This window comes from Onychostoma macrolepis, chromosome 04, assembly GCF_012432095.1.
Source record: "Onychostoma macrolepis isolate SWU-2019 chromosome 04, ASM1243209v1, whole genome shotgun sequence".
Taxonomy (NCBI): Eukaryota; Metazoa; Chordata; class Actinopteri; order Cypriniformes; family Cyprinidae; genus Onychostoma; species Onychostoma macrolepis.
In genome coordinates, this window is record NC_081158.1 from 12816824 (window position 1) to 12888912 (window position 72089).

General features: G+C 38.5%; 3 protein-coding genes across 5 annotated transcripts in view; 2 read left to right on the forward strand and 1 right to left on the reverse strand.

The window, feature by feature from the left end:
• The first annotated feature begins 22230 nt into the window (after nt 1-22230).
• On the forward strand, nt 22231-34076 carry LOC131539400 (gastrula zinc finger protein XlCGF7.1-like). Of its 2 annotated transcripts, none has more exons than XM_058773977.1 (3): nt 22231-22287; nt 24285-24528; nt 32087-34076. In XM_058773977.1, exons 2-3 carry the CDS (start codon nt 24357-24359, stop codon nt 33049-33051), a joined length of 1137 nt encoding a protein of 378 aa, XP_058629960.1. In that variant the 5' UTR covers nt 22231-22287; nt 24285-24356; the 3' UTR covers nt 33052-34076. The 2 variants fall into 2 exon arrangements, with proteins under 2 accessions (XP_058629960.1, XP_058629961.1); XM_058773978.1 differs by lacking the exon at nt 22231-22287 and adding an exon at nt 29125-29238 and having other exon boundaries at nt 24431-24528.
• A 13306-nt stretch (nt 34077-47382) lies between these two features.
• Nucleotides 47383-55762, forward strand: LOC131539444 (stonustoxin subunit alpha-like). 2 transcript variants are annotated; one of them, XM_058774062.1, is made up of 4 exons: nt 47383-47781; nt 49200-49390; nt 52921-52968; nt 54787-55762. In XM_058774062.1, exons 3-4 carry the CDS (start codon nt 52935-52937, stop codon nt 55308-55310), a joined length of 558 nt encoding a protein of 185 aa, XP_058630045.1. In that variant the 5' UTR covers nt 47383-47781; nt 49200-49390; nt 52921-52934; the 3' UTR covers nt 55311-55762. The 2 variants fall into 2 exon arrangements, with proteins under 2 accessions (XP_058630045.1, XP_058630044.1); XM_058774061.1 differs by having other exon boundaries at nt 49200-49359.
• A 16114-nt stretch (nt 55763-71876) lies between these two features.
• The window catches only part of LOC131538499 (uncharacterized), a gene marked incomplete at its 5' end in the record, with an annotated part of 1101 nt that continues 888 nt past the window's right edge, over nt 71877-72089 (reverse strand). The window contains one exon of the mRNA XM_058772372.1: nt 71877-72089. This exon is cut by the window's right edge and continues 888 nt beyond it. Coding sequence (XP_058628355.1) covers nt 71877-72089 — 213 coding nt within the window.

A 72089-nucleotide genomic window follows, 5' to 3' on the forward strand; every position in this document is an offset into this window, starting at 1 on the left:
CCAAATGAGAGGTTTAGAAAGACCTATCATTATGAGACAATAATATATACACAAACAGTCAAGAGTTTAAACACACCTACTTGTACTTTATAACACTGTACACATTTTTGAATAATAGTAAAGGTGTAAAGGTGAGATCAACAAATCTCTGCCCTGCTGAAAAAAACAATGGAACCCTGCCCAAAACACAATAGAAAATGTAATGGTTTTAATGGTTATAATGGGAATTGTATTGGTTTTAATGGAAACTATAATGGTGTCTACTGGTATGTGATGGATTCTATTGGTGGGATGTTAAATCCTATTGGAAAAATGCCCAAAACACACTATAAAAAGGATTTTGTAATGGTTTTACTGGAAAAAGCTAATGGTTTATAATGGTATTTTAATGGAAACTATTGGAATTTCCGTGATGGTTTCTATTGGGCTTCTTTTTTTCTTTTTTTTTTAGCAGGTGGACATTCACTCAACGATCTTAATGAGGTTTTCACGCACAAGGTGTCATGAGTCCGGGTCCACGATGCTCCCCCTCACCACCAGAGGTCGCCACCTCACGTCTTCCCGGACTCAATTGCCATTACCACACACACCTGCCACTGATCACACTCCCAGCTGTTCTCCATCACCATGGTCTATTTATACGCCACACTCCCGCTACTCTGTCTGGTAGAATTATAATTATATATTGTTGTTTGTGAATTGTAGTATCCGGTCTGTCTATGCTCTGTGGACACAAGCACTGTGTTGCCGTCAGTTGTGTCCCGTTCCGTAACCTGTTTTGTTTTTGCCTTGTTGGCTTTTCTGTTAATTATTAAATTAGTTTTTTCCCTGCATTTGGACCCAGATCTTGTTCATGCCTTGCACATCCCTACCGTGCCGTGACAGAATTCTACCAGCACACATGGGTCCAGCAGGGAAGTTCCTCGATATCCGGCAGGGAGACCGGACCATCGAGGATTATGCCGGGGACTTTGTGGGAATGGCTCGCCAGTCGGCTACAGAGAAGACCTGCCTCATGGTCATCTTCTGGGGAGGCCTGGCCGACCCCTTTAAATCCATGATGCCATACTGGGCCCCAGAGGAATCGCTGGAGGACTACATCAACCTGGCTCTGCAGTTGAGCGGCTCAGCTTTCAGGGTGGAGTTAGCTGCGGAGCCCGCTACTGAAGCGGCGATCAAAGGGGCGTTAGAGGCCTCGTCTGCCGCACCCAGTACCTCCAGCCCGCTCCCAGAGCGTCCAGGGCTGATAAGCTGCGTGCAGGAACCCCCACTGATGTCATTGCGAGCGGCGTGGTCTGCTCGCGGTCCTCCCGAAGCGGCGGTGGCCGCTCACGATCTCCACAGGATCCCCGAAGCGGCGGTGCCCGCTCACGATCGTCCCGAAGCGGCGGTGTCTGCTCACGATCGTCCCGAAGCGGCGGTGTCTGCTCACGATCGTCCCGAAGCGGCGGTGTCCGCTCATGATCGTCCCGAAACGGCGATGCCCGCTCACGATCCTCACAGGATCCCCGAAGCGGCGGTGTCCGCTCACGATCGTCCCGAAGCGGCGGTGCCCGCTCACGATCCTCGCAGGATCCCCGAAGCGGCGGTGTCCGCACACAAGGTTCCCGAGGCGCCGGTGTCCGCACACAGGGTTCCCGAGACGGCGGTAGCCGTTCACGATCGTCCCGAAGCGGCGGTGCCCGCTCACGATCGTCCCGAAGCGGCGGTGTCCGCACACAAGGTTCCCGAGGTGGCGGTGTCCGTTGGGTTTGTCTCCGAGGGTGCGGGGCTTGTCTCAGGCCTTCCCGAGGCGGCGGTGTCCGCTTCCGGTCCCTCCGAGGCGGTGGTGCCCGCTCACAAGGCTCCCAAGGAGGTGGAGCCAGCCATTGCCCGCTACGGGGTGGCAGCTCTACACCCACCGCTGGTGTGGCCGCGGGTTCTGCCCTGGGTCCCCATCCCGCCGGCGCTGCCTCAGTCCCCAGGTCCCCCTCCAGCGCACGGACCTGGCCCTCCCCCATCCCTCCCCCATCCCTCCCCTTCCCCTCCCCCATCCCTCCCCTTCCCCTGCTCCGTTCTCGCCTTGTCTTCCCCTTGGATGGGTGCTTGGGAACGTCTGGAATCCATTCCTTAGAGGGGGGGTCCTGTCATGAGTCCGGGTCCACGATGCTCCCCCTCACCACCAGAGGTCGCCACCTCACGTCTTCCCGGACTCAATTGCCATTACCACACACACCTGCCACTGATCACACTCCCAGCTGTTCTCCATCACCATGGTCTATTTATACGCCACACTCCCGCTACTCTGTCTGGTAGAATTATAATTATATATTGTTGTTTGTGAATTGTAGTATCCGGTCTGTCTATGCTCTGTGGACACAAGCACTGTGTTGCCGTCAGTTGTGTCCCGTTCCGTAACCTGTTTTGTTTTTGCCTTGTTGGCTTTTCTGTTAATTATTAAATTAGTTTTTTCCCTGCATTTGGACCAACCAATCCAACACACTGTTTGTAGCTACTGGTTAATAGTTTTACTATTGTCTTTTAAAGCTGCAGTCCGTAAGTTTTGCCTCTTTGTCGTTATCTCTGTTTGAAACCTGCAATTGCAGTTATTTGCGGAATTATCTCCTTTACGTGGGTTGTGCATCGGTCTTGGAAGTTTGACCCAAATAAGAATTTCCACCAGAAAACTTCATCTGAACAAGTAACATGTCTGCCACTTTTGTTCTGACCAACTGAGGGGGGGAAAAAATCATTACAATACATTACGCTACCAATGGTAAATGGTGGGGTTCCCCTGGTGAAATTCGCATTCCCAGGGGCTAAATGTTATTGGGATAACTTCAACCCGCGAACATGAAAAACAACCCGTGGCAACAGTGTTAAAAGCCCAATTCTGCAGGAAAACCGCAGACTTAGCAACACTGCCATGTGATATAGCCTACCAGCCATGACTCCTTCATGTATACATACGTGACATAATGACACAAAGACAAATGGTGGCATGCTGGTATTTCCTGCCAAAACCTACTAGTAAAAAGATTTCCGTTTTGAACACTGGCTGGTTATTTACTTGCTCAAAAATTAATTTCGGATAATTTTCTATCCAAAATAATGTTACGGACTGCAGCTTTAAGTTTTATGGTTTACTTTGTTATTCTTCTAGTTATTTACCTATATCTGCTAATTAATTGGAAGTCTGGCACATTAACAGAAAATAGCTTTCTAGGTGCAAAATATGGTGGACAGATAAAAATGCAACACTTAATTTTCAGTCATCTTTCAGGACAAATCATTAGTTTACTCAATCAAATACAACAAACCATGGCATTGGAAAACCTTTTAAATTCAAATCAGTTTGTTTCCTAAAAACTGAATGCCCAGTCCCTCTGGGTGTATTTAAATTTGCATTTTTTTAGACTGACTTCACAGCTGTCGCAAGGATATTTCAAGGTTAAGTCATTTGCATGACTTCATGTCACATAACACAGGCTATTCAAATATTTCAAGTTACAAACATGGCATTCAGATAGCTGTCTGAGCAAACATTTGAAACATTTGCATAAAACATACAGCATTAATTTACTTACATGATATTATATATTCATATACAAGTTTAAAAAGAGGTAAAATGCATGCTAACAAATGTTATGTTACATTTAATTCACTAAATAATGACAACATGAAGATTAGGATAAAAGTTCCCTCTAGGGAGTCTACTGTTTAAGTGATTGAGAAGTCAGTGTTTTGTAAGGAATATGATGACCAGTGAAGACTATGGAATCAATTTGAAGTATGTATAGTGATGGCAATAAATACTCTGTTCTTTGTCAAATAAAGTGTCTTCTGTGACTTTTAAATTCACTGCAATGCTCTATATGAAAACATCTGACATGGAAACAGGTGACACTGTTAGAAATAAATGCTTTTATTATGAAAACATACAAGTCACTAATGATACATAAACTGAAATGGTGTAGTACAGATTTTTATCATCAGACTTTTCCTTGTTTCATGGGAGGTTTGTTTTTGAAAGCAATAGACACATACACAACATCTTGGCCATTTCCACCATTATTGCATGAAGGAAAAAAAATTTGACCTTATGTTATCCTATTGCAGAACACTTTGGCCCAGTTTCACAGACAGGGCTTAGACTAAGCCAGGATTAGGCCATAGTTCAATTAGGACATTTCAGTTATTTTTATAAACGTGCTTAGAATAAAATACATTACTGGTGTGCATCTTGAGACAAAACAAAGAAACTGATATATTTTAAGAATAGTCAGTGCAAGTTTCTTTCAGTTAAAACAGTACAAACTTACATTTTAGTCTAGAACTAGGCTTAAGCCTCGTCTGTGAAACTGGGGGTATATGGGATAAGCCTACAACTGCACATTCTATTGTAGGCTTTTCAGGAGAACAGAATCAGTGAAACAATTATACAACACAAAATATCCACAAAACAGAAAAAAAAAAAAAAGTAAATGGTAACATATAACAAGGTTTAAGTGTTTTAAAAGGCATGAGAGGTGCTACGGAGGTTTAAAGAAGGGCAGTTTCCCAACTCGCCTGAGAAAAAGAAGAGCAGGCACAAAACCACCAAGCACAAAACACCACAAGCTGAACACGCTCACTTCTTCAACATCTTTTTGTAGCAGAATATTGAGAAATCTTGAGATAATAAAAGGAACAACAACGATTAGCATAGTCACAGTCAATATTACAATAATCTTAAACGCTCTCCTCTTTAAGGGGTTTTCCTCCTCCTTCTCTCTTGTTTTCTCTCCTGGTCCTGACTGCTTCAGAGCTCTGAGAACAGCCACAAGACAAAACAACTGAATGGAGAGGAAGAGGAGGAACTGCAGGAACGAAAACCACATAAATTTGTTGGCTGAAACTGCGACGAACGTGCAGAATAAGCAGGATCCAAGACCTGTTATCCAGACAACAGTGCAGCAGATCACTCTATATCTGAGAGGTTTGTACTTCAGAAAGGTTACAGGATGAACCACTGCCAGGTAACTCTCAACACAGATCACACACTGAAACAGAGGACGGGTGGTGATGATGTTTCCCGTTAAAAACGTCAGTGCAGTCAATTGCACTGATCCTTGGAGACTTCGATTAGTTACCCTCTGTAAATAAATCAAAGCAAATAGAAAGAAAACGATCTCACTAACAGATATATTGAGGATGAAGAACTCTGATGCAACTCTATTTCTAGATCCTGTGATGATGAGCCATATAACATAGGACTGTGTAGGAAGACCAAACAGGAGACTGAAGGTCAACGCACACATCATTCCAGTGTTTTCAGATGCTGTGGCGTTGGTTGATGGGAACATCTCACATGCAGGATCCACAGAAGAGCAGTTCATCTGTACTTTTCTCTAAGTGCACAGCCTTTCAGTTAGTATCTGTGTAGAAACATTGTATCAATCCCTACATGAAGCCTACAAACCATTACAAGTCAAACTGTGTAAATGAAAGCAATAGTATGATATTAAACATATTTCACTACCTAATTATTGTGGGCAAAAAAGTGCATTGTCATCTAGCTTTGTAATGGAAAATGTGATTGAAAACAACTTGATAAAATATATTAAACAGTTTGACTTCATTTTATTATTTCAGTCATTCTTGAGACATGGGACAAAACATGTCCAGCAATTGTAACTGCTATTAGGTTTAAAAATAAAACATATTTTCAATTGTAAATGTTATGGGGATAAATAATAGAATGTATTTAACACAATTATGCCCTTCAATTTAATTGTATCATTATTATTATGTGAAATCTATGACACTTATTGTCTTCTCACTACATCTAAAATAGTGTGTCCACAGAGAAGGGTTCAATCATTCATATGCTATAAAATGGATAAAAATGATTTTTAATGTTGAAAAAAACCTTGTTTTATGAAAAGCAACACTTATTAATATATCAAAGCAAGGTTGTTTTTCAGTGACACATGCATGTTTCATAAGGTTTCAAAGTTGTGTCCCCAGTTTTTGTCAACACCGTCAGACATTCATTAAAATGTAATAAAATCAGGTAATATCAGGGGCAGCTGTCACTCTAAAGGACCCCCTTGCCACAGTCCTCCATTGCAGAGTACATCAGTGTCAGACAGGCTCCGCTAAGTTTTACAGTTTTGGAATATTTTAAATCCTTATGTTAATATTTCCTGTGTCACAACCATGATATGTCAACACTATCTTCCAATTTCTGAGGAAATTATTTGAAATATTTAGATCATTTTATTCTCCTGAAGCAGGTTCCATTAGCATCTAGCATCAACAGAAAAAAAACAAAATGGCTACTACATGAACTCTATTTGTTTTGTGAACGAAATGCCAAACTTGTCAACACCGTCAGATGTCACCACCGTCAGATTTTGTGTTCCAATAATATATCAAAATACGACTCTTAAATAAAATATCAAAATGTGACTCTTAAATAAAAGCGTTATAAACAATAACATACTCACTGTTTGTTGTGTTTGTTTTAATACAGTTATCGATTGATTCAATGTATTTGATAGTTAAAAAGACTACAAATTCAGGTTTTCGTCACCACCGTCAGATGTGTCAACTCCGTTAGTTCTGTCACCTCCGCCAGATTAATATTTTGATAATATTTCATTATGATATTTTATATTTGTTGTGGAATTGTTGGTCACATGTGAAAGTGTAATCTGTCTACTAACATGAGAATGTGTTTTGAAATGTTAAAAACATCTTGAATGCTGTTAAAGATAAAGTTGAAGGTATCTCTTTTTACAGTCTAAGGTAAAAAGCACATTTTCACAAAAAAGAGAAAAGTTGGGAGGTTGTATCAAAGCATAGCTCAGTAGCTTAGTACATATAAGATACATAAATGTAGTTTTATTTGTCTGGTTTTATTTTTTCAAATTTTTCAATTGGTTTTGTCCCACTTCTCAGGAATGACTGATTTCATATTTAGTTTTAAAATGATAAACTGTATGAAGGAGTTTATTACCTTGACAAGTCAATTTCCAATCATTCTTCAGAAATCAAGTTCTATTTCATATGAAGCATTGTTAAAAAGGTCCCCTGCAAATTAACTTTTATTTTGAAGTGTTCTAGAGATCAGCCAGTGTTTGAATGCGCTGTCAATGCTGCAACATAAAGACATTACGCCCCGCCCATTTCCAGCAGGTGGCGGTGATTGATTAGCGTCTTGTAGAAATAGCCCGCACAGAGTAAGTGAAAGCAGAATGGACTTAGAGCTTTTCTCACGTTTGGTGTTGTGTGCTTATGTTATATGAACCAAGTAAATTTATGTACTTCAACTCATGGTAACTGTCACCCTTCTGAATTTGTTTAGTTTTTGAGGCTTTTCCCTGATTGTACCAAAAAAAGATTCAAAGCCTCAAAGACAGACCCTGCAGTGACATCTAGTGGTCAGCTGCAATTATAGCAACCACTTTCAAATGATTCACACATCTTGTTGATTCCAGTTTCAACACAAAAGCAATATTTAGCAATAGCAGCTGTGTCTTCATTCTGAGAATCATTGTCCACACATGAAAGTGTTACTATGGCTGCGTTTACACTGCAAGTCTTAATGCACAGATCTGATTTTTTGGCCCGTCTCATTCACGTTAGACACTACTGGTATGTGTTTACATTAATTCCCGCCCAAAAGGATTGTCTGTAGTGATGTTAGACCCTCGGGTTTTAAATGGCCGTGCTATTAAAATAATTCACGTCGAATGGCCATTATTATTTGCCAGCATGGACAACGGCTGTCATGGATGTTTTGCTGCACAAAATCTGACTGAATGGATAAAGACCGGAAAATAAAGGTAATTTTTAATTTGTTAGACTATTTTATCTACAGCTCGTTAAGGTAGAATTCTTTAGTGAAATAAATATGATATTTATTTAAATTAATTCGAATGAATTAACGAGAGAGAGAGAGAGAACGAACAAACGTATGCACCCACGTGTGAGCGAGCAAGTGATTGTGAAGCTTTGCGAACAAGTTTCTCGGTTTAATTACAAGAACTGCTAAGTTATCACCTCATTGCTGAGAAATATAATGTAGCTTTTAGCTGTTGTATTTTCAAAATTCACGGGGGAGGGGTTGAAAACCAGCTCCTGAATGTGCAATTTCTTACCAAGGCTATATAAAGTTTCCATCTCAATAAAATGCGAGCGCATACAGCATGCCGGCATTAAAAATCTTTATGCGCAAACGTGTCGCCCCTCGCATTGGGAGTTCTGTGGAGAATCGGATATGTGTGTTTCGACGTAGGTCGGATGTCCAGATATCAGATGTGTATCCGATTAAAATCCACATTTGGAAGTGGCTCAGATCAGATGCAAAAAAATTGGATCTCGCACAGTTTTTTGTTTACACGTGTGCAACAAATTCCGAACTGTGTCAGATGTGAGCGAAAGATCAGATTTTTTGTGCCAGTGTAAACAGACTATGAAGCAGGGAGGGAACGCCAAGCATTTCGCGTCTCCTTATAATGAATGAAGCTGCGCTAAAGATTCGAATTCCTCTGGCAACCCCAACTGGTTTAGCTTTGTCAGTTTTCTTTAAGCATACTGTAACTTTTAAAATTGTTAACGTAGACTAACCATGTTCCGAAAACTTTTCGCCCTTCACCGCACGCAAGCGACCACTCCTCCTTTGTTGAAAGCCAGCCAAGCATCTTTGTGTGATCATTGCCTGGGAGAATACCCATTGCACAGTCCACACTTTGATCGATGTCTTTTGGACCAATAGTTTTTGAGAAAAGTGGGGAAAAGTACCTCCTCCGCACGTGTACGGAAGCGTTAACGGTGTTCCGTACAGAGCGCATAACTTTCATTTCAGCGCCGAAAATGGCCATTTAACTGGTCAACTGTGAGCTATTTATTTATTTTAACTGAAGAAAACAACATTTAAAGGAATAAGAAAGGTGAGTATCTTTTTCTAATTTAACGTGACATGTGGCCAAGTATAGTTACCCATACTCGGAATTTGTGCTCTGCATTTAACCCATCCAAAGTGCACATACACAGCAGTGAACACACACACACACCCGGAGCAGTGGGCAGCAGTTGGGGGTTCGGTGCCTTGCTCAAGGGCACCTCAGTCGTGGTATCAAGGGTGGAGAGAGCGCTGTACCTTGTGACCGTGAGCTGCATTGCATTGGGGCTGAAATGTTGGCTATCATGAAAAGTATATGAACGGCGGCAATACCGGAGTATTTAAGAAGAATAGTGTAAGCAGCACTACACACCCAAATGAAAACAGCAGCGCAACCGGTGTTTATGATAGCAAAAGCAACATGTCATATGAATTCCGTGAGCAGAGAACGGGAGCGCCGGAGTTTATGGCGTATAGAAGAAATCTCTAGCATTAATTCTGATCATGGCTTGTCTTGAAAAACGAACACAGTTTGATGTTCGTCGTAGGAGAACTCACACAGCAGGACTGTGCGCCAAACCTTCTGACACTGCCAGAATTTCGTCAGAGGTCGTATTTGATCGCAACAGCCATTAATCGGCTGTCGGTGAACATGTCAAACTAATGATCAAAGGCTACAGATTTTAGCCTACGATTATAAGAATCTTTCAGGATTTTTAAAGGGGTGGTTTACTGCTTTTTTTCTTTGCTTGATTGTGTTTATGGGGTGCAATATAACATGTCTTCGTGTCTCGTTTGTTAAAAAACGCCTTATTTTTCATATATTTCACCTTTATTGTAAGCCGCTTTCTCCTCTGTCATTTGAACGACCGGTTGACTTCCTGATTCTATGAAACCACTCCCTCAGAAACAGGCAATGGGCTCAGATTGGTTAGTTGGGCCGGTGTGTTGTGATTGGCTAAACTGCGTACTGCACATTGTCTGGAAACTTCACGCCCATTACCTTCACGGGCGACAGCTGCATGTGCTCCGGTCAAATGTAAATAATGGTGTCAATATTGCCGTATCAGTTTGAGCCAGAATCAGACCCAGAAAGCGGTAATGAAGAGAGTCAAGCAGAACTTCCGCAAGCACGGCTCTTACAAACGTTTCTGAATGGAAGTTTGCTGTTGTGATTAGGGATGTGCGCTACGACTAATTTGACTGTCGTTTAAAAGGAAGTTTTGTATCCGACTAGTCGACTAGTCTAAAAGCTAGAAACCACAAAAAATGGCATAAGAAAAAAAACTGTGCGTGTATAACAGCCTACACTTGAAATCCTTAATCTTTGCATCACACTGTCAAATCCCTCAATGAAATCTGCTAAAAATAGGTCACGATTATGCCGTATACTTGCCTCGAGTTATCATCATTTAATTTTAGGCGGTCGTTAAACAGAAAATAAGGAAGAGCATACACTCAACATAAACCAGTGCATAGCTTATTTATTCAGATCAGCTGGAGCAACGCAGAAATGGAAAATAGACTGACAGAATTCTTCATTTTCATATAACATTAGCCAACATATTAAAACACAAGTCAAAAACAATAGGAAAGTTTATCAAGGAATAGCATTAAAACAGCTTTTAAAAATGTACTTCATGTTGGCTATATTGTCCAAAAACAATATACAACATGCTTGTTGTACTTACTCAGACCATGCGCATTTGTTCAGTGAATATAACATGTTAACGTGGTCTGGCGAAAGACGGGACTAGAGGCGATTCTGCACTTGAGAAAAAAACCGTGCTCGGAACTGAAGTTACAGGCACACAGAAAGAAAACTACAAGCAAGCAGACAGTTTCGAAAAGAGCCTGGAAATCCCGCACCACCCCCGAAGTGGGTCTTCATTTAGAGGAATAGACGGCGCGGAGGGGATCGCGGACCGCAGCGGCGGGTTGTAGTGTATGACATGATTGACATTTGCTGGCTTTGGCTAGCCTCCAAGCTAACGCATATGTGCCTGTATTGAATATGATTACGCATCGCTCCAGTATAGTTATTGTAAGCCAATTTGACATTACACAGTTTACACACAACTTTTCCGTTTCCTTCTAATTAAAAATAATCCCACACCTTGCTGGTTCTTCGCGCGGTCATTTTGAGCTCGCCGCAACTGACATGAAGAAAAGGCGAGGTCTGAGGTAAAAATGTAGTTTCTGCCCAGATACGCTTTTAAAAATATTTATATATTTTGATATTTAGTATTTTTCAAAAGTTTTATTTTAGCTTGTTGTTAAAATGTTTTAAATGTAACGTTAATATTATGTTATTTTTTTTCTCTCTCGTGTAATCTACTATTGATTTCAGTGTCGACTAGCAGGAGCTGTACCATTTAGTCGACTAGACCCGCACATCCCTAGCTGTGATTACATATAATTTTTTGAAGTTCGTATACGTTTGTCTTATACAAACAAAATAGCATCGAACTAACTGGCTACTATAACCAAACAGCGTTGGCTTGTATTTACGTTCTTGATCAAATCGAAAAATTACATCATAAAGTATACATGGAAATAACATTTACAAAATTAGTACATAATTACAAATTCGGGTCCAAAATGTTTGTACGCGTTTGTCATAGACACACGAAATAGCATTTAACTAACTGGCTACTAAAGCCAACTCTTCCTCTTCTACAAAGCCGCAGAACATGGCCTTGCCCCCTTTTTTGCATGTTCCGGAGGGAGGGGTTGATGCAAATTTATGGGTTTGTTACGTATGCAACCCGGGAAGTATCTCGTTGTAGTCCCATATGAGTCGTTTTTGTAGGCATTAAACTTCCTGATTTTTAAAAGACGATATCTCCGCTTATGTTGAACTTTCAGCACAGCAACTTTGCAGATACTGTTCATGCACCAACAGCAACATTACACACTAATTAAAATGAAAAAAGTGAAATCGCAGTAAACCACCCCTTTAAAATTTGTCTCAGACGGCCAAATTGTGGTCAAAATCGCAGTGTGAGCCGGGTTTAAGCTAGAGGACCATGCGAGTTAGGCCTGATTGCGTCGTGATATTAATTATGGCACGCGAGTTAAGCATGAATCATGTGAAACTAGTGAATAACGTTATACTATGTTTCTGAAGACAATGAAGATGGTCAAACAATTTGCACTGATTTAAAACCATTTAATGATTGGGAAAACTTCAAAACATAAATGATCAGGATGCAGGTGTGTGTGTGTTTACATTTAACACTATTTACATTTAACAGTAAACTGATTAAAAATACAATAACTAGAAATAAACGTGTTTATTGTGTGTGCACTGACATATTTACATTATGTGTGGGTGTGTGTAACGTAGTGTCTGGCACTTCCTCCACAAATGGCACAGGTCACACTGGACCCACTCGTCAATGGCCTCATCTCCTGAGCCAGGTGGGACCACTCTACAGCAGAGAGCTCTATAATAATCTATATTAGTGAGCTATAATAATTAACTGACTTCTTTTTTAGAAATTGTATTAACAGACTAGATTTGTTTGAGATGAACTACACTAGCCTGCCACCGGCTGGCGAGAGTAGCCGCTTGCAGTCGGGGGCGGAATTAAAAGACGTCAAGTTGGACACTTTCTGCTCCCGTTAATGACGATCGTGCTGTGTTTGTAAACTCTATCACAGATGAAGTTTAATTACATGCAATATTTGTCAAATACACAGACATTTCAGAAACGTTTTTATGAGTAACAGAAATCGTTTTTAAATACTGCTTAATACAGCGCCATCTGTTCATGAATAAAGTTCAACATTTACATACTAAATACTAATAAAGTGGGGGTATATATGCTTTTATCAGTGTTTTTTTTTTGTTTTGTTTTTGATAAATGTGACTCAATATAACAGTGCGACTACACTAAAAATGATTTTGCTGTTATAAAAACTGATTTGTGAGCATTATTGGAATTGAATTGTTAGGATAAGCACGCAACACACGATCACATGTGCCATCAAAGTACCGCGAGAGCAAAATGAGACCAGCCACCGAGGTCAGGTGCTGCAGTTGCTCAAAATCGGCTGAGAAGGCCTTGATGACTACACACTTTATTCTCATTGGTCAGATTCTGTGATGACAAGGATGACGTGTTTCGTGTTTTTTCTTAGAAAATCTGATATTTAAACAAAACACAAAACATTAAGAAAAATTAAGATTAGGCTATCTGGTAAATATATATTCTTATTGTATGAGAGTAAAAGTTTGGAAGAAAACTTTATGGCTGAACTATTACTCATATTTGAAAAATTTCCTATAGCTACGCTTTGTGCAAATAATAAACGAATTATATAAAAGTAACTAACACACTATTTTATGAGACACATAAAGATATGAGGACTAAAAAAACAAAATGATTGTATAGAATACCACGATAGGCAACCTTTTCTTTTATTGATTTGTTGTAATATATCCCCCTATGTAGTTTCATTTCTTCTTTTCCTTTGTTCCTTTCTTTTTGGATGTTTGGAATACAGTGTCATCCTCTATAGATAGGCCTATATGTACTGTTTATGTATATATGTTTCTGTGATGCAATAAAAAATCTTTAATGAGGTCTGTGCTTTATATCATCTATTTCCATGTCATTGTAATCTTATGATTGTTTTAACATGGTTATGTTAAATATCTACACACGCATGCACACACTGCTTTGTGTTGATTATATATAGAGCCACTGAAAAAATTAAGAGACCATTTTAAAATTATTTTGTTTTTATGAATGTACTATTGCTAGGTCTGTGTTTAGGTAAAATGATTGTTTTTGTCATTTTATGAACTACTGACAGTATGTCTGCCAATTTTCAAAAAAAAAAAACAATTTTGGCAGAAATTGGAAACTGGAGAAAGAGAAACTGGAGAAATTGTTACAATTGTTATAAATTGGACAACGTCAGGAGAAAATTATGGAGATGCTGGAAAAAAGTAAATAAAGTTCAATAAATAGATTTGACTAAACACATGCTGAATATGAGTTTAATTTACCTTACATTTTGTGTCACACAATGTAAAGAAAACTAAATTCTTTTCATAATACTAAGTTGTCCACAATGTTCTATTGACCTTTAGTAAAAACCGCACTGAGTGACACACACAATTCCTTCAAGATAAACATTTTGCTGTCAATCTATTTCATTTGAAACCCATAGTGACTCATATACTTTTGAGTGATGGAGAAAATGTGTGAAAGACATTTCAGATGTATATCAGAAATATTATTTTATTTGTATGGCTTAGGCATTGCAACCCATGTTCAGTTGCTGTTGCTGTTTCTGTTTGCAATACTTTTAATTACAAATTTATGTTCCTGTACACTCAAACCCATATGTGCCAATATTCAAGGTGTCCCTCTTTTTAGTTCATCGTCACTCTATAACTCCTAGATTTGTAGTAAAGTTGCAGGGGGTGTTGTTCATCATCAAGATCTTCATCCAGCACATCAAGTTGATCATCTGGCTCTAAGCAAATGCTATGCAGAGTGCAACTGTTATGCCCGGTTGCCTGCACCATTGTGAGGCATCAGAAGGTGTTCCTGTGTTTTGTGTTTCTGCCTGTTCTGGTCATGGACTCCATTTCCCATCATGCTGTGTTTTCATTAGTGTCTATCTGGTTCAGCTGTGTTCCATTTCCTGTTTGATCCTGTGTTTGTGTATATTAAGCCCCGGTTTGCTATTGTCTGTGTGAGTTGTTGACAAGTGTTACCTCCTGTGTTTCTGGTTACCCTTTCTTGGTTCCATCATGTATTTTAGGACATATATCTCTGTGGATTCTCATTAAAGGATCTTAAACTGCATTTGGACCCGTTGTCTGTTGCCTACTTGTGCTCAACCGTAACAGCAACAAGCTGAGACTGCTGAACTAGTGTTTTGGATGTTTCTCATATGCAGGTATCGGAGCCTCCTGAACTTTGATTTAATTATGTCAAATGCATGTCAATCACTACACGAGCAGCATTCAGCTTTCTGTTGAAGCGCTTCTGTCTGGCGGTCTAGTGACCATTATCTCTGTATAGTCTCATAAGTTAGAGAACGTAGAAAATCGGGTGTACCCGTTGTAAATAGTAAGGAAGTTTAAAGCCGCACCGCCATTGAACTAAGGACCTTGATTATGGCAAAAGGACCAATAAATTTAGGCGCTAGCTTTCGCGACGGAGACTGAAGAGGTAGGTTACGAGTGGACAGCCACACTCTCTGGCACCCTCTTCCAGGTAAGCTGGCAGCGCTTTATAAGGGCTTGGACAGAGGGAACAGAGATCTCCGATTCTTGCGCAGAGAATAGCGGCGGCTGGTAACCTAGACCAACAGTGAAACTGAGATTTCCCGGTGGACGATGACGGCAGCGAGTTATAGGTGTATTCGGCCCAGCACAACTGCTCACACCAGGAAATGGGGTTGTGAGCAGCAAGAATACGGAGTAAACAACCGAGGACTGGGCAGACTGGGCAGAAATCAGGTCAGACACTCGACAGGACTCGACTTGCCTAGACAGGACGGGACAGGACTTGATCAAACATAACGGAGTTGCGATAGTCAATAGAAAGAGAGCTGGCAGAATGGCTGCGTAGAGCAATAATCTGACAAAGAAGTCTAGTAACACACAGCGAGAAATAGAGGAGCAAATCAGCGTCAAAGAGAAACAGGTGCCGTCCCAATCAGTGCGAGCGCTGATTGTGAACGCGAAAAGCTGAGTCTAGGAAGCAGAGCTAGAAATAGAAAGGCAAAGAAAACTGGAATCAAACCCGGCTCATGACAAAGTCACTTATCAAAAATTGTAACAAAAATATCAACACAAAAATGTCCAAATTAAATGCTGTAACAAAACTATAATGACACAGCTTGTACAACTTAAGGAATTATACACAGACAATGCGTTAAAAACCTAAAAATAAAGTGTAATTGTTTAAAAGTAACACTTAAATACAACTTAATATTTATATAACACCTTTGCTGTCCATAAACATTTTCATGCAAAAACATGGGAATTTCAATCACATCCACTTCTTCAGCCACAATCAAGGCAAAAATCGCGTGGTCTGCCATAATGACCGTTGGTTCAGCACACTACGGAAAGCAAGAAGTGTCCGGCATGACGGCCGCCTCTTTCCCAGCAAACAGGGGATGTCCCCCGGATGTCCCGAACGTCCGTTTAGGTCCGCTGTGTAACGTTCGCTGGCGGGACGTCCACTTACGTCTGCATTTGGTCCTCTTTTTGACATTCGCTGGTGGACGTTCGAAGGACATTCGTTTTATCATCGGACCTGACACCTTGCTACTCAGACAAAGTGAGTTGACAAAATTAAACTAAAAAACCCATATTGGATTTTAAATTCTGTAATTAAAAATGTCATCAAATCAGGAGTCTGTTTTTAGCATACCCTTCAATAATATAATTGAACAAATAGGCTACAATTAGGTTTATTTGTCATTACTTACTCATACACGAGTTTCTGGGAGACAACATATTTTGTAGATTTTCTCTGATTTACAATGCACTAACCAGAAGCAACAATATCTGCCGAATGGAGAAGGATTGGCTTTTTACAAAACCTAAAATATTTATTTATTTATTTTCTTTATTTTCGTTTTTTTGTTTCAGAAGAAAACTCAATGTTACAGATGTGACATCTCTCCGTTACGGACTTGACAGTTCTGAAAGCAGAATTTATCCGACTAAATGCGTATAAAATGCTTTAAAGACTTATCAGCGACATCTGGGTGCTGCCCCCCATTAAAGATTTTTCTAGTAAACTAGTAGTGGTTCGTTCAAGCCATTATTCAGCCTAATGCAGACAATAAGCATAAGAACATCAAAGATCATAAAAAAACAATCAGTAGCTATATGTCATAAGACAACTTACCTTACTTGATTTCACAGTAAAAGGTATTTTTCGTACAGCTTTCATGAGGCTTAAGATAAGCGCGTGTGACAAAGTCGTTATGGAAATTAAGCTTAATAAACTCACGTGCAGACATCGAGAATGACATTTGCATTTACACATAGGCTGCACAACCTTAACAGATTCTCCCACTTTAAGGTTTGAGTGACTGTTCACAGCAATATCCCAGCTAACAAATAAAGGTCCCCAGGATGTCCCCAAATGGCCTCTTGCGAACGTCCTCTGAATGTCATTTTATTTTAATTAATGATGATGTTTACAAATTAAATTAATATGTTAGAAAAGATTTGAGTGGATGCTTTTCAGTATTAACGCAGAATTTTGCTGTGGTTTCATTGCAAGGAAACATTTTAGACATGTTTTATGACATGAATGTGTTTGTTTCGTTGTTTTAGGTTTGAAGCCAACGGGAAGAGCTACCATCGGAATAATGCGGAGACACAGCTGCTTTGCTTGACTCAGCCTCCCACCCACGCCTGGAAAAAGCACATTTTTAATTTGCTAAAGAGTCATATGTAGGCTAATTTAAAATTGAACCTGTATGTCGTTTTTGTAGCATTGATGTAATTATTCTCTTTATTTTTGCTTAATTATGCATTTATGTATTTTATTTTTTCTTGCAAGCCAATTTATTCTCTGATGTTTTGTTATAGTTGTCTCAAACGCACCTATTGGTTGTCTTAGTCATGTGTCTTGATTCTCATTGGTTTGATTTTGTCATGTGACCTTCATTGTTTGGTATACGTAACCTTTGTTCCTGGTCTAGCTTTGTATTGTGTAACCTACTGTTTGTGAGTCTTGTTTCTGTTTATGCCAAGTCTGTTTCTGGTCAAGTCTGTTCATGACAAGTCTTTGTTTGTATTTTGGATTTCACTCTGTTCCATAAACTGCACTTGGGTTCATCTACTGCTCACCTTCTGTGGAATAATCATTACACACACATCCGTGTGTGTTTTACAAACGCGTGTGCTCATCTGTCCCTGTAACATCCAAACAAGATTCAAGTTACCTATGATTTATGTGCTCAATACTATTTACATGATGAGGTAGTGGCTATGTTAACTTACATTAAGTATATATTCTTTATAGGACTGCCCTCGACTAAAGAATTTTCAGGTCGACTAGTAGGCGTTCATTTTAAGCATTAGTCGACTAATCGCACATTTATTTATAAACAGTTTAAATCATTATAATGAGTCTTTATTTGCCTACATAGCCTACAAGCTCTTAAGCACACACATAAAGATTGCCACAGCTCACCGCAGAAGTAATGATTATGAATGTGTCAGGGAAAAACAGTAAGGAGACTGCATTAACATTTTAAAGATTTATTGATAAACTAGAGCTTTCTTTGAAGAAATGAAGTCGGCGCACTGACTCATTATCTCCGTAGTAGTGATGCGCACTATTAACGTCAAAGTCACTATTAACTTCAAGTTTTGCATCAACAAACTCCTAATTTGCTGCTTATTAATAGTTAGTAAGGTAGTTGTTAAGTTTAGGTATTTGCTAGGACTAAGTAAAGCAGAATATGGTCATGCAGAATAAGGCATTAATATGTGCTTTAAGTACTAATAAACAGCTAATATGCATGCTAATAAGTAACTAGTTAATAGTGAGAATTGGAGGATAATAATAATAAGTTTTACCAAAAACTATTAGCATGCAAGGTATTTTCAAGTTTCCAAAAGCAGCAAAACTGTTTTTGGCATGCCACTCATTTTGAAATAATCACTATATTAATTATTTTACAGAAATCTATGGTGGTGGATGGAGTGGAGGTTCCCATCCATCTTATTGGAGATGCGGCATACCCCCTTAAAATTGGCTAATGAAGGGGTTCCCAAATCACCAAAATCTGACACTCAACCAGTCTAACTTCAACTTCTGCTTGAGTTCAGCTTGAATGGTCGTAGAAAATGCCTTCGGCCGCCTCAAAGGTCGCTGGAGATGTTTACTGAAGCGCAGTGATGTCGATATAAATATCATGTCTGATATTGTTGTAGCTTGTTGCATCCTGCACAATATTTGTGAACTCAGGAAAGAAACATACCTGCCTGAATGGAACACTGACCACCAGTGTGATGTTTCTGCTGAGGCTACTGACCGAGAGCACAACAGAGTAACTGATGACGTGCAAGCAGTTCGCAGGGCATTGACGTTAAAAGAATAGTTAACCCAAAAAATTATTTACTCACCCTCATGTTATTGTAAACCTGCATGAAGTTCTTCCTTCTGCTGAACACAAAGGAAGATATTTTGAAGAATGTTGGTAACAAAACAGTTGTGGGGCACCTTTGACTTCCATAGTATATTTTTCATGCTACGGAAGTGCTCAAAAAGTGCTTTTGTTTTCGCATAGAAACACACAGCGTCTACCTGACATGGCTGCATCAACACTACTGCGGTTACTGAAACCACACCTTCTTTCTTTGCTTGCACATTTGGGCGGCATTATGCAAATATTTCCACATCGTGACGTAGACATGTGGGGGTGTGTTTGAATGAGCCGTTTTAGGGGGGCATAACAATCTCAGATTCACCCAAACTCATGTTAATCTTGAGTGCCTATAGAGTAGTATTGCATCCTTCATTACTCCAAAAAGTCTTTAGTTTTATCATATTTATAAAAGAAAGACACAACTTTACAATTCTCTCCGAAAAAAGGCGAGCTCCTGGAGGCACGCTGTGGGCGGAGCTAAAGAGTGACGAGCACTTGAGCACCGATTGCGCATCGCGAACAAAACACAGACATTTGATGCCGTTTCACTTACCACCTGCAGTTCTGAATCATGACCGGGATCTTTTATAGCTGGGACCGCTCCATCTTTCAGTATCAAAGATGTGCAGATCCAGCGTCGAACTGGGCCTTGTTTATAAAACGTTCGTCAACAAACACACTTGAGAAACTCTGTTGCTGCCCCGAAAACACAAACTGCATCCACTGTTTACGTAACGCTGGGTTTTTCGGGAAGCTGAACAAGGTTATCTTTCCCTCACAACCAAAAACACACTTCTTTAGAGACAGTCTTCCCGAGCGAGTCCCGTGCAGTGCAGCCGATTGAAGCGCGTTGATGGGCGCGCTCTCGCTCTCGCTCTGGTCGATGCGTGCACTGGCGCGTTCTTCCGGGAGAAATGCCCATATAAGGAGTTCTACCCTCGTTTATGTCATTAAGAGCCACGATCAGAAAAAAACTCTCTGAAACTTGTACGAACCCAGCAGTAAGATTTTTGGCACAGAAATACTCTGTTTCAAAACAATTTGGACGTATAACATTGTCCATACTTAGCATGAGAATCCAACTCTTTAACAATGTAAACAATTCTGTGAATATTACTTAAAAAACAAGGTTTGACAAACTTAAAGGGATCCCCGATATTAAGACATGTATAGCTTAATATAACGTAAATGACGTCTCTTATTTAAATATGTAGTAAAAACGCGTGGCTGCTAGAGGAGTTTCTCAGCGCGGATTTCCCTCGATATCCGGGGCGTTTAGACTCCTTGTGGGGAAAAATCGATGGTACAGCATTTGGTCTAAACCTATACTTATATCCATCGCCACCTGTAAGCTCTTTCAGTAGCTGTGGTCATCATATCAGTATTTTATATTCTGAGTTGTGTTGTGGTAAAAATAGCAACAGGTAGCGGCAGTAGCTCACCGAGTGCAACCATTTTACGTCATCAGAATAATGGCGCCCTCCATAGTCCAAAATATGTATAAAACGATATGATTTTTTAAAATAACATAAATCTTTAATGGGTTTTCTACTACATATTTCAGTAACAGACATCAGCTTTTTAACCGGTAATATAAAACAGGCATATGAGGGATTAAATACATTAATGGGCAAATCCAAAAAAAAAGAAAAAAGGAAAATAATAATAGCTAGTGCAGTCAAACGATTAATCGTGATTAATCACATCCAGAATAAAAGTTTTTGTTTTTGTGTGTACTGTGTACATTTATTATGTATATATAAATGCACACACATACATATATATATATATATATATATATTTAAAATATAAACATAACTTATTTTTCTTAAATATATACATGCATGTGTGTGCATTTATATATATGTATACATAATAAATATACACAGTACACACACATATATTATGTAAACAAACACTTTTATTCTGGATGCGATTAATCGTGATTAATCATTTGACAGCACTAATAATAACATAACATTTCTACAGATTTGATTCTATGGATGGTGGGAAGAAGTGTGAAGAGACACGTAAAAAATTTCATTGGAGAAGCACCAATAGATATTAATGGGGATAATGTTTCTGCGAGACTTTCCAAATTGAAGCCGAACAAGATCACTGTCCCAGATGATCTAAACATCTGTCGTCTTCAAGACTGTGCTCCTCAACTAAAAGGAGTTTCTGTTTGTTTCAGTTTTCATGTACAGTGACAAGACTTTATGAATTTTGAATATTCAGGCCTGTGGGGTGGGGACCAGGCCCAAGTATGTGAATGATTTTTTTGGCATTTCACAATAACCTTGATATTGTGTAAAACCACTTCCACTGTGGTCACTATGCTGGATCCACTCCAGTTCACACGTAATAGAGACAGAGGCTGTGCTGACCCTGCTTATGCACCCTAAAGGATACACCTGGGTTTTATTTGTGGATTTTAGCTCAGCTTTTAATTCAGTAAAGAGACATTCTCCTGAAAAGGCTCATTGATCTCAGTATAAATACAGGGTTAGTTCTCTGGATCTTTCTTTCCTGACGCGCACTGAGGGTCTGTGAGGAGGAGATGAGCTCACTGTGAGTACAGACTCTCTTTTCACCAGTGAGTTTATGATCGAGGAGAAACACTTCAGACTGTAGAAGTATGCAGAGGCTTTAGCTGGCCTCCTAGAGAAAACACACCCTTTGTGAAGCTGTCTATCAGGCTCAAATTGAAGTCTTTGAGTCATGGGCATCAGAAATCAATGTTGCCAAAACAGAATAACTAATTATTTCTAAAACAATTGAGCCAGTTTCACTTGATGACCAACATGTTAAAATTGTGGGAAACTTTAAATATCTGGGTAGAATTCTGGACTCTCGTTTCAGCTTCTCTAAAAAAAGAAAAGAAAAAAGTGTTTCACTTTCCAAAAGAGGAAAAAGAGTAAATGAATAAATAAAGAAATGACAAAATGTTCATTAGTCACAAGTGTGAAAGATGTTCCCTCAGCCTTTGTATAGAAACACAATTAGTTTTATGTAATTTATAGGTAAGAAACACAAAGTATAGTGTTGTAAATGTATAATTAAAATTTATATATATATATATATATATATATATATATATATATATATATATATATATATAAGCTTTCTAGATTTACGAGTTAATACATTATCATACCCATATAATAGACATCAGCGTGTAAACGGGACTTTTATTTTGGTCTGATGTTGTGACGTCATAAAGCTGCGCCGCGCTCCTGCATCTGTTGTGATTCGGCTGAAGAAAGGTTCGTGGTTTACAAGTTTTTTAATCGATGTAAACTGTGCTGTCAATGTAAACGTTATTACAAACTACGAAAATGAATTAATCTTAAATATAAGTTGTAATACTTTATTTAAGGTTATTTTTGTGAGTAAAGTGCATCCTTGTATTAATAACAGAAAAGGTGCGTCTCATTTTGCTCCGTATATCGTGAATAAGTACATCGTTCAAGTGCGAGAAAGAAACTGAGAATCCGAATCAAATGAACAGAATTATTCGTAAAATGATTCAGTGATTCGAATCAGCGCACGCTGACGATAAAAGAGAACAACAAACGACAACCCAGTTGAAAAAAAGTGCAGTAAAATTCCATAATGTACTTAAAGTGCCCTATTTTCGCGCACTAATTTTGTACTTAATATACTAAAAATTATTCTTTAGTACTTTTTTTAATAATCCTACACATCTAAGTGTACTTAACTCTGCTATTTTGAGACACCATGAATATGAACTGAAATGTGCTTTTAACATACTTTATCTGTAAAAAAAAAAAAAAATTTGTTACCACTTGTACAATTGAAACCATCTTTCTTGCACTTCTAAATATATTCTTCATACATAGAAAATACACTTATTAATTATTTAAAATATAATAATAATACTATAATACAAAATGTATTTATAATGTATTGCCTACATATTTTTTATAAATGTAATAATTCATTTTAAATGTGTTGTAATTATGTTAACATTCCCTTTATATGATACACTTAACTACATGCTTATGGCTTATAATTATCTATTACTATGTCATTAGTAGCACTTTTTTCCACATTAAAAATATAGCACTTCAAGTACTTTATGCTAAAAGTTGACTTCCTGTTAAATTGTGAACACATTCTAAAATTGCACCTGTTGCGTGGTCACGTCACGAAGCTGCTCATTAATAAATTAACTACAGTACTTGAATGTTAGAAATAATACATTTTATTAAAATTACTGTAAATGTAATTCATGTAAATATAAACACCCATAGATTACCCCATAGATACAACAATGCAGCGCAGGTATGGTATATAATGTACTAACAAACAAAACCGTATCTCTTTTGTCATGAACACAAATTTGCAACAAAATCCCTTCACACACCACACAAGTTCAAATGGACCTTAAGTAATACATTTCTACAGTTTTTTTTTTTTCTCATGAAAACCCAAATAGAAATGAGTGATATTATATATATAGAAGTCCACTAAAATGTTATGTAAAGCGATTGTAGCACACTTTTAAGCAGTGCACTTATAAAACACTTCTTCAATTTAAGTGTTAGTGCTAATTAGTGTATTTATATTAAGTGTACTTAAGTAGCACAGTTGGGAAAATGTACTTAACTATTACATTACTAATATTTTAAATAAAATCAATTTAATTTAAACTTGGGATAACTATATAAAAGTGTACTAACATTGAACTAATTTTTAAATCATTCAAAGCACACTAAAATTGATTTAAAAAAAATCAATTTAAATATCATTGGTATTCATTAAGTGTACTTTTACAACTGCTACTGAAGTAGAAATATACTTTTAATTAGTGTATTTATAGTGAATAATTTGTAAAAATTTTAGTGTATAAGTTTTACCATTTTATTTAGTACAAAATGTAAGAATGTACTACAAATGTACTTGCTGGTATTTAAGTATTTTTTTAGTGCATTCAAAAATACTTTATTTTTTACCTGGGAACTTTTACAAACCAACTGCAAATGTTTTCATAAAAATGTAATCTATTTAATATTACGTACAAATAATTGAATACCAAACATAAATCACAAATACCTAAATATTAACTTTGTTTATTTTGTGTATGTATTTTAATAAGGTCATTTAAGTCCATTAACTATCACTGTTTATGACTCCCTTACCAGTGCGCTGACTAATGAATTAGGCAGCTGATTGAGACACACAGAGATTTAGTTTGCATTTATTTTTTATATCTGTTAATTATTATCATCTTAAACAGGACAAAGCGTCCAAACACACAGAAAAACTCCTGCTGAAGCAACTGAGATCCACGTGACACAAGATTATAAAGATGCCATTCATTAAAAAGGAGAGTGAAGACTTGAAGATTGAAGAAGCATTCAGAGTCAAACATGAAGATACTGAGGAACAAACAAAGATGGCGTATATTAAAGAGGAGAGAGAAAACATGAAGATTGAAGAAGCATTCAAAGTAAAAGATGAAGATACTGAGGAACAAACAGGTTGGTTTTCAATCTCAAAGCTGAACTCACTCATCTGATCTTTAAAATGTCCATCTCTACAGAAATGAATGATATTAGTGAAGAATGTCACACGAGTGTAATAATTAACCCTTTCACAGGTGAGTTTAAAATATTCTAGCTGAGCCCCCAGGGTGAGTTTTTTTTTAGGCGACCTTTATTTTGGAATGTATTGCCATATTGTTTCTATGGCGACACGTCATGCTTGTCATGTGACACACCACAACCACAATAGCGCTAATATAGACCTTTTTTCTTAGTAAACGATGAGCGCCGTCATTACAAATTCTAACTTCCAACTGGATGTTCCTGGATGTTCTGTTCCTGTCTCCATAGGAACCCATTCAAATAGTGCCCACCTGTTTTTAATGTAGCTAATGTTGGCAGCTTTGTGTCATCTACACACTCGTTAAACTTTGAGGAGAGAGGCACTGACAGAAGACAGTCATTACGACACTGTAAAGTGATGGCGCTTTGGAACCATGTGCTTTTTTAAAAACATTTTAATAGATTATCGCCTCGGAATATACGTTAATTTGACTACACTGGAGACCGGAATGCAAAGCATCCATCCGGGTGCTCCAAAGCTCATCGTTTAGTCAGGCGTGACTTCCGCGTTTAGGAAAAACGGCTATAACACATGTATTTTTACTTTGTTTTTTGTTATTAATATTCACAAACGTGCTCACTATATGATTAAATATCTGATATTCCGATTCTGAAATATGTGTAAGTAAATGTATTTGCAGTGTTGGGGAGTAGCTAGCTACAAGTGGCGACGCTACTAACGTAACTACATTTTTCAGTAGCGTGACGGTAGCTCCGCTACTTTTAAAACTGTGTAGCTTTTCCAGTAGCTAACTACTTTTTCCAGCAAGTAGCGGTGTAGCGTGACCAAACGCTACATTCTGTTTTGCGTTCTGATGAGTCACAAGCCCGTAATGCATTGAAGCAGCTCAGCGTCGTCTTAATAAGATAACAAACTACATTTTTGTTCATTTCCACCATCTGTTGTGATATCATGCATCTCACAGATTTACAGTCTGTCCACGGTCAAGAGATCGTCTAATGATTTTGCAAAGGATGTACATGAGTGGATATTTCACATGAATCAACTGTAATTTATGCAAATAATGATTAAAATACAGTCTATGTATAAGACTTAAAAGCACACACAGGTGAATAATAGCCTTTTTAAACTGATTTATTTTCCTGCTTTATATTAGTCTATTCATATTCTAATGTTACTCTATATCAAATGTCTATTTTACAATGATGAAGCGTCATAATATAATCTGACCCCCACAGTTTTGTAATGAACACTAATAATCAAACAGAAAATAAAATTGCGATATAGTAGCGTGCTTATCCTCCAGTACCAGTCTAAAATAGTCAGAATATAAAAGTTATTATAAGTGTAACGTAGTGATTCAGGATAAGACAAATACACGGTTTGGACAATGGAGTCATGATGTGCTCACTTATTATATAAAATTTGTAAATTATGAACACAAAAAAAGTTACGGACTGCAGCTTTAATTATGTAAAAGTATCTAACAAAATCATTTTGTATAAAGTAAACCTTGAAATGTGAGCGATCACATTTGGCTTCTGCATGCTGTCTACATTTGTTCATTTAAAGGTATATAGTGAGCAAATAAAACAGCAAGTGGACACTAAGGCTACATTAATGATCTGGATATACTTGAAAATGGCGTTTTCGTTTTTAAATGCTCTCCATCCACACTGAAACATCGGAAAACATTAAATTCACTTTACTGCACGTGCGTAAAGCCTCAAACAGCTCACTGAGATGATACATACAGAACAGACATGTTAAGTTTTCATGCAGTTCTTCTGGCAGGATCATTTTATTTACCAAAATATCTCACCATTCACCTCACTCTCACTCACCATTATACAGTGGGGCAAAAAAGTATTTAGTCAGCCACCAATTGTGCAAGTTCTCCCACTTAAAAAGATGAGAGAGGCCTGTAATTTTCATCATAGGTATACCTCAACTATGAGAGACAAAATTAGAAAAAAAATCCAGAAAATCACATTGTAGGATTTTTAAAGAATTCATTGGTAAATTCCTCGGTAAAATAAGTATTTGGTCACCTACAAACAAGCAAGATTTCTGGCTCTCACAGACCTGTAACTTCTTCTTTAAGAGGCTCCTCTGTCCTCCACTCGTTACCTGTATTAATGGCATCTGTTTGAACTCGTTATCAGTATAAAAGACACCTGTCCACAACCTCAAACAGTCCAAAACTCCAAACTCCACCATGGCCAAGACCAAAGAGCTGTCAAAGGACACCAGAAACAAAATTGTAGACCTGCACCAGGCTGGGAAGACTGAACCTGCAATAGGTAAGCAGCTTGGTGTGAAAAAATCAACTGTGGGAGCAATTATTAGAAAATGGAAGACATACAAGACCACTGATAATCTCCCTCGATCTGGGGCTCCACGAAGATCTCACCCGTGGGGTCAAAATGATCACAAGAACTGTGAGCAAAATCCCAGAACCACACGGGGACCTAGTGAATGACCTGCAGAGAGCTGGGACCAAAGTAACAAAGGCTACCATCAGTAACACACCGCGCCGCCAGGGACTCAAATCCTGCAGTGCCAGACGTGTCCCCCTGCTTAAGCCAGTACATGTCCGGCCCGTCTGAAGTTTGCTAGAGAGCATTTGGATGATCATATGGTCAGATGAAACCAAAATAGAACTTTTGGTAAAACTCAACTTGTCGTGTTTGGAGGAGAAAGAATGCTGAGTTGCATCCAAAGAACACCATACCTACTGTGAAGCATGGGGGTGGAAACATCATGCTTTGGGGCTGTTTTTCTGCAGAGGGACCAGGACGACTGATCCGTGTAAACGAAAGAATGAATGGGGGCCTTCAGCATGACCGTAATCCCAAACACACCGCCCGGGCAACGAAGGAGTGGCTTCGTAAGAAGCATTTCAAGGTCCTGGAGTGGCCTAGCCAGTCTCCAGATCTCAACCCCATCGAAAATCTTTGGAGGGAGTTGAAAGTATTTTGGCCCTAACCTTATGGGCCAAAATACCAGCAACAGTGTGTGAAAACCTTGTGAAGACTTAAAGAAAACGTTTGACCTCTGTCATTGCCAACAAAGGGTATATAACAAAGTATTGAGATTAAATATTGTTATTGACCAAATACTTATTTTCCACCATAATTTGCAAATAAATTCTTTAAAAATCCTACAATGTGATTTTCTGGATTTTTTTTTCTCATTTTGTCTCTCATAGTTGAGGTATACCTATGATGAAAATTACAGGCCTCTCTCATCTTTTTAAGTGGGAGAACTTGCACAATTGGTGGCTGACTAAATACTTTTTTGCCCCACTGTATGTCTGATCTAAAACGCAACTAGCCTCATATTTTGCCGCAAACAGCAATCACCAGTAAATTTTCTGTCATCTTTGCAGGACTGTGATATGAAGAGTGTACAAAGTTACATATCTTTGGCAACAGTGTGAAAGTGAATAGCAAATAACAGGCACAATATCGGTATAAACCGATTTCTAATGGTATAATATATGTCACGTGACTTAACATGCATCAAATACCTCCGTTTTCACAGTCCACACTACAACATGAAAACACCATTTTCAAATTTATCCACGTTGGAAAGTGTTTTTGAAAAGCTCAGTTTTTCTTGACAAAAATGCTGTCTCAGTATGGACGGAAGGCCAAAACGGAGAGAAAAAGATGCGTTTTCAAACGAAAACGTATTAGTATGGACCAGGCCTAAAACATAGAATGGGAAATGACTTAATACTCATTGGTTTGAACTACCATTAAGGTTTTTTTTTTTTTTTTTTTAAAGCTGGAATCATAACTTTACGTGTATATTCCCAAATTACATAACAAGTACTTTAGTTTTCTTAAGTCATATATTTTCATATCAAAACAACAGAATTTAAATTGCATCCAGTTTATTAGCAACAAAGCATATGAATGTGAATCACACTATCCTCCTTTAATCTCATACTGTAGGTGGCTGACACTACAAGATATGACAGCTGTTTGTCTCGACTGCACTTACTTAATCTAAATTTAAGGCAAAGCGAGGTGAATCTCAAACAAACCCATTCATTGATCAGTGTAGAGAGCTTCATTGATTTCAAAGAGCACTCTTTTACCCCTTTTCCACCAAGGCAGTTCCAGTGCTAGTTCGGAGCCAGAGCCTAGTTTCAATCCGGTTCTTTGTCTTTCGACACCCAAAGAACCAGCTCCGAACCAGGAAAAGCGGTTCGTAAGTAGCACCAAAACATTGCTGGGCTAGAAGGAAGAACCGCTTGCGTCAGGAGCTGTGGGCGGGGTTACCGTGACCAACAAGACGACAGAAACTTTGGACTGCCATATTTGAAATAGCAGCTAAACACGAACACGTTGGATTCACCGTATTTGGATGCAAAGCTGGTTCGCGAAGCAATGAACATCAGTAGCAACGCAACGTCCGCCATTGTTGATAGTTTGTTTAGGCTTGTTAGGGATGACATATTCACCCTGGCAGGAGTTTTCAAAAATGTTTGGTTTCAGTGACCTGGTGCAGCGTTTGCATGTGGACGAACGGCCAAACCGCATAGAAAAAGCTGCGGTTTTGAAAATAACCCCGTTCGTGTGGACAGGGCCTAAGGAGGCACCAAAATTTTGGTGAGAATGATTCTGATTTTATTACATTCAGTGTAAATGGCAACTGATAATGGATAATGTATTGTCAGTAACATGGTCATGGTCATTACTGTGTGTGAGAGAGAATCATGGAGAAATCAAAACGGCGCACAAAGAAGAAACATAATGTAAAAATTTATAAAGTTTGTTTTTTTATATTTATTGCATATAAGCAACAACACATAACCAAGAGTGATGTTTTCCTAATTATCAGCATGATTGCAAATGTGACACCGGTTTTATACAACGGTTTAACAAACAAGTAGTTAAACATAAAGTGACTTTAGAGATATTGACCGATGAAAATACTGTAGTTCCAAAGAAAGATCACAGAAGAGTAGTTGAACATCTACGTGTTTTGTTACTGATTGATTCAAGATTTTTGTATAAATCCTGATTCAGTGACCCATAAATAGAGTAATTTGCTTCATTCTTGAATTAATCAGGCATTTGAATTAATTGGTTGATTCAATGACTCCTTTATTAAGACAGTCACTTACTGCCCTTGCAGTGTAAATTCATGTGTAAAAGTATCATTGCATTTTAAAAAAACATTTAATGTTTGAATATTCATCTAAATATTTCAACATTTATAAAACCCTTATCTCTCAACATTTCGCTAGGCTAGGTAAATACATTCATGCTACTACCTCTGAGCTTCATTAAACAGTCTGCATAAATGCATCTAAATTACCGTTTCTGTGTTTCTTCTGTAGTGGATTTTGTTGACACTCATTTCATTTAATGTGGCAAATACCACAGATATACAGGTGCTGGTCATATAATTAGAATATCATCAAAAAGTTGATTTATTTCACTAATTCCATTCAAAAAGTGAAACTTGTATATTATATTCATTCATTACACACAGACTGATATATTTCAAATGTTTATTTCTTTTAATTTTGATGATTAGAGCTTACAGCTCATGAAAGTCAAAAATCAGTATCTCAAAATATTAGAATATTACTTAAGACCAATACAAAGAAAGGATTTTTAGAAATCTTGGCCAACTGAAAAGTATGAAAATGAAAAGTATGAGCATGTACAGCACTCAATACTTAGTTGGGGCTCCTTTGCCTGAATTACTGCAGCAATGCGGCGTGGCATGGAGTCGATCAGTCTGTGGCACTGCTCAGGTGTTATGAGAGCCCAGGTTGCTCTGACAGTGGCCTTCAGCTCTTCTGCATTGTTGGGTCTGGTGTCTCTCATCTTCCTCTTGACAATACCCCATAGATTCTCTACGGGGTTCAGGTCAGGCGAGTTTGCTGGCCAATCAAGCACAGTAACACTATGGTCATTGAACCAGCTTTTGGTACCTTTGGCAGTGTGGGCAGGTGCCAAGTCCTGCTGGAAAATGAAATCAGCATCTCCATAAAGCTTGTCAACAGAAGGAAGCATGAAGTGCTCTAAAATTTCCTGGTAGATGGCTGCGTTGACTGTGGACATCAGAAAACACAGTGGACCAACACCAGCAGATGACATGGCAGCCCAAATCATCACTGACTGTGGCAACTTCACACTGGACTTCAAGCAACATGGATTCTGTGCCTCTCCACTCTTCCTTCAGACTCTGGGACCTTGATTTCCAAATTAAATGTAAAATTTACTTTCATCTGAAAAGAGGACTTTGGACCACTGAGCAACAGTCCAGTTCTTTTTCTCCACAGCCCAGGTAAGATGCTTCTGACGTTGTCTCTGGTTCAGAAGTGGCTTGGTAGCCCTTTTCCTGAAAACGTCTGAGCGTGGTGACTCTTGATGCACTGACTCCAGCTTCAGTTCTCTCCTTGTGAAGCTCTCCCAAGTGTTTGAATCGGCTTTGCTTGACTGTATTCTCAAGCTTGCGGTCATCCCTGTTGCTTGTGCACCTTTTCCTACCCAAATTCTTCCTTCCAGTCAACTTTGCATTTAATATGCTTTGATACAGCACTCTGTAAACAGCCACACCTTTCAGTAATGACCTTCTGTGACTTACCCTCTTTGTGGAGAGTGTCAATGTTCGTCTTCTGGATCATTGCCAAGTCAGCAGTCTTCCCCATTATTGTGGTTTCAAAGAACAAGATATACCCAGAATTTATACTGTAGGGATGGTCATTTATTCAAACTCAAATGTAAATATTCTAATATTTTGAGATACTGATTTTTGACTTTCATGAGCTGTAAGCTCTAATCATCAAAATTAAAAGAAATAAACATTTGAAATATATCAGTCTGTGTGTAATGAATGAATATAATATACAAGTTTCACTTTTTGAATGGAATTAGTGAAATCAACTTTTTGATGATATTCTAATTATATGACCAGCACCTGTACTTATGTTAGAGCTGATAGAACAGTGATAAGAATATTGTTTACAAATAAATTACATTTACAACAATTAAAAAAAAAACATTTTTCTTATATAACTTACATTCTTACAAACTAACTTTTTTACTTGGGCAAATGAATGATTGATTTACTTATCCAAAGGACATCAAGGCTTAATGTTGAGCCCTGGTTGTAGCAATGGTTAGATGCCAAAGCAAGTCATTTTTGCAGAACAGAACAAGAGAAAAACAAAACAATGGTACAGAAAAACCATCATATGAAGCCCCGCTCACCACTACAAATCAATACAAATCTATAGTTGATTTACAGACTCGCACTATGTGAAACAATATAATGTGTCTGCAATTCCATTACCCTTCTTTTAATTAATCTCAGGAGCAAGTTTGGACACCCTGGTGTAGGATCTAGCATATATGGATTACATATCTACATGTTTTGATGTTGATTTCTTTGAGCCATTAAACTGGAGTTAACTTTTTTTGGTTTGTTTTTTCTCCTTAGACCCAATGGCACTGAAAGACGAGAGAGACGTACTGAATGAAATTGAGGAGAAAGATCAGAATGAGAATCTTCATGATTTCATTACTGAAGAAAAATCTTTTTGTTCCTTACAGTCTGAAAAATCTTCCACACGAAAAAGAGCTCAAAAGACAGGAACTAGGAACTATTTCAGTTGCTTTCAGTGTGGAAAGACTTTCAATCAACAAGGAAAACTTAACAGGCACATGAAAATTCACAATAGAGAGAAGCCTAACAGATCCTCTCAGTGTGGAAAGAGTTCCAATCAAAATGGAAACCTTGATGTCTACAGCCTTTTTACCTGCAAACAGTGTGGAAACAGTTTCACTTCTAAAGGAAGCCTTAACAAGCACATGAGAGTTCACACTGGAGAGAAGCCTTACACATGCAATCAGTGTGGAAAGAGTTTCAGTTTTCATGGAAACCTTAAAGTCCACATGAGAGTTCACACTGGAGAGAAACCTTTCATCTGCCAGTGGTGTGGAAAGAGTTTCAGTCAACATGTAAATCTTGAATCTCATATGAGAATTCACACTGGAGAGAAGCCTTTCACCTGCAAACAGTGTGGAAAGAGTTTCAGTCAAAATGGAAACCTTATTCACCATATGAGAATTCACACTGGAGAGAAGCCTTTCATCTGCAAACAGTGTGGAAAGAGTTTCAGTCAACCTGGAACCCTTAATTACCATATGAGAGTTCACACTCGAAAGAAACCCTTCACCTGCCTTAACGCCCACAGACGAATTCACACTATGGAGAGATTATTTACCTGCCAACTGTGTGGAAACCATTTTACTCATAAAGGAAGTCTTAACAGGCACATGAGAACTCACACTGAGGAGAAGCCTTACACATGCCCTCAGTGTGGAAAGAGTTTCAGTCAAAAACGATACCTTGAAGTTCACATGAGAATTCACACTAGAGAGAAGTTTAAACCAAAAAGGTAACCTTAGGTACCACATGAAGATTTACTCAAGATGGACCTGTTATTGTATGAGTTGTACAGACAATAAAAGCCAAGGAATCATTCAGGGGCATCGGAGAGAAGCCTGTCATGTGCCTTCACTGTAGAAAGACTTCAAGAAACAAAGCAAATCTTGAGTTTCACATAAGATGGATGATGGCATACCATCTTCTGTAGAGCTGCTTTACAGCTGAATCATTTGACATCGGCACCTAACTGACATTTACATTGGTACCTAACTGATTTTAGTCAACACTGAACTGATTCTAATTGAATAACTACATTGCTGTCTCTTGTAGAACTGATAACATCTGAATTTGTCATTTCAAACTGATGAACTTCACAGTGATTGATCTGAACTGACTTGAGCTGAATAATGACACTCTTGTCTTTTAGATTTGCTTTACAGCGGAGTCTTCATTGCCTCCTGTAGCGTTTGGACCAATCAGACACAATTATTTGTTTAACAAATAAATCATTTAACAAATCCTAAGACTCCTCACCAAACCAACAAGCCAACTATGACTTACCCCGAAATGCAACTAATGGCTCAAAAAGGCAGAACAGGCCTCTGGTTCCATGACAACCAAACACAAATCATCTGATAACACTGGTTTTATTGCTCAAAGGAATTTGGGCAGAGCAACTCACTACATTTCCAAAACACATAATGCCTATAGAAAAGGACTCTTCTCTAATTAATTCATAGACAAACATTTCTGAGAATGAACACTAATATCCTCAGGTCATTGTGTGTATTATTACTGTTCTTGTATATTGTCTATTGTATTGTATACTGTTTTACGCATGCGTTATGATAGAAACACTAGTTAATGTAACCTCACCTGTACCATGTCTGGTAGGGGTGGGGTAAAAAAATCAATACAGCATAGTATTGCGATATTTTCCGCAGAAATACTGTATTGATACACGGAAGCCAAGTATCAATCTTTTATTATACTAGCCTATTTGGTAGAATAATAAAATCAATATCTTTACAGTCCACTAGATGGTGGTGTTGAGTTTTTTTTCTTCTGGTGAGGTTAGCTGGGCACATTCAGCAAGTTAGTAAATTAAAGATGGCGGCATCTCGGAAAGTTATCAGGAAAGCCCCGTTCGCGCTTAAATCGGATGTAAGACTATGTTTTATTTACATTAAATTTAACAGTAATTTACTTTCAAATGCCCCAATTGCTGAAGGGTCTACACAACGTTTTTGTACAAGTTCAAGTTGCATTGTTCAAAATACCTGTAGTAGCACAGCAGTGCATACCTGTTCACATTTAATTAAAGTGGACTAGATTAGACTTTAATACAAATAATTGAGTTTGCCAGGTGCATACAACATTTATGACGGGATTTCATGAAAGTGTTGGTCAGTTTGTCTGCTTGACAATCCCATTCTGCAGCAATGAAATTTAAGTGAGATAAACAAACTGAAAAATTCTTTTCAAAAGTTTTCCTTTGGGGACATCATTTGAAGTTGAAAAAATGTATCCAAAGTGACTAACAAATGAGGATAAGGGACGCAATCAAAATCAACAAAAGAGCAATGATATGCAAGTGCAACGACAAGTCTCAGTTTGCCTAACGCTGTACACGTAGCAAGATTTTTTTAAATTATATAATAAATAATAAGAAAACAATAGAAAAAGAATAGAGCAAGCTAGTGTTAGAGGCCTTTTTTCTTTTTGTTAATTGTATAATAAATAAAAAGAAAACAAACAGAATACAAAAAAAGTATAGAAGCTAGTGTTAGAAAACAAACTGTTAGTAAATTAATAGAGTGCAAGTCTAAAAGGGGCAAGTTTTTTTTTTTTTAATTTTAAGAACAGAATTAGAATAGAGAGTGCTAGAGTTAGAGGGTCAAATAAAGATGGAAGAGATGTGTTTTTAACCGATTCTTGAGGATGGCTAAGGACTCAGCTGCTCAGATTGAGTTGGGTAAATCATTCCACCAGGAGGGAACATTTATGTAAAAGTCCGTGAAAGTGATTTTGTGCCTCTTTGGCATGGCACAATAAAGCAGTGATCACTTGCAGAACGCAAGCTTCTAGAGGGCACATAAGTCTGAAGTAATGAATTTAGGTAAAGGGGTGCAGAGCCAGTGATGGTTTTGTAAGCAAACATTAATGCCTTGAATTTTATGCAAGCAGCTATTGATAGCCAGTGCAAATTGATAAACAGAGGGGTGACATGCATTCTTTTTTTTTGGTGACATGCATTCTTTTCGGCTCATTAAAAATGTATCTTGCTGCCGCGTTCTGGATTAATTGTAAAAGTTTGACAGAACTGGCTGGAAGACCTGCCAAGAGAGCATTGCAATAGTCCAGCCTGGACAGAACAAGAGCTTGAAGGATTTTCCAAAAGAAAGGGTCTGATCTTCTTGATGTTATATAATGCAAATCTGCAGGACCGAGTAATTTTAGCAATGTGGTCTGAGAAAGAACTCCAAGGTTTATGGTTGTTTTTGAAGGAGTTATGGTTGATGTGCCTAACTGGATGGTGAAATTGTGATGAAATGATGGGTTTGATGGAACCACAAGCAGTTCTGTCTTGGCAAGGTTGAGTTGAAGGTGATGGTCCTTCATCCAGCAAGAAATGTCTGTTAGACAAGCGGAGATGCGAGCAGCTATCTTCGGATCATCAGGATGCAATGAGAGGTAGAATTGAGTGTCATCAACATAGCAGTGATATGAAAAGCCATGTTTCTAAATGACAGAGCCTAATGATGCCATGTTGACAGAGAAGAGAAATGGTCCAAGAACTGAGCCCTGAGGCACCCCAGTAGTTAGATGTTGCGACTTGGACACCTCACCACTTCAAGATGCCTTGAAGGACCTATCTGAGGGGTAAGACTCAAACTACTTGAGTGCAGTTCCTGAGATGCCATTTGCCAGTAGGGTTGACAGGAGGATCTGCTGGTTAACCTTGTCAAAAGCAGCAGACAGATCCAGCAAGATAAGTATTGACGATTTGGAATCCGCTCTTGCCAGTCTTAGGGCTTCAACAACTGAGAGCAAGGCAGTCTCGGTTGAGTGTCCACTTCTGAAACCAGACTGGTTGCTGTCCAGGAGGTTGTTCTGTGTTAGAAAGGCAGAGACTTGGTTGAACACAGCTTGTTCAAGTGTTTTTTACAATGGAAGGAAGAAGGGAAACCGAATTTTAAATGTACTTAAAACTGCAGTCCGTAACTTTTTGTTAGTTTCAAAATTTACGAAATTTATATAATAAGCAAGTACACCATGAATCCATTTTCCAAACCGTGCTTTTGGCTTATCCTGAATTACTACGGTACACCTATAATAACTGTTTATATTCAGACTATTTTAGACTGGTTCAGGTAGGTACCGCTGCGGAGTGGCCCAGTACCTGCATGATTCGCCATAGACATAAACAGAGACAAGTAGCTCCGGCTACAATGTTCTTCCGCAAGATGCATGCCGTTCTGTTTATTAACTGCTAGAGTGCCAAAAGTTATGGACTGCAGCTTTAAGTATCTTGAAGTTTTTTTTTCTGAATTGGTATGGGATGTGGTTCAAAATGGAAAACAATTTCAGCCTCTGAATGGAACGTGTATCTGAGCACTGGAGATTAGTCTGTTATTGTTCACTTCCTCCTGTGTGAACCATCCTCTGGCAAAATGTTGCAAGTTGCGAAACCCTTGTCTGCCATAATTATATCAGTGTTTTAGGTGTTGGAAAAGTCCACAGTCACCTGTTATTGCCTTGTCTGAAGAACTCCCTCAACACAGGTCACTGGCAAAGGTAATTAGATTGAGTGCAACACAAAGTCTTAAGTATGGTCTGTCCTTTGTACTGCCTGTACATTTGACTCTGTTCATCAGATCTCTCAGTGGTCGAGATGGCAACCTTGTTGCAGTCACGCACTAACCTACAGATTAGAAGTGCTTCCTAAATTAGGACAGTGCTAGAATCAGGCAATCCAGTGAAATATTGGGCACTGGCAGGATTGGAGGAAATTTGACTGAAAGAAAAGGTTTGTTTCGGTTTCTCCAATTGTTTTTTTTAATGTCTCATTCTTGTTTCTCAGCATGTCATTCTGTACCTCAAGCACGACAAGACATTTTGAACAGGGTTTCTGCAGGTATCATCAAATCTTATTTAATGCTTTTTTTTGGTACAGTAGCCTTTGTTTGCAATTACAGAGGTCAAACGTTTCCTGTAGTTTTTCACCAGGTTTGCACACACTGCAGGAAGGATTTTGGCCCACTCCTCCACACAGATCTTCTCTAGATCAGTCAGGTTTCTGGCCTGTCACTGAGAAACACGGAGTTTGAGCTCCCTCCAAAGATTCTCTATTGGGTTTAGGTCTGGAGACTGGCTAGGCCACGCCAGAACCTTGATATGCTTCTTACAGAGCCACTCCTTGGTTATCCTGGCTGTGTGCTTCGGGTCATTGTCATGTTGGAAAACCCAGCCTCGACCCATCTTCAATGCTCTAACTGAGGGAAGGAGGTTGTTCCCAAAATCTCGCAATACATGGCCCCGGTCATCCTCTCCTTAATACAGTGCAGTCGCCTGTCCCATGTGCAGAAAAACACCCCAAAGCATGATGCTACCACCCCATGCTTCACAGTAGGGATGGTGTTCTTGGGATGGTACTCATCATTCTTCTTCCTCCAAACACGTTTAGTGGAATTATGACCAAAAGTTCTATTTTGGTCTCATCTGACCACATGACTTTCTCCCATGACTCCTCTGGATCATCCAAATGGTCATTGGCAAACTTAAGTCGGGCCTGGACATGTGCTGGTTTAAGCAGGGGAACCTTCCGTGCCATGCATGATTTCAAACCATGACGTCTTAGTGTATTACCAACAGTAACCTTGGAAACGGTGGTCCCAGCTCTTTTCAGGTCATTGACCAGCTCCTCCCGTGTAGTTCTGGGCTGATTTCTCACCTTTCTTAGGATCATTGAGACCCCACGAGGTGAGATCTTGCATGGAGCCCCAGTTCGAGGGAGATTGACAGTCATGTTTAGCTTCTTCCATTTTCTAATGATTGCTCCAACAGTGGACCTTTTTTCACCAAGCTGCTTGGCAATTTCCCCGTAGCCTTTCCAGCCTTGTGGAGGTGTGCAATTTTGTCTCTAGTGTCTTTGGACAGCTCTTTGGTCTTGGCCATGTTAGTAGTTGGATTCTTACTGATTGCACGATTACACAGTTGGATTCCATGATTTCTAAGTGGGAGAACTTGCAAAATAGCAGGGTGTTCAAATACTTATTTTCCTCACTGTATATATATAGATATCTATCTATCTATCTATATATATATATATATATATATATATATATATATCCTCAAGCAAATGAGACGGTCCCCCTGGGAAGGATGGCAGTGGAGAGCTTCTTTTGGCATGTCATATTACAGCTGCTGATGATGCCACAAATTTCTTATTTCTTTAGCCCATACTCTTTAGCTACAATACAAGATATATAGTCGCTGGTGTTTTGCAACATTCAAAAAATAAATCAACATGGGGGGAGTCTGGTGAGCAAGATAGCTCTGTGGAGCAACAGGTGGCTACTTTTCTACAATCCAAGGGGATCCCGGAGAAATGACAACAACAAGCTAGCTATCATCGTGAAATAGATCAGCAAAAAGTATAAAACTGTGTTATTAAGACAAGGAAGGAAGCTAAAAGGATCTATCGTTTTTATAAATGAACACCTGACAAAACGAAACGCAGACATTGCTAGAAAAGCACGCTTCCTGAAAAAACGGGAAAATTCAAAACACATGGACTACAAATTGCAAAATATTCATCAAATTGAATGGAACGCCAGAGCAAGCAAAAGTTTTGGTCATCAAAAACATCTAGGAATTGGACAGGTACCAAAGATTATCATAAATTGCAGGTATAAATACTTCAAAAAAACATTAAATAACTTTTGAATGTTCGCATGATGTAATGCATAGGCAACCATGATTGAGTTTACATCTGGAGATCAAATTATGACTGTTCACGATCAACTGGAACTGAGAACATTTCAATATACTGATCATAGTCTGCATGACTTGGAAAATTACATAGACCCGGAAAATATTTTTTTTTTCAATGTCAATAATGACTGCTGCTACTATACTGAGGAACAATTTAATCAGTCTGTTAAAATGGAAAGTAAATTGTCATTAATTCATTTTAATAGTAGAAGCATGTATGCTAATTTCAATAATATTAAGGAATATTTGAAACAATTTACAAATCCATTTAAAATAATTGCTGTATCTGAAACATGGATTAATGCTGATAAAGGAATGGATTTTTATTTAGAAGGGTATGAAGTTAATTATATAAATAGAAAGAATAAGAATGGAGGAGGAGTGGCTATGTATGTGGATAAAAACTTGAATTATAAGGTGGTAGGAAGTATGACAACTGTGATCGATAACTTGTTAGAATGTATAACTATTGAAGTATGTCAGGGGGGAAAAAAGAATGCTATCATTAGTTGTATATACAGAGCTCCAGGCTCTAGTATGTAAGTATTCAAGGAGTGGATAGAAGGAATGTTTAAAAAAAAAAAAATCAAAAAGTTATTTTTATTTGTGGTGATTTCAATATTAATCTGTTAAATCCAAGTAAGCATAAAATGACTGATGAATTTATTAATACAATGTATAGTATGGGTTTATACCCAAAAATGACTAAACCCAGTAGAATTACACTTCATTGTGCCACTTTGATTGACAACATATTTACAAATGATATTGAAAATAATACTGTGGGTGGATCGTTAATCAGTGACATTAGTGATCATCTACCGGTTTTTATAGTTTATGATAACATTTATAAGAGAAATCAGTTAGATGTAAAACAAGATTACAGAAGAGTGAGGACGGAGAAATATATGAACGCATTTAAGAGTGACTTATTAGCACAGGATTGGGGAGTCGTATATAAGGAAAATGATGTTGATAATGCATATAATATATTTTTTTAAATATTTATATCATTATATGAAAAAAACTGTCCAATTATACAATGTTATAGAAAACAAAAATATATAGATCGACCATGGATCACAAAGGGTTTACAAAATGCCTGTAAAAAAAAAAAAGAATAAACTCTATAGAGAGTTTATAAAACAAAGAACTAAAGAGGCATTTAATAAATATAAAAAATATAAAAATAAGTTAACTAGTATTTTCGGGTTTGTAGAAAGGAATACTATAGTAAAATATTAAGTAATAACAAAAATAATATTAAAGGAATATGGGGTGTATTAAATAGTATTATTAAAAAAGGTACAGGACAACAAAGTTATCATCAGTATTATATTGATAACAAAACTACTAAGGATGATGTGGTTAATAGCTTTAATCATTTTTTTGTGAGTGTTGGACCAAAATTGGCAGAAGAAATTCAAGATCAAGTGTCATTGGAAGATTGGAATGAAAATTTAATAGAAAGAAATCCCAACTCAATGTTCCTTACAGAGGCGGAAGAAAAAGAAGTAATAAATATTGTAAATAAGTGTAAATATAAAACATCTACTGATTATAATGACGTTGATATGAAAATTGTAAAAAAAAAAAAAAAGTCATTGAGGGGATCTCTAAACCAGTAACATATATTTGTAATCTATCATTTCAAACTGGTAAATTTCCAAATAATATGAAAATAGCTAAAGTGGTTCCGTTGTATAAAACTGGGGATAGACACAACTTCTCAAATTATAGGCCTGTTTCTTTACTTCCACAATTTTCTAAAATTCTAGAGAAATTATTTAATAATAGATTAGAGAAATTCTTAGATGGACATAAATTAATTTCTGACAGTCAATACGGATTCGGATCAAACAGTTCCACATCAATGGCATTAATTGATTTGGTTGAAGAAATTACAAAAGCTAGAGATCACAAGCAGTTTGTAGTTGGAGTGTGCATTGACCTTAAAAAAGCTTTTGATACGATTGATCATAATTTATTAATTAATAAACTGGAAAGGTATGGGATAAGGGGGGTAGTATTGGACTGGATAAAAACTTATTTAAGAGACAGAAAACAGTTTGTGAAGTTGGGGGAATATTCATCTTCGTGCTTAAGCATTGCTTGTGGCATCCCCCAGGGGTCAGTACTGGGTCCGAAGTTATTTTTGCTTTATATAAATGATATTTGTAATGTATCAAAATCAGTTAAGTTAGTTTTGTTCGCAGATGATACAAACATTTTATGTTCTGGGGGTTTATAGGAATTATTAGAGACTATTACTTTAGAAATGAGTAAATTTAAAAAGGTGGTTTGATTTAAATAAATTATCATTAAATGTTAATAAAACTAAATGCATGTTATTTGGAAACAGTAAAAATAGTACACAAGTTCAGATACAGATAGATGGTGTGGACATAGAAAGGGTAAATGAAAATAAATTTCTTGGTGATAATAGATGATAAATTAAGTTGGAAATCTCATATAAACCATGTACATAATAAATTGTCTAGAAGTGTCTCAGTACTGAATAAGGCAAAGCATGTTCTGGACCACAAATCACTCTACATTCTTTATAGTGCATTAATATTACCATACTTAAATTATTGCTCAGAGGTTTGGGGTAATACATATAAATGCAGACTATTATCATTATCTATGTTGCAAAAAAGAGCAATACGGATAATTCATAAAATTGGTTATAGAGATCATACAAATTCATTATGTTTAAAATCAAAGATATTAAAATTCATTGATTTGGTTTATTTTCAAACAGCACAAATAATGTATAAAGCAAAAAATAATTTAATTTGTTCCTTAATGGAGAAGAGAGATATCATCTTAGGAGAGAGTGTAATTTTAAGCATCTTTATGTTCGTACAACATTAAGAAGCTTTTGTATTTCTGTATGTGGAGTGAAATTGTGGAACAGACTAAGTCTAGTGCTCAAGCAATGCCCAAGTGTGATACAGTTTAAAAAGGAGTATAAACGTATGGTTCTCAGAATTTATCAGGAGGAAGAACAGATCTGATTAGGTGTTCATATAGATTTAGTTATAGTTTTTATTTAGGTTTTGTTTGTGTATTTAATGTAAATATAGGTAGGAAAGTCAAAAGAGTATATTAAGACAAGGATGAGATGACAGAGTTATGAAGTTAAGTTGATGATTATTGTTATCATGAAGTTGATTGGATGATTATTGTTATTGATTATGATTAACAACGTGGAGTGGAGAAGGGGTAGGATTAAATAAGCTTATGCTTCTTCCTACTAATTTTTGGACATGTATAAGTTGAAATTGATTGTATTGTGTTGTTTTGTTTTTATTATGTTTATTTACATGTTCAAAATAAACGTTTCAATTCAATTCAATATATATACATATATGTGTGTGTGTGTGTGTATGCGTGTATTTTTATATATATTGATCATGTTAATATATATGTGTGTGTGTGTGTGTGTGTCTGTCTGTATATATACAGACACACACACACACACACACACACACACACTTGCATATATATTTGAAGAGTTCAGATGCAAAAGCCTCTTAAGTGCCATTTGAAATTTTCTTCTAAAATAAGCGTTTTTATCAAGCTTCTATATTTATGTTCAGTTATTACACTTTAATTGCAAAGAAAAGGACCTATACATTGCCATTAGAGTAAAAATACTTAACCTAAATATAGGAGCCTGAAAAAAATGCTCATTTTCAAATTTCAGACGGCACTTCAGACGGAACTCTTCATTTACACACAAGGCAAAGTCCTTAAAGTTTTTTTTTTAATCAAATGTAAATTTATGTCCCAGTCACATTTTGTTGGTTAAATAAATATTACAACTCTTTGAGCGAGTGTTTTAAATACAGAGATCAACGTTCACGTAAAAAAAAATGTCTGCAAACTGGACTGAAGCAGAGAACAAGATGCAGTAGCGTATGATCAAATAAAAAAAAAATCTAAAAGCGTGGTTTCCCAAGATTATAAGTAAACGCTTTTTTTCACAAGACATGAAAAAATTCCAACAAATGCACAATTACAATGGAAAGAGTGGAAGTGGAAGATTACACTGACTTTTCTATGACCTGTGCTACAGCATATGGGGAAACCAGTGGTGCTGCTGGGCAGTGAGGACTCATCTCCATGTAGAAATGATGAAGAGGAGGTATCGTAGTTGCCTCTTTTTCTGCTTGGCCATACATTTGGTTTTCATTTGTGACACATTTGCAATCAATGACAGAAAGATGATTCTGAGGTAAGTTGAATTGTTGAAATGACCAAATATATTTTTAAAGTAACTTTTACAATAATATCTCTATTGTAACATCCCCTCAAAGCACTTCCCCTGGCAGAACTTCAAAAAACTTCCATGAAAAAGCCAACACAGTTGGGTCTCTCCACCTTGGTTGCAGTAGACAGCAGACCATTGAGTGCGTTTACATGGACCCTCTTAATGCGATTATAATGAGATTTTGGCGATATTGCGATTATGCTTTACCTCATGTAAACGCAATACTTCGATCTAAATAATGCGATTAAGCTCATAATCGCAGCAAGCATAATCGTATCAACATAGGTGGCGTACGCCGATTTTAATCGGAATATACAGGCATGTAAACACCTTAATCGCAGTATTGCCGCTCTGAACAAAGTGCGCATGCGCTTGTGACATATATGAATAACGTGACACGCACCTGTAATAATACGGAGATTAGAAACGATGGAGGGGAAGAAAGCATCGCATTCTGAGGAAAACACAACAAGCTGCCAGCAGTCTCTGTTCCTTACTCTCATCTAGAAAGGGCGAGCAGAACGCGACGGCAGCATATAGGCAAACAAACTCCATCACATTTCTATGGCGCCGAAAAAGCGTGGAATACAGCCATACAAAATCATTATGCATTAGACGTAAATAAATTAAAACAGCGACCAACACTGCTCTTTCTGAGTCCATCATTTGTGCTGTCCAGTGGGGTATGTGAATAATGGCAGTGAAAAAATTAACCACAATTCTTAGCGAATAATAAAAATAATGGAAATTGCATGTTTACATGTCAAGAGCAAAGCTCTTACTCCGGTTTACATCAAAATGCGATTAAGTCCTTACTCTGATTATTGGAAATAATCGCAATATTCGTGCGCATGTAAACGCAGTCATTGACAGACTTCTCCATCACAGTGCTGCTTCCGTTGTTTGGCAACAGAAAAATGTGTACAGTCCGCTAAAGCCATCAATATCGCCATGACCTTCACCTTCAAATAAATTTTTGTCTTAAACCCTGATTCTGTGGTGAGCCTTTTGTAGTTTATATTTTAGACAAAGTGGGATGCTTTTTATGCAAATTTGTGTACTTGCGTCACTCGCTCACGCTTGTCTCATCATATCCATAAACAGAGAGAAGTTGCTTCAAGCTGCTTTGACGTGTATGTGGTGAAGGAGTAGCATAGGTTAATTATCACAGCGAGTGAGAAAGTTTGACACAGAGAAGCAAAATCTCCAACCTCTGGGTAATCACTTGTTTTAAACAAACACTGAACAGAAGAGTCGCAATTCTACTTTTAGTTATAATAAAATCAGTATTGGCTTGGATCAGGTGAAATCAATGGTGTACTACCACCGATTAATTAAATTTCCAAGTCTCCTTCATGCTTGGTTTTAGCTTTCAGGTAAAATGAATGAATGACGCATTTATATAGCACTTTATTGTGTATTGCTGTATACCCAAAGCGCTTTACAAAATGAATAAATACATTTTAAAAAGCTGTTTGCTTTAAACAGCTTTTTCGCATCTTTGTACAGATATCAGAAGGATCCCAGCATAAGTTACAAGTGGATGGTTTATTTTTAATGGCATCCCGGATCGTGTCAGAGGATTGATCGGAGCATTTTGTTTTGTAAACGAGGAACAGTGTGATGGAGAGTTCACAAAGAAACATTTGTTGAAAGATGAAAGATGCAGTCAGATCTAGTACCGTTTCATCAACCGTAAGTAAATGATTTAATAATGCTTTGTCTGGAAATGATCGTTTTATTTTGATTATGTTGTCAAAACACTCGCTGATACTGTTTCCAATGCAATGACTTTCCAATGCCGATTACTGACAAATCTTAAAGGGCCTGCCCCTTAAAAACAGGCTGTTTCAGAGAGAGGTTCAGAATATGCAAAATTGTGCAAAAAACTTTATTAACATTTATTAGTAAACCTCAAGGAAATCCATGTCATGGCCCCTTTAAGATATCACAAGCAAAAAATGCATGTGTATGCATATGGGTGCATATTGAGTCTTTCAGTTAAGCGTGGAAGAATGAATAATGATAAGATCAGTCTCACCGGTTAAATAGTAAGTCAGAGAGCAGTATCATTGAAGTATTGTTTAAAGAACTGTTTAAAGTCCTCTGGGGTGAATAATCCAAGCAGAAAAACCACAATGTACTTCATGAAGGGCTGATAAAAAGTTCAACCATCCATAAACAGCCAGTGGTGGTCAGTATTCTGTACTTAAGTACATTTTTCAAGTATCTGTACTTTACTGGAGTAGTTTTATTTTGAGTAACTTTTACTTTTACTTCACTAAATTCCAAAGGATAAGATCGTACTTTTTACTTCACTACATTTCAAACAAACTGATTCTTTTCAATGAACCTGTCAAATCTGTTCGCAAATCGCAACAAACAGTTCATTCACAAATTAAAATGATACGATTGCAGCTGTTCTCGAGTCGACAACTCACTGATTCAAATGATCCATTTAGAGCGAGTCTCCAGTGAACTGAACTCACAAGTAAGAACCGGGAGATCTTGTGAGCGCGCGCAACTGATGCTGCGAAAAGTTACTAATGTCAAATTTTAGGATTAATTATTGTAACTTAAAATTATATTTAGGTAAAAACTGTCAGTTGTTTGTGAACTAAATCTGCTGTAAAGGGTGATCCATTTAAGCCCACTGAAATGCTTCAATGCAGACAGATCAATGTCAGTGTTTTAGGTCAAAAAACGAAAAATTTAAATAACACAGATTAAATAAAATAGCTCATGCACGTTCATATTCCCCGCTGCTGTAACGTTAGCAGTTTTATTAAAATGCTACGCATTTAGCCATATGTGACGTCCGTTTTTATATTGTTTATCAACAGTGTACATTTTTATATTGTTTAGATCAACTAGCCGAGTAGACAGATATGAATGTCTATTCATAATCATACTGAAAATAAGTGAATATTGTTAGCTAATGCTAACAAGCGTGCTGGTGCTAAGTTGAGGAAATTTTTAGATATAAAGTCCAAATATTTTTATTCAAACACCTAGATAGATTACATCTGAAGGAAAAATAAAGGATGTGATGTTCAGAACATGGTAACTACAGTAATTATCAAAGTGGGAAGTGATGCCCTCTGGGGACATTTGGCCAGGGGTGTTGTAACACCACAGACAAGGTTTGTGAAGAAAAAAAATCATAAATATAATTATAATTATATTTTCCTAATCCCAGGTATTTTGAGCAGTAGGATTATAAAAATATGTGGTAATATGAAATTAAATTAAATAGTCTATATAAAATTGCAAAATAAATCTATCTATGAGTACTTTTTTACATTAAAAAAAAATCGAGTACTTTTGTACTTTCACTCGAGTAAAATTGAGTAATATTTTATAATATGTATCTGTACTTTTACTCAAGTATTTGATTTGTGTACTTCGTCCACCACTGGTGGGGATGCAAAACAGTTGATATATTAGGGACTGAGAGCATACTGTCTCGAATGCTGGTATGCTAGGTCATTATATAGAAAGAAAATACTGTAAACTTCCCGCTTGATTGACATAACATCATGTGACATCGAGAGCTAGCTGAATCTCGTGAAAAAGAGTTTAATAAAAATAAACCTCCCCTTATGTTGCAACGCTACAACATAATGATGTCCAGATGTCATAAAGAACAACTCGTTACTCTGAATGTCCACCTGCGCAGTCTGGAAGACATGACTCTGTGCATAATCTTCTGGGTTGGTCCAGGGCATACTCTTATGAACATGCTTCCTTTGTACCAGGATGCCTACTATCAAAAAGTTATGCTTATACAGCATCGAGGTGAAAAAATGGAGAACACAATAGTAACATGACAAAGACTTCATATATAAGTTCCAAGTGCCCAACCAAAGGGCAACACTAATCACCATAATGGTGAAACAAAACCATTTTACAGCTGATTAAAACCATGGCATAGGTTTTACCAGTAGTGTGCACTCATGCAATGCAAGCAATGATACATAGCCAAGTCAATGGATTAAAGTTAGAGATGGGCATATAAAAGCAAAGTGGATTGCAGCCCAAATATATGCATTCATTCACAAGTATATTACTTACGATGCAGTATTACTGCCATTTGTAAAGGTGTTGATTTGTTTCTCTGTAACTTGAATTCTTGGAGGATCCTTCTGAGACTGAAATTTAGTCAATGTTTTATTATTTCTGACTTGCAGACACACCCATTTAGCACATGCCACTTAAACAAAGAACCAGGAAACAGGAATCTCCTGAGTTCAGAGAAAGAGAAACTTAAGTGTAGTTGTGTAGGAAACTGAAATCTCTTGACTTCATGGAAAGAGAAACTTAAGTGTAGTTGTGTAGGAAACTGAAATCTCTTGACTTCATGGAAAGAGAAACTTAAGTGTTGTGGAGCTGTGGTGTCTCTCTGGATGATGGATAAACATGTACACACAATACTGTATCAGCAGCAATACAGAGGACAGAGAAACAGGTATGAACTTAAAACTAGGTAATTAGAAAATAATGCTGACACTTAATTCATATGTGCGTATGTTGTATGTCAAAAGAAATACACAGTAGCTGTAAACAGGGCCAGTCGGTGGGTTTGTGGGGCTCTAGGTAATATCATGAAAATGGGCCCCAAAATATAAATATTGTCATAACATTGCAACCGTTTTCTTTTTCTACAATACAATCACTACAATTATTATACAGTACATGGGTAGTTGACAAGTAATGACCATTTACTGTTTTCCACAATAAATGTATATGAATGTATAAAGGAAAGTGTATATTTGTGTGCTATGACTGGTCACCATTAATTCTGTTTTTCACGATTTTTAACCACCTTTCAGTTTTACCTAAATAGTGATGTGACATCAATTATTAGAGAAAGCATGCTTAAAACCGTCTTAGCTTGAAATTGTAAAAACTGAATACTGAATTAAAAAAGAAATACCCATATAACTGTATTAATGTTTGTTTATTTGTTTGTTTTACTTTTTGCCATAAATTAAAAGATTGGACAGAAAAATCTGTGAAATAAGGTACAGAAATATGGGGGGAAATAAACAAATTACATGAAATAATTTAAATGGTGCCTACTCACAGAAAAACCTACAAGTAATGTCGATATACAGAACAAATCATTGTTTGAATTTGTTCAGATTATTCTTGAGAAACCTGACAAAATTTATTATGTACATGACAAAATTTATATATAGTATAATTGTTGTTTCTGCTATCCAAAAGTGCATTTAAGTGTGTGAAGTAGTTTTTCTGTTCCCTTTTTTCTGCATTTCTGAGCTGAGGAACTATGGTAATTCACTTGAAATCCCAGCACTGCACTGCAACATAAAAAAAAAAAATGTTGTTAACCTATTTGTTAAAATTCCCCAGTAATTAGTTTATTTTCTTTATCACTGTCAGTGTGGGAGTTCTAACATCTGTCAGTTACATGTTTATGATACTTATGCTTGTGGCATGAAACAGGTCTTATGCATCATGTTAATTAATGTACAACAGTGGTAAGTGATATTTCATCTCGGAGTTTGAAACTACAGCCATTGGTTAACACATAAGTTACCTTTAAACTGTCTCACTCCACTTTTTCTGGATTTACTTTAGATGGTCACATGATGGTTTAGTGGCTCACAGGCTGTGTGAGATACCAGTAAGAGATTATTAGTGTTGCCAATTTAGCAATTTTGTTGTTAGATTTAGCAACTCCCTATTGTGTCTTTTAAAATGCCTAGCAACAAATACAGGAAGTTCTTGGGCAAACCTTACCCACTTTCTGAGACACACCAGCATGACAACATAGAGACACTTGGTTTTGGACACAGTTTTATCTACTTTCCACTGAAAGCTTTTGGTAATAGTGATGATTATTATGTGTGTCCTAATCAGGAAAAGGCTGCGGTGAGTCGAGTTGAAGGACGACCGGAGCAGGAGATCAATGATCTGAGGAGGAGAGACGCTGATCTGGACCAGCTTTCACACACACAGAATCACATCTCATTCCTGCAGGAAACAGAGATCTAGAAGAACAGGATCATAGTGGACTCGAGTAAGATCCTGCGTTGACAGAGAAGCATTTAGTGAGATTCATTGGATTCATCTGATCATCTTCTTTTGAAATAATAGGCACTTGCTATTCCACTCTGGACGAGGTTAAATTAAATCTTTCATTTTGTAGATCTAATGTCAAATAATAACTAGGTCACAGAAGTAGGTTTTACAAACGGTTCAAATTTTAAAATTTCATACCACAAATTAAATAGCATTTTGGTCTTTGCCCAAGGATTCCAATTATATAAGACAAAGCTTTCAAAATGTATGGCCATTTTTGTCAAAAAGTTTTGTTTTAGTCAGTGTAGCACCACCATCAAGCTGATTGTGTAGATACTCTGTCAATCTCTCCCCATATTGAGACCAACCATCTATCCATGTTTCAAGACTCTAGAGTCTAGAATAATACTAATGATATTAACAAAGTAACAATGCACAAATCTGATATTGTAGTGTAGGTTACTGGTTGAAGTCTGGAGGTGATGAGTTTTGATTTCTGGTCCTCTGTCTCAGTACCTCCTTAAAGGAACAGTTCACCCAAAAATGAATATTCTGTCATTAATTACTCACCCTCGTGTCATTTCAAACCCGTAAGACCTCCGTTCATCTTCGGAACACAAATTAAGATATTTTTGATGAATTCCAAGAGCTCTCTGACCCTCCCATAAACAGCAATGTAATTAACACGATCAAGGTCCAGAAACGTAACAAGAAGATCAGTAAAATAGTCCATGTGTAATTTTATGAAGCTACAAGAATACTTCATTTAACAATTCGTCTCCTCCGCGTCACCCTGGTGCCATTTTGGAGAGTATCGCATACTCTACTGCTCAAGAGTTTGGGATCACTTAGAAATTTTATTGTTTTCCATGGAAACACACATGAAATTAGTCTGAATAGGAAATATATTAAAAGAACAGAGAAATGGTTAGAAATAACGATTTTGAAGGAAATGATGAATGTGTTGTTCAGACTTTGCCTTCATCAAAAAAAAAACACCTTTTGTAGTAATTACAGTCTGGCAGACCTTAAGCATTCTAGCTGCCAGTTTTTCAAGGTAATCTGATGAGATTTCACCCCATGCTTCCTGGAGCATCTCCCACAAGATGGATTGGCTTGATGGAGTCTTCCTCCGTACCATACGGTCAAGCTGCTCCCACAACAGCTTAATAGGGTTCAGATCCGGAGACTGTGCTGGCCACTCCATTACAGTCAGAATTCCGGCTGACTGCTTATTCTTCAAATATTGCTGACACATTTTGGAGGTGTGTTTTGGGTCATTATCCTGTTGTAGGATGAAATTGGCCCCAATCAAGTGCTGTCCACAGGGTATGGCATGGCGTTGCAAAATCTTGTGATAGCTTTCCTTCCTCAAGGTCCCTTCCACTCTGTACAAACCTCCTATTTTACCACCTCCAAAGCACCCACAGACCATCACGCTGCCTCCACCATGTTTGACTGAAGGTATTAAGCACTGTTCTAGCATCTTTTCATTTGTTCTGTGTCTCACAAATGTTCTTCTATTTGATCTGAAGCTCTCAAACTTGGACTCATCTGTCCACAACACCTTCTTCCAGTTTTCCAGTGTCCAATGTCTGTGCTCTTTTGCTTATCTCAGTCTTTTGTTTTTATTGGCCAGTCTGAGATACAGCTTTTTCTCGGCAATTCTGCCATGAAGTCCAGTATCCTGAAGTCGCCTCTTCACTGTTGATGCTGACACTGGTGTTTGACGGGTTCTATTTAGTGCAGCTGCCAGTTGAGGACCTGTAAGGCGTCTTTGTCTTAAACTACACACTCTCAGATATTTGTCTTCTTGCACAGTTGTGCATCGGGGCCTCCCACTCCTTTTTCTGTCCTTGTTTGAGCCAGTTTGTGCTGCTCTCTGACGGGAGTAGTTAACAGCATGATAAGAAATTTTAAGTTTCTTCGCAATTTCTCGCATTTCTTCCTTTCTTCCTTTCTGAGGACAATAGACCAACGGGTCTCTAATGAAAGTTCTTTTTTTCTGGCCATTTTGAGCCTGTAAACAAACAAACAACTGCTGATGTTCAGATACTAAACTAACCTAAAGAATGCCATGCTCCCTTGTTTGCTCCATTAGTGCGACGGTTGTCAGCTGTGCAACACAATTGCAAAGGGTTTACTCATAATCAATTAGCCTTATAAAATGACTAACTTGAATTAGCAGTCATACCAGGAGATTGATGCAGAGGACTGAAAATTGCTAATAATAGTCCTCTATGCAAAAATGTAGATCATTCTTTAAAAATCATCTAATTCATTTTAATTGTTTGTGAAATGGATAATATTGTTTGTGAATTGCATTAAAATGTGTTTTTCTTTGGAAACATAAATAACGTATGCTGTTCTGTGTCAGCTGCGCCACGTGGATACGCAGCTGACACAGAAGAGCATACGTTGTTTACGTTCAGTGGTGTGGCGGGAGAAAGGAGGCTCAGACTCGATGTGCAGTGAGATATCCCCAAAGTGACAATATTGAAAGTGGTGTAGGTGCTCCAAGGGGCCAGAGAGGCAGAACATCAGCCGTGAAGGTGTAGGAACCTGCCGGAACCTTGTGGTCTGGGATCTCTTAATATTCACTGGAGCCTACGGGAGAAAAGAACCAGAGACAACGTTAGCCTGGTCATGGGAGATCTAGTCTCCCTAATGCTTCTTTCTGCTCTGTTTATATCCCCTTCTCCTGATGGCTCTCATGTGGCTCCTGTTCACAGACTCCGCCTCCTGGCAATTGGATCCTCTCCCTCTGCATGACAACGCTAATGAGTGCTTGGATAGCTTGCCACAGTAGTTATTCTCCAAAATGGTGCCAGGGTGACGTGGAGGAGACAAATTGTTGAATAAAGTCGTTGTTTTTATTTTCTTTGCACACAAAAAGTAATTTCGTAGCTTCGTAAAACTACAGTTGAACCCCTGATGTCACATGGACTATTTTAATGATGTCCTTGCTACGTTTCTGGACCTTGATCGTGGTAATTACATTGCTGTCTATGGGTTAGAGCTCTCAGAATTCATCAAAAATATCTTAATTGTGTTCCGAAGATGAAGAAAAGTCTTAAGGGTTCAGAACGGCATGAGGGCGAGTGACAGAATTTTCATTTTTGGGTGAACTATCCCTTTAATATACAGATGTAAATGATATTCACTCCCATTAGCTGATTGACAAACTGGAGGATTTCTGCAAAGAGGTGCTAAAAATAAAGGGATAGTTCACCCAAAATGAAAATTCTGTCTAAGACCTTCATTCATCTTTGGAACACGATTGAAGATATTTTTTCCCATTTTCTCCCCCCTCCCCCCAAATTTCATTTTTGGGTGAACTAAACCTTTCATATCTGCTAACACTTTATTTATACAACATATTTCTACAAACCCTAACCTGAGTTTACATGTAATGAAATTTAGTTTACATGTAGTTGCTTTGATATAGCAAAGTTACTTTTAGTTAGTAGAATGTCTAAAGTGGACTACTGAAATAAAGTGTAACCTCATTTTCTTTTGACATAACAATTACACTGTTCATGTCTGCTGATTTCCACAGTCGTATTCAGCAACATGGATACCAGGACCAGAAACAACTTCCTACAGTGTAAGTTACTAAGAAAACTAAAGCATCTCCTGTTAAGCACATAACCTCAGTACCCTGAGACAAGAAATGAGTCAGTAGCTGACATAATGGGGAACACCTTTCTCTGAATATATAAGCCCTGTTAAATCATGCCATTGTAACCCACTGGCCAATGGTGTTCAAGTTAGCCAAATGTGACCTGTGCTGGCAAAATGGTTCGTAATGCGCACAGGCTAATTTTGAGCTACAGACAAAAAAGTGAAAAAAGTTGTTTTTGGATCGAATTTCAGGTTTTCACAAAAATTAGTTCATTAAGCCCTCGTCTAGTGATACCAATGCTCCAGATAGTAACTGACCTATCAGTAAGCCCCGCCCCCTTAGTTACTGTTGATAATAATCAGCAACAAATGAAGTTGCTACTGTCTTACAATGACAGCAGTCAGTGTGAAAACCTTGTCCCAAGATGTTTTTGATCAATTTTGGACACAGTAGAACCGTCATACAAGTGGGACTAAAATATGCCATGGAGGGATATATAAAATATTTAAAAATAAATATGTAAAACTACAGATCACAATGCAAACAGGAGAAGTCTCGTGTTAAAATTCTTACGATCACAATGACAACATCCCAGATCAACACTGTTCATGTATGGCAGGGTAAGATTACATTAATTTACATTTAACCAGTTTAAAATGGAGAGGCACTGAAATGTAAACCTTTATGTGTTTTTGACCTACACTGTAACTTCAACGTTAGTTTTAGCCAGAGATACCTTGCACAAGATGACATTAACGTTTTGCTGGAGCAGATGAAAATAGTAACTTAATGACAGTATGGCAACCAGAAAATAAACGTTTTCGTCTTCATTGGAATTGGGGGTGAATGCTGAGGGACATTTTTGTTTTGGTTTAGGAAATGTAATAAAATAAATTATATTGCTATTCACGTGTAGTTGGACACTTGAACATTTTGAGTTTACTCGCTTCATTTGTGCGTGAAATTCATTTCACAACAGACGTGAATTCGCGTCAGGGAGGGGCTTCTGCCAGGCAGCTCCAGTCTCGTTGTGAAATGGCTGAAATGGATTTTGTTGACTCTTCCACTTCTTTCTGCACACTTCCTCTGAATAAACACATCAACTCAATATGTATATATATAGCTCAAATTGAGTAAAGAGCGTTTTTTTACAACTTACCAGATTGTCCGACCTCCTCACTCACTTTCTTCCAAGCAAGATCCTTTTTATTCCTGTTTCTGTAAAAGTACGAAGAATCGTACAGCTCTGGGTATCCACATACAGCGACGATGATTGTTCCATTGTTGTTTCGGATTTCTGCCTTCGCTCGCTACGTCGTAATCACATCACTACTAGAGCAAGCTCCTGATTGGTTAACGCAGCGCGAATATTCGCCAAAGTTCAGATTTTTCAATTCGCGCGAATCACGCATTATGCGCGTCAAACGCCCAAAATGCTCAATTCATGCCATTTTACCAAATTACCCACGCTTAACGCTTCATTCGCGTCTGGTGTGAACGCACCATTTCTCTCTGAGTCGAACACAAAATACAATTATGAATGCTAGCACCCAGCCTTTTTTTAAAAGGCGGGACCTTTGAGGCTTCTCAGTAATCGGCCACTGTTATGATTGGCTAACGTCATTGCATAGAAAACAGTATCAATGCCCCCTCACTATTGCATGTGTTTTAACAACATAATCAAAACAAAATGGTCAATTCCAGAAAAAGCATTATTAAATCATGTACTTACGGTTTGTACAAATGAATTATAATTACAGATTAATAATGCCTAATCATCATGTGTTTTATCTCCATCAGATTCCAATCTGCTCACCCTGGACCTGAACACAGTGAATAAACACCTCTGTCTGTGCGAGAGGGACAGAGTGATTACTGGTACTCTCACAGAGCAGCCGTATCCTGATCATCTAGACAGATTTGATGGATATAATTTTCAGGTGTTGTGTAAAGAGAGTGTGTGTGGATGCTGTTACTGGGAGATTGAGTGGAGTGGGATGTTTGGTGTGGATATTTCAGTGTCATATAAGAGCATCAGCAGGAAAGGAGAGGGTGATGAGTGTGTGTTTGGACGTAACGATCAGTCCTGGAGTTTGTTCTGCTCTCCCTCTAGTTGCTTATTTGTTCATAATAACATACGGGCTGAACTGCCTGCAGTGCTCAGCCGTAAAATAGGAGTGTATGTGGATCACAGTGCAGGAACTCTGTCCTTCTACAGCGTCTCTGACACAATGAGTCTCATCCATACAGTCCAGACCACATTCACTCAGCCGCTCTATCCTGGGTTTTATGCATTTATTGGATCATCAGTGAAACTGTGTTGATGAATCAGAATAGATTTTAGACATTTCTATGTAATTTCTCTGTATGTTTGCACTAATATTTATGTCTGTGCTGTCTTTTGCACTGAAAGCTCCTGTCAGCAAGATAAATTACTGGGTTGATGACAGGAATGGCAATGAAGTTCTTTCTGATTCTGAAAAAACAAAACAAAAACAAAAAAAATTCTACCCGTAACACTTTTAGCGGCATAATATATGTGTTAATGATTTGTTATGGTATTAATTTTAGTTTTGTATATTTAAGATCTTTTTTGTTGTTGTTGATAAAGCTGATGCTTAGAAATGTTTATTATTTAAGATAATATGTTAATTATTTAAGATAATATGTGAAATATGTTTAGTCAAAATTAATTGATTGGATATAAAAGTGTTGGGTTTGTTAAAACCCCGGTCTAGGGTCAAGGAGGTAACATAAATAAAGAAATCTCAATCAATTTCTACCTTTTCTATTTTTTGTTTGTTTGTTTGTTTTGTTTTTATTAATATTATTCAAAAACTACATAGAACACAAGTGACTTCAGGGCTGGGCTTAGGCCAAAACGATAAACTGTTCTGATTCTTTAATTACTAGTTTTCTCTTTACACTAATTCACAAAGTGTGATCTTTAATGTTGCTAATTTCTGAATTAGCAGCAGCAGACTGCTTTACACTGGCATTTTGAAAGAATGGTGAAAGAATCTCTTTTAACACTGAGTTTTTGAATTTCTATATCTTCAGATTGTCTCCGTTTCTGTTGTTTCTTTGGTTGTGTTTCTGTAGTTGGAAAAGCACTCTTTTCATGGCCAGTATCATTTTGAGCAGTCAATTAACTATAGAAACATGAACTGTAGGGAAAAATGCAATGCTTTTAAATTTAAAACAAAAAATGCTAAGTCACTGTAATAATGAGTTACTCATTGAAATGATTCAATCAAAATGACTGATCTATTCAAAAACAAAGCACTGTCTGTGTTTTACTGTCTTTATAAATGGGTCATTATTTGTTTGAAACAATTAATTTTTTTTGTAAAGAACTACTACTACTGTGTTGCTCGGAGACACTTAACTGCTCTGCTGTGACTTAGTTTGTAACTTCTTCTGTTGACAATATTGTGTCTAAAATGTAAGCCACTTAATATTAAGTACTTGTGATACTAATTTTATACAGTAGTGTTTGCTGTTTTGATTCCTTCACAGGCCTCTCACACAGAAGTAGCGCTACCTTGTTACCATGAATAAATATCTGTTAACATTTAATGTAATAAATGTTTTACTAAAATGTAAACATTTTATTAATCAATCATTTGCAGCTACTGACATTTTAATCAAGCTATGTATGCACTTATCCCAAAAAAAGCGTTAATGTTGAGCCGTGGATAATGATTTTATCCATCTTCGTGTTCTTGTGTGTCTCCATTTCTTCTTGAACTTGGTCAGTTATTTCCAGTTGAAGTAGCGACGTATCGTACACTAAGATGTGTGTTCTAAAACTGGCTGAAAATATCAAACATGGTTTGATATCCTCCGACTGGATGGAATCAAAATCTGAAGCTAAAGAAAATCGGGGCAAAAGTCGTGTAAATCGGGACAAAAGCCGAATTCCAGGCTTTAGGTGGCATCTCTGCATGTGCTTCCATAATGATCTTCTCTTCAGGTAAGCCGCACAGTTTACACAGTCCAAGTAATCGCTTGCTCTTACTGGTGCCATGGATTGCTGTCGGGGTTTTCATCATTCCTTTTCCTTCTTTAAGCACCCTGAGTATTATGACAATGGTTCCCTTTATATCTCAATAAACTTTTCCAATAGACCCTTTTGGAAATGAAACAGCTCTGGAAATGAAAGAGCAGAAGAGAACAGCAGTTTGTAAGTGTTTTGTCTTTTCTCATTAGATTTCAGCGCAGTTGTTGTTGCTAGGAAACTTTGTTTTGCATACTGTGTTTTACCGCGGGAAAGTGAAGTCGCGTTTGTTCTCGGCCTTATCGCGGGAATTTCCCAGTTTCGTTTAGCTAAATCCCACACGGAAATAACCTATATAAACATATAGGTTTTGATATAGGTTTTTAATATATGTGACATATATAAAATTGGCCGTTTTCCTATATTATATGTACATACATGCATATACGTGTACCTATATGCGCATATACGTGTACCTATATGCGCGCATATATGTTTACCTATATATGCGCATATACGTGTACCTATATGCGCGCATACGTGTACCTATATACACATATATATGTGCATACGTGTACCTATATACACATATATATGTGCATACGTGTACCTATATACGTGCATATATGCACGCATATATGTTTACCTATATATGCGTGCATATATGTTTACCTATATATGCGCGCATATATGTTTACCTATATATGCGTGCATATATGTTTACCTATATATGCGTGCATATATGTTTACCTATATATTAGTAAAATTATTAAAATCCACAGCTGCTAGACAACATAAATAAAAGCCCAAAATGTAGAAATTTACATTTTTTATTTACTTACGAACAATCAAATAGTACAAGAACAAAAATAAGACAAAAATTTATCTTGATGAGCTTCGAATTGATAGACGTGCCTATCTGCCCTCGGGTGGCTGCTGGCCACTTCTTCAATGTAGCATCTAGAGAAGACAAAAATAATAAGACAGTATTATAATAATAATAATAATAATAATAATATAGTGCTTCATCAGGAACCCAAAGTGCTTACAGTACAGCTGCGATTGGACACATATTTTGGATAAAGGGCTGATCATAATAAAAAATGCGTCATGTAAACACGTCAATTGGAAGATTCTGATTGGATTCTGCTAAATCTGAAAGAAATTCTAATTGGAAACATCACCCCCTTTTTTTTAGCGGCATCGTTCTTTCATATGCACATGTCCCTCATGGGGACTGCATTGTTAACAGTCACACGGTCAATCATGTGCATCCAAAGCAGAGAAAATTCATGGATAAGAAAAATTTAGCCACTCCCGCGTTTTTTGGTTTGCTTAAAACACAAGTGAAGTACAACTTCTGCAGTTGTTTTAGGGAAATTAAGACCGCTCTGCGGTTTTATAGCATTTTTCTGCACCCAACAGTACCCAAAATACTTTACAATGGCCTCCCATTGACCCATTCACACACACATTCCACCGGCGAGCTGCCATGTTAGGTTTACTCGAAGAGCAATAAGATATGCATTAAAATCAAGCAAATCAATTACCGGTATAGACAAAATAAGGCACAAACACAGGACAGAAGTGATTAAGGGTGAAGGAGGGGTGAATATGATTATTTATTAAAACTTCAAACGACAACAATTAGTGCCATGAGGTTATTTGCAACACTATATGTTCTACAAAATAGAGGACTACACACCTTACAGCGCAATACCCCAGAAATGTGGCTTTAGAAGAGGAAAGGTAGGATTAAGAAGTGAGCAAGCAATGAATTAGTATTATAGGTCCCAAGCAGATACAGTAACAATAATGGGTGCCCTACCTTATGCAGTCTCCATTGATGCCTAATAAACATTGATACAAGTAGGCTATGGTTAAAGTGGTGAACTTATAAAGTCTTAAAAGTTTTGTTTTCCCTTCTCAACGCATTATGCATTTATTCACCAATAATGGCTGCCTTTTTAATTTGGTCAAGGGCGACCAGCTGCTCCCCATCCCCTCTGGTTGGCTTCCCACCTTAAAGGTAAAATGAAGGTGGAGAAAGCAATAGTTTTTTTATATACACATCACGTTTTCTTGAGGTGCAAGGAAATACAAAAATAGCAAGTAAAAAAGCGATGGTATGCCCGCACACAAACATAATTTATTCCACAGAATATGACTGACTTGTTTTTTTTTTCAAGGACAGAAGAGATTAGGAACATGTTTTGTACCATTCAGGTTGCTTTTCAGCAAAGTCTCCAAGTCGAAGGTGCCCAGCAGCAGATTCCGCACCATGGCAGTAGCAGAGGTGGCAAGGTGGGCTGCTCTCCACGCTTCTGCCTGGCAAAACACCCCACAGCCCTTTATAACTTCAATAAATAATTTCACATCACAATCTTAATTTATTGGCAACTTTTAGAAACTTTTTCATGTTTCATATTGATTCTTATGCTTATCTTCCCAATAGTTAATAGGTTATTATGTATAAATGCAGATTAATGATAAAGATATGAAACAAATTAATAATTGCCCTAAACGTTATTAAAGGAGAGAAGGAGGAGGACAGGGTGGGGGGAAAGGAGGAGGTTGGATGGAGAGTAGGGAAGGAGAAAAGACAGTGGGTGGAGAGGAGCGAAGGGGGGCAGGAGGAAAGGATGATTGTCACTTATAACACTAATTGGCTCCTACAAAGCACACAGTTTAAGCACACCTGTGTTTTCGCTGATGTCTCAGCTGTTGCTGCAGTCTTGTTAGAGAAGAAAAACATAGTTAAACTCTTCAACAATTTTATGCATATGGGGCAAGTAAATTACATATTACCACTAACTATCCCAACATATAAATCCCTATAGCTCAGTTGGAGCCTTAAGTAAAATAAGTACAAAAAAATCTGAGGTATAAAAGGGTTACACACACCTGTGGTGTCTCTCGAAAGCGCTCAGTCACCATGGGACTCTCTTTAAAGGGCTCGGTCTCCTCTCTGGAGTCTTAGAGAAGAAAGAAACATAGTAAAACTCTTCAACAATTTTTATTCATCCAAGCAAGCCACTATAGATTCTTATTTACAGGGGGGCTTGGAAAACATTAAACATGTCAATAAATTAAAGTTACATGCAAAAGTAATCAGCCAAACATCATAAAAATCCATATAGCTCTGTTTGAGTAACAAGTAAACTAAATAAATAAATAAAAATGCAAGGGAGAAAAATACTCACCAGATGCATTTCTCCAAAAGTCGAGGAGGAATCTAGATCCTCCACAGGAGTCCTTCCAGTCTTGTAGCTAACATGAGCCAGACAGCTAAGCTATTTCTAGCCAGGTACCAGCAAAATCCATTTTACACTTCTTTAAGTGCGAGCAAAACCATTTAATGTGGTATGTAACTACATAACGTCAGCTAAAGTTAGCGTGTAACATACTTGCCACGTCAATAATTCTGGCTCGGTGCACCGGCCAGGGTTTGCGGCCTTTTCGCCATTCCACCAGCTTCTCGGTTTTATCAGTCCTTTCAAGAAAATCTTTAACTGAAAAATTCCGGACACAGTTGAGGGCCAAAATACTATGGGCCCCTCTATCCTCACCCTCAGTCCATTCAAGTAGGACATAGCGGTTATCCAATGCTGATATCGCCATTTTTACTCCCAGCCGCTATCTTTCGGCGCGAATGCCGCATGCGGATGACGTCACAAACTACGCGACGCTGTAGCGGCCGATCGGAGTGAAGAAATGCTTGCCAGTATAAATAACGCTAAGGAAATAAGACGCAATTAAAGAAAAGCAATAGATATGGATCCAGTACATTACAAAAGGTACCTAGTTGACGACGAAGCACCCGTTCCAGAAAGAACAAAGAGAAGACGTAAACGAAAGTAAGTATTGTAACAAAACGTGCTAGAAGCTAGCTTGCTAAGTTAGCCAGCTAACAAAGCTACCAGCGTTTCCTGTACCCTGTAAACGTATGTGGCATAATTTCCCTTAATGTATGTTAAGTATGTTTGTATAAAGGTAAAATGTATCTTTCCATGTCCACTGTATACCCCAGAAATAAAGAAATGTTTTATGTTACTGTATTTATTCAAAAATAAAGAAACAAAGAAAACAGTTAAAGTTGGAATTCTAGCCAGGAAAATATTTCACTTTGTGTGTTTTGAATCTACAGTCTTAAAGGTTTCATCTCATGAATGGAATTTACCTACTTGGACTTAATCAATCAGTCATATCAATCCTATTATATTGAGTGATGCATGAAGTGTTTTAACATTACCACAACATTTTTGTTAGGGAAATTTCTGAAGATATGGGTGATGATGAAGAAGCTGTGGCCTCTTCTACAACTCAGTAAGTAGACAACATGCACATGCATTAGGCCTACATATTTCTTGATCAAGGATTTTTATTTTTATTTTAGGTATCTCACCCAAGAGGACAATCAAGATGACCTACTGCTTCTGATGACACAGTAAGTTGCTAAAAATGGCTAAAATATTCAAGTTAGGTGTTTTTTGTTTTGTTGACAGAACCTGTCTCTCACTGTGTTTGGCCAGATGAAAATGGTGGTCAGGGCCTGATGTCACTCTGACGTCAACACAGGATAGTGTCAGAAAAATATACATGTGGACAAAAGAGTGCACAGTTATTATTTTTTTTTAATTAATTTATGATATAATGACAAAAAAATCAATGGAAAGGACTGTTAAAAAAATAAACAAATACATTTGAGCCTGACTTCAAATGCAGGTGGTTACCAACCACATGAAATGGTACATTTGTATTAGTCTGTGCAAAAATTTGGGATTGCTAATCCAATGTTTTAAATTCACAGATGAACCAACCCATACCTGGCCCTAGCTCTTCACCTGGGGAGCCAGTAGAGGAACATCTAGAAGACCCCACAAGTCCAACTTTAGACCAGAAACCAACAAAAGAACAGGTGGAACTCCTGCTGCTGGCATTAAAACTCAAACACGGATTAACAAATAGTGCCTTGGAGGACATCATGCATCTTATTAACTTTAGTGCTGGTCCTGGTGGGGAATTGGTTAGTGGCTCAAAGTAGGGCTGTCGCGATAACCGCAATATTGCAATACCGCGCTATTGATGAGCATAACCGCAGAGGAATGCAACAACCGCAGCAACCGCGATATTTCAGTGTTTTCTTTTTTGTAAGGTTGTGCCCTTCTTGTTTTACACTTCGTGCATGTGTACTGAATATTACTAATGATAACAATGTGTATCATGCTGATTTGCACTTAAGCCTAAACAGACAGCGAATGAGCGAGAGAAAGAGATCGACTGATCGCGTGCGATTACCTGCGTCTGTCCTTCAGGCCGAGTCATTTGTGAAAACAGGTTGTCATGTCCAAGGAAAGTGAAATAGCATCAACGCTCTGCTGGTCAGCTGAGCCTTTAAAAGTGGCGCTCAAAGTTAAAATGATTTCAACAGCGTGTTTCATTACAAATCTCTGAATGAATCAGCGCTTTTGAACGTGTAGTTGAATGAACGGATTAAAGGCTCACTCAAAGACAGTCTCTCTTGACGCCACCTTGAGGCGAAACAATGAAGCTGCACTGACTGACAGCCGTCTAGAACACGCAGGTGAAATATCAACAGAAAAAGTATCTTGTCAGTCAGATTCGAGGATCAGAACTAACTGTTATATATATAGGCTAACAATATACTAATGATCTTATTGTCAGGTTTAAGTTTAGTTATGTGGACCGTTATTTTGTCATTCTCTTCTGTTTACTTCACTTCCTGTTTCAACGCGATTTAGTTTCGGTTTTATTGGTTTCTGAATATGACCTCCTTACATCGTAATATGCGCGGTAATACCGCATACCGCGCTATTGAGCCACTCAAAATTACCGCAAGGGAAATTCCTTAACCGCGACAGCCCTAGCTCAAAGTACCTTTTCTACAAAGCATTTGATTCAGTGAAAGACATATTAGAAGTACAATATGTGTGCAAGAGTTGCAACGTAAGCATGCAGGAAGGTCCCTTTAATGTCAAGTGCCCAGTCTGTGACCAGGACCCATCAAAAGTGCATGCACAAAAAGACCAGTGTTTTTTGTACTTGCTACTAAAATACCAAATTGAAAAACTGCTTGAGGACCACCAATTAGGGAAACACCTGAAACACCGTTTTGAGAAGAAGGATGCCTCCTTTAATGATATATACGATGGATATTTATACAAAAAACTATCACCCCTTGCATCACCAGAAAACATATCACTGACTTTCAACTGTGATGGAGTGCCAGTGCACAAATCAAACACAAAAAGTTTGTGGCCTATTTTGTGTACTGTTAATGAACTGCCAATACAACTACGTGCAAAACATGTTATGCTTTGTGGCCTGTGGTTTGGTCAAAACAAACCAAATATGAACACTTACATGAAACCATTTGTTGATGAATGCATAGAGATGTACTCTAATGGTCTTATATGGCAAAGTGAAAGTGGGGAAGTTGTCACAAGTAAAGTACTGCTTACTACCATGGTGGCAGATTCAGTTGCTCGGCCGCTGATTCAGAACTTTAACCCTCTGGGGTCTGAGGTCATTTTGGGGCCCTTGAGATGTTTTGACATGCCCTGATATTTGTGCTTATTTCAGCTACTTAAAACATACTATTGACCAACATGTAATTTTTTTTGTATTTGGCACAAACTGTGCTACAATAATATGTGACCAAGATGGATGTACATGTTTGCATTTTTTAGAAAAAAAATATTATGCATGGTTTGTAAGTTTTGGGGGAAAAAATGTAGCTGAAATAAGGCCATAAAACCCACACTAAATAGTCCTGACCAAGACTTTTGAGTAATCAGTCTTGTAGGCTAGAATATTTACTTCAAAATTATGTGAAAATCATTCTGCTTACTCATTCACAGAAAACAATATATTGATTTAAAATTTTCAAGACATGTTTTGTGATCGAGGGTCTATATGCGAGGGAGTGGCAATGGCCATGAATATTAAGTGATTTTCACCTGAGAGACAAAGGGCCCTCCCCTATGGGCCCCTAATGGCCCATCAGTGTGACTGTGACTGTGAGGCAGGTAAGAGAGAATGTGAGGAGATTGGAAAAAAAGGTTTTTTTTTAAATTATTTGTATTTTATTTACAACACAGTATAATCAAAACATACATAATGAAGGTCAAAGACACATTATTGTGCACACTGATCTAACCACAGAGATGTGAACAGACTTTGAGTCATTCCTGCAACAGATTCTGTTCAACAAGTGAAACAAGTAAATCATATCTGATATTTACGTGTGTTATTTAAGTTTTTCTACTTCTTTCCATGGATTCAAGAAGAAAAAAACATAATCAGTAGAGAAGGAGCTTGTTTTGACATAGAATATCAGTGTAGTTGAACATCTGATGTTGGTACAGCGCTCTCAGAGGAAAACAGTTTGAAGAGACATCAGGATACATCTGGTGCTGGTATCTGATTCAATAAAATACAAACAAAAAAACATTTGTGAGCATGTTAATGTCAGGAACATCTGTATATATATCATAAATATCATATATATCACTATCATAAAAAAGAGAAAGAAATCTTATATCTGAGAAACTAATTATTATTGTTTAGCACGTTATTAAAATCTATTTCTGAACAGAGTAGGCTATTAATAATAAACATGTACTAAACATACTTAGACTCGTAGCATTCATCATGTTACAGTGTACACTCATATTACTTTTATTGTTTTATATAGAGCATGAAAACATCATCGCGATGTAAGAAATTTAAATACAATGAACTGCCTATCATATTCAAAATGTTTTACACGATTTCAAACATTGTAGTCAGGAATTATAGTTTGGGAAAAACCCAACTATGATTTTGCAGTCATATAGTCTAGTATGTATGATTTTATAGTAGCCTATGATAAGATTCTGTAGCCACAGACTAAAGCATGCTTTGTACAATAAAAGGATGTACTTTGTACTATAAAAAAGTGATATTTTATATCTGAGAAACTAATTATTATTGTTTAGCACGCTATTAAAATATATTTGTGAACAGAGTATTAATAATAAACATGGTCTAAACATTCTTAGACGCGTAGCATTCATCATGTTGTCGTTTGGGGGAAAACCCAGCTAACTGTTAGTAGATCTGTTCAAGTTTATGTCACAATAAAACGTTAACTAATGTAAAAAAGAAACATTACTTACTCATCTCCTCTGCTGGATGAAATCGTGTTCTTCTTTGGAGGGAAATCCTGCTTTTACTCAGCGCGTCTTCTTCCAGAAACGAACAGTAGCCGCGATGAAGGACCTCCTCTTTGTTTGTGTTGTTGGGCGTTTGCACGCGCGCACTTACCACGTGGCTATTTACATATGAACAGCTCGAGCCGCGCGGGGGCGGGGTCACATTAGCGATAATGAGTCAGACGGGACAGACTGAACATCGTGTTGGTTTCATATGGATTACTTAATCACAGAATGTTTGTTTTCGATAAGACTTGCTTCATTTCAAAGTAGACACTTCAAGCTTTCTATAGATATAACTCCCATGTCTCTGTGTTGAGTATTTGCTGAGTTACAGTTCATTTTAGTGACGCGTTTCTAAAAACAGTTCGCGGAGACGGAGAAGACAGAGAGCACACCCTGTTTGTTTTCTTTATTCTTCAGAAGCACAAAGTTTAGTTGTCATTATGAGTGTATACAAATAAAAGTAGACCCCTTACAGATTCGAATGGTGTATTGCTTTTATCTGTACGATCAAAAATGGCAGAGTAATTCAAGCTCATTTCGGCCTTATCAGGAAAATCTGCCTCAAAACGCATATATGCGTTTGTCGACCCCAGAGGGTTAAACAGTTTAATGGAGAGTTTGGGTGTTCTTTTTGTATGCAGAAAGGAACAAGTGTGTTAAAACGCAGGGGGCGTGTAAGGGCTTATCCCTATGAAAAAGCAGAGTTGAGGAATCCCTCCCAGACTGATGATCTGGTAGAAGAGGCTCTTGCTGGAAACCCCACTAAGGGAGTGAAAGGGCCTAGTATTTTGTCTTGTGTACCTGATTTTAATATCATTGATGGCTGTGTTCCAGATTATATGCACAGTGTGCTGCTGGGTGTAGCAAGAAGCATCACCACGCTGTGGTTTCATTCTGAAAACAACCAATCGCCATGGTATATCGGACGCTCAACAGAACAGATTGATGACATTTTAACTTCTATTAAACCCCCCTGTAATGTTTCCCGTGTCCCCTGCTCAGTGAAAGAGAAAAAGTTCTGGAAGGCACACGAGTGGAACATGTGGTTGTTTTATTACAGCATACCAACATTGAAAGGGGTCTTACCTGAAAAATATCTGAAGCACTGGTTTAAGTTGGTAAAGGGGGTTTCTCTTCTACTCGGTGAGAATATATCACCACTGCACATATCAGAATCTGAGGGGTTGCTAACAGAGTTTGTTCAGGAAATGGAGACCCTTTATGGGATCAATAATGTCACTTTCAATGTACATTTGTGCCTTCATCTGCCCAATACTGTGAGGAACTGGGGTCCCCTCTGGGCACAGTCTGCATTTGTGTTTGAGTCATACAATGGGATCATTTTAGATATGATAAAGAGCAGCCAGGGAGTTTCTCTGCAGATAATGAAAACAGTTTGGCTACAGGTTGCATTTCCATCATTTTCCCAAAAAACCAGCGCAGTTGTTGTTGCTAGGAAACTTTGTTTTGCATACTGTGTTTTACCGCGGGAAAGTGAAGTCGCGTTTGTTCTCGGCCGTATCACGGGAATTTCCCAGTTTCGTTTAGCTAAATAGTAAGGCGTGGTCAGCTGACTTCTCTAACGAATAATTAGGTAAGTATAAAACTGGGTTGTATACCGCGGCAGCCCTCGTGTGAAGACCGACGAGTGTAAAGACGATCGACTCTACCTTGCACGACTCTACCAAGCAAGAACACCGACAAGGCACTTGAGTATTGCTCTTTCCCCTTCCTTCACTTTTTGCACTACTTGTTCGCATTTACTTATTTAGTCAATTGTACACACTATGTGCTTTCAAATCTCCACCATTACTACTAACACTCGGAAGGCACGCACTGTACGGTGGAGGCAGGCCAGTCCTACTAATCTACGGCCTGTTCCTCTGTCATCTACTACACTGCTCTCTATTCCAATTGGTCTCTGGAACTGCCAGTCTGCTGTAAACAAAGCAGACTTTATTCCTTCTATTGCTACTCACTCCAGTCTCAGCCTCATGGCCCTAACTGAGACTTGGATCAAACCTCAGGACACTGCCACTCCTTCAGCACTCTCCACTAATTTCACTTTTTCCCACACCCCACGCACAATTGGGAGGGGTGGAGGTACGGGTCTCTTTATTTCAAATGATTGAAAATTTGATCTTCTACCATCTCATACAGGCAACAGTTCATTTGAATCTCATGCTATTACTATTACCCACCCTGTTAAAATCCACGTTGTAGTTGTGTAACCTCCCCCAGGTCAACTGGGTAACTTCTTGGAGGAGTTGGATGTATTGCTCTCAAACTTTCCTGAAGATGGCACTCCTCTGGTACTGCTTGGTGACTTCAACATCCACCTAGAAAAACCCCAGGCTGCTGACTTCAACACTATTCTTACTTCATTTGACCAAGCAAGTGTCTACTATGGCTACTCACAAATCAGGTAACCAACTGGACCTCATCTACACACGCTACTACTCCACTGACAACACACTAGTGACTCCACTGCACATCTCAGACCACTTCCTCATCACTTCTAACCTCACACTAACTCCGGACACAGCACACACTCCCCCACAGGTCACCTTTCGCCGTAACCTACACTCGCTCTCTCCCTCTTGCCTTTCCATGAATGGTTTCATCTGCACTTCCTTCACCCTCCCAGTTTTCAGCACTGGACACAAACAGTGCTACTGACACTCTTTGCTCCACTCTAACATCTTGCCTGGACAACTTTTGCCCCCTTTCATCCAGACCAGCACGCACTACCCCCTCTGCCCCCTGGCTGTCTGATGTTCTCCGTGAACATCGCACTAAACTAAGGGCTGCCGAGAGGAAGTGGCACAAATCCAAAAACTCTACTGACCTCAGTGCGTATCAGTCACTCCTCTCTTCCTTCTCTGCAAATATCTCCATTGCTAAAACGACATACTACCACAACAAAATCAACAACTGTTCAGACTCTCGCATGCTTTTCAAAACTTTCTCTTCTCTTCTCTGTCCTCCTCCCCCTCCTCCTTCATCAACTCTTACAGCTGATGACTTTGCAATTTTCTTTACAAAGAAAACAAGAACCATCAGTGACCAATTCCTCCCACCACAAACTGACAACTTCTTACTGAAAAATACACACTCTCTCACCTCCTTCTCTCCTCTCTCGGAGGCGGAGGTCTCCAAACTCATCCTTTCCAATCATCCCACTACCTGCCCGCTAGATCCTATCCCCACTCACCTCCTTCAGGCCATTTCTTCTTCAGTCATACCTGCGCTTACTCACATTATCAACACCTCTCTTCACACTGGTACATTTCCCACAGCATTTAAGCAGGCTCGGGTAACCCCACTGCTTAAAAAACCCTCTCTAAATCCAGCACTTTTAGAACACTACAGACCGGTATCCCTTCTTCCATTCATTGCAAAGACACTTGAGCGAGTTGTGTTCAACCAACTCTCTTTGTTTCTTGCACAGAACAATCTTCTGGATGACAACCAATCTGGCTTCAGAAGCGGCCACTCTACTGAGACTGCCCTACTCTTGGTTACAGAGGCCCTAAGACTGGCAAGAGCGGCTTCCAAATCTTCTGTACTCATCTTACTGGACCTGTCTGCTGCTTTTGACACAGTTAACCATCAGATCCTCCTGTCCACTCTCAGAAAGATGGGCATCTCAGGAACCGCGCTCCTGTGGTTTGAGTCTTACCTCTCAGATAGGTCCTTCAGGGTGTCTTGGAGGGGTGAGGTTTCAAAGTCACAACTCCTGGCTACTGGGGTTCCTCGAGGATCAGTGCTTGCACCACTTCTCTTCTCCATCTACATGTTGTCATTAGGATCGGTCATTCAGAAGCATGGCTTCTCTTATCACTGCTATGCTGATGACACTCAACTCTACCTCTCATTCCTACCAGATGATCCGACGGTAGCTGCTCGCATAGCAGCTTGTCTGAGTGACATCTCTAGCTGGATGAAAGACCATCACCTTCAGCTCAACCTTGCCAAGACAGAACTGCTCGTGGTTTCAGCCAACCCATCACTCCACCACAACCTCTCTATACAGCTGGGTTCGTCAACCATAACTCCTTCCAGGACAGCCAGGAACCTTGGAGTTGTGATAGATGATCAGTTAAGCTTCACAGACCATATTGCTACAACGGCCCGGGTTCCTAATGTATGCAACATTAGGAAGATTAGACCCTTCCTGTCTGAGCAAGCTGCATAACTCCTTGTCCAAGCTCTTGTTCTGTCCAGACTGGACTACTGTAACGCGCTCTTGGCAGGCCTTCCCGCAAGTATTATCAAACCTCTACAACTGATCCAGAATGCAGCAGCCAGAGTGATCTTTAATGAACCGAGGAAAGCTCACGTTACCCCTCTCTTCATCAGGTTGCACTGGCTACCAATAGCTGCTCGCATCAAATTCAAGGTACTGATGATTGCCTACAAGACGACAACTAGCACTGCACCAATATATCTAAACTCACTAGTTCAACCTTATGCACCCTCCAGAAGCTTGCGTTCTGCAAGTGAACGACGCCTTGTGGTGCCATCACAAAGAGGACTGTGCCTATCTGGTGGAATGACCTCCCGATCTCAATTCATACAGCTGAGTCTTTAGCCATTTTTAAAAATCATCTAAAGACACATCTTTTTCGCCAGCACTTGATCAACTAATACTAACCTATTATGTCTGTCTGTCATAAAAAAAACAAAAAAAAAAAACTAGCTACGTCTACTGTGCTGGACTAACTGAGACTTGTCATGGCACTTGGATACTGCTGCACTCTCGATGGTCTGATTGCTTCTATTGTTCTCATTTGTACGCCGCTTTGGATAAAAGCGTCTGCAAAATGATTAAATGTAAATGTAAATGTAGCTCTTGCCACTGCTGGCTTATCCTTGTGCTTTGTGCTTATCTAGCGATAGCTACACTACGGAGCCAGTCCTAGTTTCTAGTCCCAGTTCTAGTCTAGTCTAGTCTTTTCGTGTTGGCTTGTTGTCTGTTTCCTGATCTTCTCCCTGTTTATCTTGGATTAACCCTTTGCCTGCTGTTTCTCTCTCTGGACTATTGCTCGTATTATTGGATTGCCCCTCATGTCAAGCCCTCTGGATATTGTTCGCTGATCGTAGACCCACGCTAGCCCTAGGATTACTCTTTGTTTTGCCTGTGTTATACCTGTTTGCCATTGTTTGACTCTTGCTTTTTGTGACCACGTCTTTGAAGTCAAGAAATATTGGCCAGGTATGAACGCCGCAATTCTGCTGCTAGCGCTCAAGCAGGGCACACGATCACTTGAGGGTTACATTGTGGAATATTTGGCTTTGGCAAATAGCTCGGAATTACCTGACTGTATGTTAATAGACTTTTTCTGTGATGGCCTTAACCAGCCTTTAAAGTCAAGAGTGGTTCAAAAGGGCGCTTGTTCATCACTGAGTAATTTTTTGTTTTGTGGACTGTTGGTTCAGCGTTCACTGTGGGTGTCGCGGAGGAACAAAAGTAAAGAAGAACAAGCAAGTGCATGAAAATGTGCTTATGGAGATGCATCTAACACAGCGTATCATTAAAATGTGTGACAGCAACTTCTATGACTTGCCTGGCTACATACAGAAATTCCAAGTGAACCCATTTCACGAGTTCACACTTGCATATAATAAACAGAGTAAAGGTTATGCGTATTTGGCGTGCTGTCCGGGGAGAGGGCTCCGAGCTCGGTAATTACTCCCGAGCCCAGGGTACTCCCCCTGTACGGGGAGAGGGGTCCCCGCTCCTCCCCGTGCTGGGGTAGGAGTGGGCTGATGGTGAGGAGCTGGGGTGGAGGAGGGATGTTGCAATACTGTAGAGAGGACGAAGGTAAGATAGCTTGGCTATTTATAGAGATCTCCTCTTGGCTGATAGGATAGGCTGTGTGATTGCTGATGGTGTATTGGCCGTGTTAATTATCTGCGCGCGCTCCTTCCGAAATTTGTTAATAAAACATCACTTCACGAGTTCACACTTGCATATAATAAACAGAGTAAAGGTTATGCGTATTTGGCGTGCTGTCCGGGGAGAGGGCTCCGAGCTCGGTAATTACTCCCGAGCCCAGGGTACTCCCCCTGTACGGGGAGAGGGGTCAGAGCTCGGCATTTAGCCCGGACCCAGAGCGCTTCCCCAAAGATGCCATTAACGCGGGACAGCAGCCAGAGCGGGGCGTCGTTAACCCCCCAAAACATGCAGAGCTTAAGGTCGGTGGGATGCTGGACGTCGCTTGGAGTGGAACCTTGCGGCGGTATTTGGAAGAGGAGGTGGCTTCTCTGTAAGTGGGCACTGCTGCGGCACCTGGAAAGAGAATGTGGTTTCTACGGAAGCGTGCACTGCTGCGGCATCTGAAAGGAGAATGTGGCTTCTACGGAAGCGGGCACTGCTGTGATATCTGGAGATAGAAAGCGGCTTCTGAGGAAGCGGTCACTGCTACGGCAGAAGGAAAATACAGATGCGAGCTCCTGCGGGAGCGGTTACTGCTACGGTACCTGAAAAGAGGAGGCTTCTGTGGAAATGGTCACTACTGCGGGAGCCGTTACTGCTGAGGCATCTGAAAGGAGGAGGCTTCTGTGGGAGCGGTCACTGCTACAGCATCTGGAAAGAGAAGGAGGCTTCTGGGGAAGCGGTCACCGCTACAGTATCTGAAGGGAGAAGGCTTCTGAGAGAGCAATCACTGCTGCGGCATCTGAAAGGAAAGGAGGGTTCGTTGTGCTTCTCTGATGTGGAAGCGGTCTGAACGAATGTAGGTCTTGAAAGCCTCTGACGTCCAGCGGCCGAGTGCTTGGATCTGAGGCTGGGAGAGGCCTTTTTGGGCGGCTGTGGTTGCTGCGCCTATACGGAAGGAGTGGCTGGAGTAATGGCCTGCTGGGATGCCGGAAAGCAG

Coding starts and splice junctions, on each gene's coding strand:
- LOC131539400 (XM_058773977.1), top strand. CDS start 24,357: ATGCCATTCATTAAAAAGGAGAGTGAAGACTTGAAGATTGAAGAAGCA. Junction 24,529..32,086: donor AGATACTGAGGAACAAACAG/GTTGGTTTTCAA, acceptor TTTTCTCCTTAG/ACCCAATGGCACTGAAAGAC.
- LOC131539444 (XM_058774062.1), top strand. CDS start 52,935: ATGGATACCAGGACCAGAAACAACTTCCTACAGT. Junction 52,969..54,786: donor CAGAAACAACTTCCTACAGT/GTAAGTTACTAA, acceptor TATCTCCATCAG/ATTCCAATCTGCTCACCCTG.